This window comes from Oryx dammah, unplaced genomic scaffold, assembly GCF_014754425.2.
Source record: "Oryx dammah isolate SB20612 unplaced genomic scaffold, SCBI_Odam_1.1 HiC_scaffold_28, whole genome shotgun sequence".
NCBI classification, from domain to species: Eukaryota; Metazoa; Chordata; class Mammalia; order Artiodactyla; family Bovidae; genus Oryx; species Oryx dammah.
Window position 1 is genome coordinate 19,729,437 of NW_024070212.1, and position 70,871 is coordinate 19,800,307.

The 70,871-nt window shown below is 42.1% G+C and overlaps 3 protein-coding genes across 4 annotated transcripts in view; 2 read left to right on the top strand and 1 right to left on the bottom strand.

Annotated features, from left to right (window-relative positions):
* The first annotated feature begins 1,419 nt into the window (after positions 1–1,419).
* Positions 1,420–59,761, top strand: OTUD7B (OTU deubiquitinase 7B). 2 transcript variants are annotated; one of them, XM_040230762.1, is made up of 12 exons: positions 1,420–1,737; positions 33,689–33,838; positions 38,958–39,146; positions 41,042–41,269; positions 42,636–42,737; positions 44,863–44,990; positions 50,504–50,616; positions 52,307–52,434; positions 52,706–52,855; positions 53,442–53,556; positions 54,492–54,576; positions 55,797–59,761. In XM_040230762.1, exons 2-12 carry the CDS (start codon positions 33,754–33,756, stop codon positions 57,003–57,005), a joined length of 2,532 nt encoding a protein of 843 aa, XP_040086696.1. In that variant the 5' UTR covers positions 1,420–1,737; positions 33,689–33,753; the 3' UTR covers positions 57,006–59,761. The 2 variants fall into 2 exon arrangements, with proteins under 2 accessions (XP_040086696.1, XP_040086697.1); XM_040230763.1 differs by having other exon boundaries at positions 1,421–1,737; positions 41,176–41,269.
* LOC120855942 (cytochrome c-like) lies at positions 36,677–37,232 on the bottom strand. Its single transcript, XM_040230812.1, has one exon. The coding sequence runs from the start codon at positions 37,161–37,163 to the stop codon at positions 36,846–36,848; it is 318 nt and encodes a 105-aa protein (XP_040086746.1). The 5' UTR covers positions 37,164–37,232; the 3' UTR covers positions 36,677–36,845.
* A 3,453-nt stretch (positions 59,762–63,214) lies between the features above and the next one.
* The window catches only part of MTMR11 (myotubularin related protein 11), a 9,073-nt gene continuing 1,416 nt past the window's right edge, over positions 63,215–70,871 (top strand). The window contains 15 exon segments of the mRNA XM_040230776.1: positions 63,215–63,417; positions 63,764–63,854; positions 64,780–64,901; positions 65,406–65,466; positions 65,637–65,779; positions 66,247–66,325; positions 66,453–66,588; positions 66,841–66,928; positions 67,086–67,174; positions 67,260–67,384; positions 67,830–67,896; positions 68,141–68,211; positions 68,728–68,894; positions 69,156–69,329; positions 70,452–70,628. Coding sequence (XP_040086710.1) covers positions 63,352–63,417; positions 63,764–63,854; positions 64,780–64,901; positions 65,406–65,466; positions 65,637–65,779; positions 66,247–66,325; positions 66,453–66,588; positions 66,841–66,928; positions 67,086–67,174; positions 67,260–67,384; positions 67,830–67,896; positions 68,141–68,211; positions 68,728–68,894; positions 69,156–69,329; positions 70,452–70,628 — 1,656 coding nt within the window. The 5' untranslated portion in view covers positions 63,215–63,351.

The following is a 70,871-nucleotide window of genomic DNA, read 5'->3' on the forward strand; positions in this document are numbered from 1 at the left end:
TGAATTAAAATTCAGCATTTCTTTGGTCAGATTATAGCAGGGGGTGGCCCTATTTTGTGTTTGTCACAAAGAGGTTGTTATTAAACAGCTCTTCTTACTTAAAACAGTCAATGTTTGTCTAATATTTTATTCACTCAACAAATATGAAAGTCTGCTCTGTGCCAGGCAAGGCTTATGTTCTCATAGCCACAGGTCCTCCTACCTCACACAACACTTAACATGAGTTCTGCTTTATATAATATGGGCTTATCTGGTGGCTCAGACGGTAAAGAATCTGCCTGCAACTCAGTTCGATCCCTGGGTGGAGAAGATTCCCCTGGAGGAGGGAATGGCTACTCACTTGCCTGGAGCGTTCCATGGACAGAGGGACCTGATGAGCTACAGTCCCTGGCATTGCAAAGAGCTGGACATCACTGAGCGACTAACACTTTCACTTTATCTGTTTTACTAAAGTGTAAGGCCAGCACTCTTGCCTGGCAAATCCCATGGACGGAGGAGCCTGGTGGGCTGCAGTCCACGGGGTCGCTAGGAGTCAGACATGACTGAGCGACTTCACTTTCACTTTCCACTTTCATGCATTGGAGAAGGAAATGGCAACCTACCCCAGTGTTCTTGCCTGGAGAATCCCAGGGACAGGGGAGCCTGGTGGGCTGCAGTCCATGGGGTCGCACAGAGTCGGACACGACTGAAGCGACTTAGCAGCAGCAGCAGCAAGGCCCTTGATGCCTGGAATTATGTCATATATTTTTGTGATCCCAATATCAAATAGCACAATGCCTTGTACACAGTAGGGATGAATTGAACTATGCGATAGCACAGTTGTTGTAAAAGGATTTACCAAAAAAGCACAACATAACTTGTTTTGATTGCGCTATCTAAAGTGGATATGTCAAGAGGGTATAATTGTTATGCAAGTAAATAAATATTGAGTGTTTATAGAGAAAAGCATGTTCACTATAGGAGTGAAGGAGAGTGCATAACTGGGTGGAGACTGATCTGGAAGAAGCGTAGTTAATTTTCCTCCGGTCAGTCCAGAATGGTCGTGTAGGGTAACTAGAGTTTCAGTCTTCTGGTTCTCAGAATTTTCAACCCTCTCACCTTTCTAGAACTACTCCGCCTCTTTCCGCTTCTTCCCAAAGGGCTGTGTCCAACTGACTACACCTCAAAGTCTCAAGAGTCCACCCAGTACCCATCTAGCTCCGGCTCAAGAACTCTCCAGACCAGGGACTTTAAGAACACCCGCCAGGAAAACACGGGTTCAGGAGCGGGGCAAGCGCCAAACTGGTCACAGCCTGGGGAGCGGGCGCTCAGGGCGGGGCTGTTACGGGGCGGGGCCGGGCCGGGCCGGGCCGGGCGGGGCGGGGCGGGGCGGGAGGAGGCTCGGGGGCCGCTTGGGTGTCACCACCAACCAGCTCCGGCCGGAAACTGGCGCTTGTTTCCGGCCGGACGGCCGAAAACCACCGATCCTGAACCAGCAGCCCAGAGTCCGAGTGGCGACCGAGTGTGGAGCAGGCAAAAAGCCACTGGGGAAGCCAGTCCAGATCAGTCCTGTCTGGCTCCAGCTCCTGATCCTGTGCGGAGCAGCAGCCGCGGTCTCAGTCTCAGCCAACGCCTCCGCCTCCATCGTCGACGGGGGAGGGGCCGGCCGGACCCCTGGGTCACAGCCGAGGAATGAGGAGAGGCAGCCGGGCCCCGCGCTCCGCCCCGGCCTAGGGCCTTGCCCCAGGAGCCGCGAGGGTAACGGAGCCCCCGCATTGTCACCCTCCCCCGTCTGTTCCCGCCCCTCCCGCCTCTTCAGACCCCAAACTCGGACCCTCTGGTCGCCACTGTCCCTCTTCTCCTTTCTGATTGTATTTCACGCGGAGCCGTCTCCTCTCGGCACCCCCTCCTCGCCCTGACTGCTCCTTGCTTGGTCCCAACCTTTCTCCCGTTACTCCTCCCTTTCACCTGCGTCCCACCTTCCCAGCCCCCCTTCCCCGTTCGTGGCCTCCCTTCCTCAGCTGTGCTGGGCAGTTTGGACTGTTCTTGTCAGCTAGACTTTCGGGGAGGGATGGTGGAATTTTAAGGTGGCTAGGAGTGCCGGCTACTACTCTCATAGTACGATAAAGTTCATTTTAAAGTCTCAAAAGTAAAATGAGCAGAAACCAAACTCTTCTGCCATATCGGTAGTTAGACTGAGGTGCGTCCAGTAATGGAGGAAGGGAGCGAAAAAGAAGTGTGTATATGAGAAAGAGAGTGATAGAGAGATAGATTGATTCTATGGCAGGCTTATGAACTTTGAAAAAAAAAGTTGCCATGAGCCGATGGAAACTTTAGAAGCTGATGATGAGTAAGCCGGGGGCTGCGTGATCTCACTCCTCTTCTCATAATTACTAGGTTAACGGTGTGGCTCCGGTCGGGATGGAATGGGATTTGTTTACTGGGCCGGCGTATTTTTAGCTTGTCAGCTCACAAGGACCAGCGCTCTGAGTCTCTCTCTCCCCCTCTCTGTCTCTCTTCCTCTCTCTTTTTCTCACCCTTCTCTCCCTCTGTGTTTAGGTAGTCTCTGGAACCTAGGTGGCTTCTCTGGGCACAATAAATATAAAAATTAAACAGATTTTATATAAGAGATTGTCCCCAACTTTTCAGGGAGTTTTCATGAATGTAAAGGCAAAAATTAGTTGAGTTGTAGTTCATATATGTATAAATATTTTCTATAAAATCAGAAACGGGTAATTGTTTAGTCTTTGACTTATCGTACTGTATATTTACATGTTAGAGGACGCTGGAACCCTTTGTCTTTCAACCTATTTCTAAAGTGAGAAAGGACAGAGGGAAGAAGTAGTAGGAAGGTGGGTCCATAAGGGTAGCTAGTCTTAAATCTTTTAAAAACATTTTCTATACTACTAAACTTTAAAAGAGAGAAGATTTCCTTCCTAATAAATGAGGTTGCATTCTTGACGGAGAAGACATTAGGGACTTATACTGGGTGGCTAGGGAGAATCAGACTGGTAATTAAACATTTGCTGTGCATAATTTACAAATGAATACATTATGGGCAAACAATTATACTCTTTGTCCTCATTGTTTTTCCCAGCCTTTCTTTTAAAGGTTAATAACCAACCTGCTGTGCTAGTCTATTGATATTTTGAAGGCTGGACAGAACTGTAAAATAAATTGATGTTGTTCACAGGGAAGCCAAATACCAGTCTGTTCTAATTTCCACTAGCTACCCGGCATGCCTCGGAGCACCTCCCTAAGTTGGTGGCCAGTTACTATGTACTTAGAGATTACAAATGAATACATGTATTAGGTCATGCTAGGAGTAATTGAGAAGTTAAAGGTACTGAAAAGATTTTCCAAAACTGAAATAGATTATTTTTCGATTTTTTCCATTTTGGATTATCAGCACCTTTCTACCGATAATCATCCATTAACATGAATGAATAATTTAGAATTGAACAGATAACCACTTTGGACAGTATGCGCTGAAGCAGGAAGGAAAGAAGGAAAATAGTTTCCAAACTACTGTCATTTTTGTTGTTGTTGCCTACTTTGACTTATCCCTTTCATTTAATGTCAAAGACTTCCTTGTGAAAAAAAGTAAACCTTTGCCAAAGAAAGGTCTGTATACTGACTTGTATAAGGCAGGCTGACCAGTAATGGATGTTAATTATTGGTTGGACTTTGATGTAGTTATGTTGCCAGAAACTTGGAAATTTTCCCGACACTTTTTCCCCTTAATCTCTTTCTTTGGGGCTCCTATTGAAAATGATTTAATTTGGAGGGAATATCTAATTTTTCAAAATTACACACACTGTTCCAGAGTCTGTTGACTATCAATAATTGTTTTAATTTGTGAGTTAGTTGGTGTCATTATTAGTGATGATATCTGGCACATTCAGCTTATATCTGTATTTAGCAACTTGCCCTAGTTGAACTACCTGTATTATTCCCAGGGTTGGGGTTAGGGGTGGGGATTGAAGTGGTGAATAAAATCCTATAATAAGTGTAGGGCAACCTAATAGCCCATCACTATTTTCAGTTCTCAGAAGGCTTTGTTTGAAATTTTGAGTTTCAGTATATGTTACTAAGTGAATTATGATGGAATAACTCAGTATTAAAAATAAGTTTTCAGGTTGTTATGGGGCCACTTGTTAAAGTTTTAGAGCTCCTGAATGTCTCAAGCATGCTAAGTATGCTGAAAGAGGACATTGTAAGGGAGCACTTTTTCTCCTTACCCCAGACACTCATCCCATCAGGGAAAAAATCCTGAAACAATGCTTTGAAGTGTGACTTCAGTAGTATCTTTCCTATGCAAGCTTAGGAGCTGTGGAATGGCAGCCTGGAATCTACTCAGCAGCCCCTGATAAGTGAGATAATTAAAATCTGTGTAACTAGAATATGGATGGTATAACTAGAATATAGATGCAGAACAGTTTTTTCATGAAAGCCTGAAATTAGTTGATTTTTCAATATGATAGAAGGAAGTTGATTTTTTTAAAGTAATAAATCCTTACTGAATAATGATTGAACACTCCTATGGATAAGACAGTCTCCAAGCTCCAGTGACAGGCTTTGGGGAGATAAGAAAGATGTAATAAACAGGTGTTCTTGCCCTTGGGAGAAGGGTGATGTTGGGGAAGGCAGTATATAAATGAGAAGGCAGACTATTATAAGATTTAACATTTAGGAAAAAGCATGTAAACAAAACCACGTTTAACGTGCTACAAATGGGATACGTGAAGACTAGAAAATTTTAAGTAAAGTGCAAATGAGGTGAATTAGAGAAGATTTGAATCAGGAAAATTTGAAATGGACTTGGGAGGTTATGGATTAGAGTCATAATGATGCGTGGGGTATGGAGTTAGGTGGATCTTGGTTCAAATCGTGGTTCTACTGTGACCTTGGACAATATACTTCTCCATCTTTATTTGTATAATATATGTGAGCAAGTAAGTGAAATAGTTATTTTTGTGTTGGGAGTAAAAGGAAATAGATCTTCTGGGCAGAAAGTATAGAATGTACAGTGTGCAGTTATGCTATGAATGACTAAGTTGTGTTTGTGGGGAGAATAAATAAGAATGACTAGAGAAAATGTGGGTTGCTCAAGTCATGGGTAGAGCAGGCGAGAGGGTGGAGGGGACTCAGAGGCCAGACTCTGTTGGGTGTTGATGAAAGGGTCAATAGAGTCATTGTAGGTCCTTGAACAAAGGATGGATTTAGTGAGAAGTAGTGAGCCCTCTGGTCCAGGAACTCAGAGACAAGGCGTCAAGCACCAATACATTGTGACTCTCCTTTTCTGGAATATCCAGGCCTAAAGAGATCAGCCAGGAGATGTAAGATTCCTTGTAGAAGTCTTTGTATTCACACACCTTACTCACTATTTTGAACTCTGCTTGTTACTGTCTCACATTGTACCAGCCTGTGAGGCAGTCTTGCAACTATGATTGGATTCTCTCCAAGCTTATGTGAAGGACAGTGTTAAGTGCACTTGACTTTCAGTTATCTCTGCTATTGTAGGGAGCACTAGTTTAGGTAATTCAGAGCTTAAGAAATTTCTTGTTTTAAAAATCATACTTATTTTAATGTTTGGGGATCATACTGATGGAATGAATTTGCATTTCTATTTCTAAACCTGAATTACCTGATAGGAAAATATACTGATAGACAAGAACCATCAGTCTTGAATTAAAAATTTTGCCTCAGAAATCCATAAAATGAACAGTCCATATGAGGATAATTAAGACTGGGCTACACCGAGTCTGTTGATGAAGACCGATTTCTTTTCAAAATCTGTGTGGGTCCAATGTGGCCTCTCAGCTGTCTGCTTTATTCCTAAGAGCGATTGGTAGATGCCTATATTGCATTCTGAATAAGTCTTTACTCACAATATCTGGAGGAGTCCTGTTGCATCATACTGCATTGTTGAAGATTAAGCTGGTCTTTTCAAAGGTTTTGAGCTTTGTAAAGGCTCTGCAGGTATTAGCTCCTTTGAAAATCCACTAGATTTTTCCTCCTGAAGTAAACTTGTTGAAAATATGGCCAATTTAAGAAAAAGAAAAAGGAAGGCAATGTGTCCACACTTAAGAAGTAAACAAAAAAAAAAAAATCACACAGCTGTTCTTCCATCCTTGTTCTTTCATTTGACTTGTTTTCCTTCATCCTTGCCTACTCCAGCCTTCTCATAATCATTACCAAACTATGTGCTTGTGATGTCATGGGCACAGGATTATTATTTACCACTGAAGTCAGGAGATTGTATTTCTGAGCTAAAATTCAGAGGTGGAAAAATCAGGCATTTTCATTTATGCAGTTCAGGATTATTTGTAACTGTGTTTTTTAGAATTATGTCTTATACCTTAGACTATAAGAAATAGTTTTGCATAGGAGAGACCACTAAACTATTATTTTTTGTGACTTGCTGTGAATTTGGTTCTATTAGGTGGTATGAAGAATCAGGAAAAATGACAATTTTTTGCCCTTGAGGAATTTACAGTCCAGTTGGGAGTAAGGGGAATAGGAAGAGGTGAATACCTGCTGAGCCTCTTTCTGCCAGAGAAAATTTTAAAATATGAAAGTATATTATCAATTGCATAATACAGATCTCAAACCGTAAGTATTTGAGGAGAAGAATACTCAGGTAATTAGAAGGAAATGGCAGTCCACTCCAGTACTAGTGCCTGGAAAATCCCATGGACAGAGGAGCCTGGTAGGCTACAGCCCATGGGGTCACAAAGAGTCGGACACGACTGAGCGACTTTACCTTACCTATGAGTGGTATACAGAGGAATTGTAGTTTACTCCAGATCTTTAGAAAATTGTATTAGGTGCAGGAAATGAAGATGAAGCAATTAACAAAAAAATCATTTCATTTTGGAGCTTGGAGAGATCAAGCAAAAACTTGGAAACAGGAATGTACTTGGGGTGTTCTTGGGGCGGTAATGAGACTGACCTGAGTTGCAGTGAATAGTCCTAAAACAAAGATCGTTAGGTTGGTTTGGAGCTGTGTTTATAGAGGGTCTTAAAAGTCAGGCTTATAAGTTTAGATTTTAAATGATGGAAAACAGCTAACCACTGAGAATTTTTTATAGGATCATAAAATGATGATAACAGGAAATAGATTTGGCTTGGAGGGAAGGGAGGTGAGCACCTGGTGTGTATGAGGTGATGAGACCTGAGCTAGGGTTGTGGAGGGGAAAGAGTGAAAAAAAGATTGTGAAGGGAAAATTAAAATCAGTGAGGATTGGATGTGGAAGATGAAGGAGAGTGATCGATCAAACGTGACTATGGCGTTTTAAGCCTGGGTTTCTGAGACATTGACTGGAGTAAAGAAGTTGGGGAGGTTTCCTCATTTCTTAGGGAAATATGATGAGCTCAATTGGAAACGTTTTGGACTTAAAAAGTGGCAATGAAATGTCCAAATGAAAGCTGTTCCAGTTGTTAGAGATGAGCCTTAGCTGTTGGAGAGGTGGGGGTAAATAATGCTTGAAAGTATGGGTTTGGAGTTCATTAACATTGCTGTGATAGTTGTAGCCAAGAAAATGAATAAGCTCTCTGAACACTAGAGTTTAGGGAAAGAGCAGAAGGCCACAGATAGTGGTACTGATAAGCACTACTATTCTCTATTCTTCAGGCCATCTTAATCTAGTTTTTCCTTCTCCTTTCATCTTTTCCGTTCCTGTCTTCCCTACTCCATCAATCCTTTGAATGTGTCTTATCTTGTAAGCACTGTCTTAGGCACTGAGGAAGCAGATAAGTCAGACAAGGTCTCTGCCTACAGGGAGTTTATGGGTCTAGTGGGAGATAGATGTGTCAATATATAGATGAAGTGAAGTGTGATTGATGTTGTGAAAAAGGTATGTAGGGGGCAGTTCTGCCTTGGACGTTCAGAGGTTGGAAAGGGCCTCCCAGAAGAGATGATATTTGAGCTGAGTCTTGAAAGATGAGTTAAGGATGTACCCTACAGATGAGAGAGAGAAGTACACTCGAGGCCGAGAAAACAGCATGAATAAATGCTTAAAGGAACGAAACAGCCAGACTTCATCAGGTAACTTTTAAGTAGTTATTAATATTATGGTTGGAGGACAGGGTTGGAGGTCAGTTAATATTATGGTTGGAGGACAGGGTTGGAGGTCAGGGATGAGGCTGGAGAAGTAGGTAAGGCTGATCATGGACAGTTTTATCTTGTGCTGCATGAAATGGTAAGCCATTTAAGGGTTTTTAAACATTGGGTGATAAAGTTTCATGTTCTAGGGAAAGATTATTTTGTCAGTGGTATAGAGAGAGTAGATTGGAGAGGAACAGAGCAAAAGACTTTTGAAATAACTTACTAATACATTTTTTGTTAAGTGATCATGTTTGTAGAAATAGAATCAGAGAACAAGAGGGACTGTTCCCCTTTCTTAGTCTCCCTCACTGATTTTCAGATGGAATACCTGAGATTTACTCCGGATCACAGAAGTAGTGAAGTGATGGCTTAGTCTGAAATTCAGTATTCATGGCTGTAATGTAGTGGGTGATTAATAAATGTTAGTTCACCCCTCTAATTCCCTCACAAGTCCCGTTGCAGTGTTTGTTCCATTCTGCCACCCTGCATTGTGCTTGAAGACAGAAGGACTTCTGTCATTTCATTCCATCGTCCTTTATTCTAGTCGAGAGTGAGCAGTGGTATTTTCCCGGGTCTGACTGAGGAATATCTGCCCTAAGAGTGCCGTGGGGATCTGGGGCTTTGGCCTGGGGCAGTTGGACACCCTGGAGGGGAGTGACTAGGATGTTAGAATTCTTCAGCGATTCAAGTGATTCAGATGTGGAGGGATGTCAAGCTATTTGTTTTATTGTGTGTGCAGATGTATTTATCTCTCCTGCTAAGTTCCCTTCTAGTTTTCTTTTAAACTTAGTTTTAAGCTGTATCAGTGAAACTTTGGTAAAAGAAATGTTATGATAAATTGGGTACCAGCAAAAAGTATATATATATATATAAAAGATGTATCATTATTCTTGGATTCTACCTCTTTCCTCCCCATGTTTTTAATGTCATTGGGTTTTTGTGAAGGTAAATTTTTGGGTTTAAAGTGCAGTGTAAGAATTTGGATTTTGTGTTTTAAGTCTTTTTTTGCTGGAGAAGAACAGAATAGGATAGAGGACATCTTAGAGGTCCTTAGGTTCCCCTGGGAAAAGCTGGAACTTGGGGGGACTGTGGAAGGATGGATATCTTCCATTGACAAGCCTTCATCAAAACTGATTTATGAGTTCCTTACTCCTTCCTCTGGGTTCTGTCAACATCTTCTCTAGAGAAAGGCCTTGGATTGGATAGTGTCCACTTTAGCAGAGCTGCCAATTCTTAATTCTTTCTCAAGTGGGCAAGGGTACATTTTGTTTTTGTTTGTGAGTGTTTGGGGGAGGGTTGGAGAGAGAGGAGGTACAGAATACCTACTCATAGTGAGTCTTTATCTGAATTCCTTTGTAACTGGAAGTTTCCTTGGCTTTGTTTTAGGGGAGATGACTTGGTAACGCAGGCATTTAAGTTACGTGGGAAGGTGGTTCTCACTCCCTTCAGTTATCTGATCTAGGATGGCAATAAATACTTTTTCTTGTCCAAATTTGTCAGCCTCCGCCCCCCCCCCCCCCCCCCCCCCCGACTTTGCTCTCAGTGCTTTCTGTGCACACTGGGTGAGGGATATGAAGGATCCTCTTCAGTCTAAAATGGAGCTTGTCGAGTGTTCTCTTGAAGTTTAGGGGAACCTAAACCAGCTCCTGATTACTCTTGTGTTAATGACTCCCCTATTCTTCCAGTCTCTGGGCCCTTTCTTAATTTGAACATTTTGAATAATAAGATATTTTAAATATTTTGGAAAGTTCAGGGGAAAAAACCCTAACATAATTTTGAGCCCACAACCCAGATTTAGTGGATATTAACATTTTGCAGGTTTATTTTAGATTTCTCACTGTCTTTAAGATATAAACTGTTAAGTATTAGATATAGCCAAAGGCCTACTCTGCATCCTTATCCCCTTCCTCTTTCCTGAGAAATGAATACTGGCCTAAATTGGTATGTATCATTGCATTTTATGTTTTAGACTTTAAAAAAACTGTGTAATGTAGGCACAAGCAACATAGTTTTATTTTGAAATCATAAGTAAAAATCAGAATCATACTGCAGGTATTTTTTGCAATCCTGTCTCTCAGTGCTGTTTTTCAGAATTATTTACATGTAGATCTAGTTCATTTAATCAGCTGATCTTTAAGCCTATTTCCTCCACTGTCCTCCCCACTTGTCTTGTGAAATAGTCCAACCATCAAAGTCCCAGCTTAAACCCTATCTTCCATGAAAACTTTCCTAATTTTTTCCTCCTCCTGCAAGCTGTGATCTTTCCTATTTCTGAAGCCGCCTATCATTTTATTGATGCTGATCTGGTCGTAGTTGTGTATTTTTGTATTTTAGTTTATTTATGCCCTTGGCTTGCCTCTTTTATATTGTGAGCTCCTTGAAAGCAGATAAGTAGTTTCTTTTATCTTTGTATCCCTCATGGCACTTGCCACAGTAACATAAACATATTAGGCATTTAGTCACTATTAGTGACTAAATGGTTAATTAATAAAACAATAAAAACAGTCCTCCGAGTTGGTGAGCTGTGTAATTATGAGCAATATAGTGTGGCCTTTATGAAAAATAAAGCTTATAAAGAAACATTCAGCACTGTAAATTATATAAAAATGTACATAAACGTTGAGTGGATTCAAGACTAACTTCCTGTAGGAGATGAGAGCAAACATTCCTGAGAGGTGAAATGAAAATTGATTGGTGATATCACCCCAATGAGGAAACTCCTGGGAATTGATCCTGATGGCATTTGAGGCAGTGTACTTCTGTGGCCAGACTCATTTCACTAGCTATCAAATTCTGCTATTGTCATCAAGGCCTTGACACCTTCACTGGAGATTTACATTGGTGATGAGAAAAAGCAGCCTATCTGTTCACTTAATAAATACTGCTGAGAAACAAGAATTCTTTGGCCTCTAAAAAAGAAGGCCTAATAAATGGACACCTTTTTGTGTATATGTAATATACTTTTAACAGCACCATTTTTATCGATGAGACCAGATTGTATCTCAGCAAAATATTCTTAAGCTTTTAATTCTGGAATGTGTAGTACCAACATAACATTGTTTAGGCCTCACCAAAGCCCTTCCCTCCCCTGCCAGAAAGAAATTAAATGTTAAGTTGAACTATAATGAAATTGCAATTTTATAGATAAAGTAGGTCATATATCACCAATGGTTATTCTTTAAACTTATGTTTAGGTTGTTATGTTTAATGGTTATTGTGTTAAATGGTAATTGCTTAAGCTTGTATTTAATGGTCATTGCTTAAACTGTGGTTAAACTTAATAGGTCAGGTCTGATTTCCTGTTGGGGTTCTGAAGAACATTATCACAGACCTTTTTGAAGTGAATAATTCCAACTCTATTTATAATTCTAAAATGCACTTCTGAACTTTGCAGCAGATTTTCTTTTTGTAGTTATCTTTAGCTCCAATTTTTGATAAAACGTTCTTATTTCTCAGCAGACATTTAGTATATTGGGGAAGGTTGTGGGGGAGTGTGTGAGGGTTTTAAGGCATACAACCTCATCTCAGGAAAATGAGCCTGAGATGAAAATTCTTGCTGTCAGTAGCTGTAATACATGTAATTGATTGAGTTGATTTTAATGAGCTTACAACCTTTGAGTAAATGACTCCCCCACAATCATTTCCTGCCACCCTCTCATGTCTCTTCTCTAGTTTTGATAAGGGAGATCTGGGGTGGTAGGGAAAACCAGGGAAGAGAAAATTGCTTGTCACCGTTGACTTTATCTGGAGACTTAGCAGGGAAGAGTGTAAGAGCCCCAACTCCTGGCACCAGATTCCTACCTGTGGTTCCCCCAACAGTTCTTAGGTTAAAAGGGAAGAGGAATGCGGATGTCAGGGTAAAGAGCAAAGAAACAGTGTAGATAGCGGGAGTTAACAGATATCATAGAATTAGAAATGGGGGAAAAGGGATGTGCATACAGATTTCAAGAGGTTCTGTTTCTTCCTGTCATTCCAAACCTGGCTTAGAATTCTTTATAAACCTTGTACCTTAACTATACCGAAGGTGTATCGAGGAGGCCACACCAGCTTTGAAAGTATCATCTTTGTGTTCTAAAATCATTCTTTGAAAGTCAGGTCATTTTAAATGAGGTGGTCTACTAGCGCCTTTTGAATCATTAATAACTGACTTCAAAGGAAAAGAATTCATCTGAGGCTTTAGAACTAGTCAGTCTTGATATTTACATGAATATAGTCCCATGTGAGGAACTGAGGCAAGATAATGGGAACATATAATAATGCTAACAAAAATATTTTAGATAGTATGCTCTCGTTTCTTTTGAAAACTTTCCTGCTCTTTTGAGTTCCTTTGTGAGTATTTGCTTTCATCATTGAACTGGGAGCTCACCTGGCTGAGTGTTTAGACTCTTCATTTTCTGAAAATTTCCCTTAGTACTAGGGGCAAGATTATCTAATATGAGGAATACTTGGTCCCTGTTTACTGACCTGGGATAAAGACTTCCCAGACTCCTCAAAATTCTGAAAATAGAATTTGAGAGTTAGACTTAAGATTTGCTGCATCCTAACTTCTTTGGCTGCCTAAAGTAAATTCCTAGCTATTTGATACAGGGTTGCCTCTCATTTTAATGTTAAGTTCCTTCTGTCACACATCTTTGTAATTTTTTGTAGTGTTCTAGTTCATTATGGAAATTAAGATTGAAAAAAGTCATCTGTGCAGACTTCCCTTGATGTTTGCTTCCTGGCTGAGATGATAAATTCCTTTTTACTGAACACGTGTTGTGTACTGGAATTTGGACAAGATGCTCTAAGGAGATGCCAAGGTTATGTTACCTACTAAATAAACTAAACAAGTCTTAGGAGAATTGGCTCCTTGGGAATTTATATTCTGGGTTGAAATAGGATACACACACACAGACACACATTTTTAGAAAAAAGAAAAACAGACTTGTAGTGTTATGTATAATCTCACATAGTATTTTAGAATGGAAAAGGAATTTACATATTGTCATCATTTTCTGGGTGAGAAAGATGAGGCCCAGAATATTTAAATGACTTGTTCAAGGTAGTTACCCTCACCAACAAACATTTTATTGGCTATCTGCCCTCTGAAAAGTTAGGCCTCAGGTATGGAAAGAGTAAAATCATCAAGAACTTAATAATTAGTTATGAAGCCTGAATGTTTGCATAAAAAGATAACTAGTAATACAAAGTCATGGGTATTAAGTGTCAATACCCATGATATTACATATACTCTCCAACCCCCAGTTTTGAAGATAAAATAGTTCTTCCCCCTGCTTGTAGTAGGTTGCTTTGGTTACAAACTGTAGGTGAAGTAGCTTCAAAGGCTGCATTAGTCTTTTTAGGGTAAAGGGATAGAGATATATAGTTATACAGAAGTTTAGAGAGAGTGGATAGGGAACATTTGTACCCTTAGGATAATCTAGGCCTCGGAGAAGAGAGAAGACTGAATAAGTGGAGAGGGGAACATTCAAGGAATGAGAACAGGGAGCTGAGCCTGTCTTGAGGGGGCAGAACAAGTAGACGCAGTGTTTCATCTAGGAGAGCAATGAGATTAATAAAGTTGGAGAGTTAGATGAACTGGAGAGGACCTTAAATCCCATGTAGAGGATTTCAGTTTATCTTTACAATGAAAAATCCTTGAGCAGGGAATTGTATATGTAAATTAGTACTTTCGGAAAATTGTTTCAGCCATGTGGTGTGAAATGGAAGGAGAGAGAGCAGTTAGAAGACTGTTAAATTCTGGGAAAGGCGTCTTTACAGGGATGATGGGAATGGAGAAAGGGGAGAGATTCAAGTGATTTGAAGAAAACTAAACAGCATTTGGTAACTGCTTTTATAGGAAAGGGATAGATAACAATGCACATGTTTTTAATCTGGGTTATAGCAATAGGGGAGCTGGGTTTGCATAGTTTCTAATACATTTATTCTCCAAAGGAATGCCTTGGTGGAAAAAAGCACAGAGTGTAGCCCAACATTCAGATCATACTGAGTACAGAGTTTAAGTGACTGGTTTGCACGCCTCGTAAGTAGTGGAACTTGGTGTAGAGCCCATGTTTTTGACTGTTGTCCAGTGCTATTTCTATTATATACAGCTTACAAGGAGGTGGGTCAAGTGGTTAAAAACACAGAGCCTGGAAGTGAAATGGGAAGTTGAAGACCACATTATGATGAGGTTTAACCACAAGCCGTTTCAGTTCTACATAGGTTTTCCTTGTATTTAGGCTCTAAATGTGTATAGTTCTCTCAGGCTCACAGTGTTACAATGACCTGGGTTTCTTAGAAATATCTTCTGAGTTTCACTTCCTCACAGTCAAGGAAAAAAATTTCCTTCAGATTTTGGACTTAATTGCATATACTCTCTGACCCCCAATTTTTGAAGATAAAATAGTCCTTTCCCCTGCTTGTAGGTAGGTTGCTTTGCTTACAAACTATAGATGAAGTAACCTCAGAGGCCACCTTAGTCTTCTTGGAGTAAAGGGAGGAGGAGAGTTTTGGACCTGAATCTTTCAGGCTTATTTACTCTGTCAGCAGTTACGAACAGTTTCCTTACACAGATCTTATTACCTAAAAAGGGCTGTAAATTGTATGGATCAATATGGTATTTTTGCTAATGGTATGTTTTTAGAGGATCAAATGGCCTTGTGAAAAATCATCTATATTTTGTTTTTAAATATGTAGTCAGGTATATTTAACGTATGACTCTTTCTTACACCTTTGTTTCCTTTTCTTTCCCCTTCTACCAGGTGTGGTAACAGATACCTGCAGACTCAAAACAGCATTTTCTGGATCAGCTAACACTTACTATATATATCTGCTGTAAGGGTCTGGCACTGTTATATAATTTCATTAGCCAAGATTAAATATTTCTAGATTTTATGCTAAGTCCCTACCAGCCACTGTATTCCACCGTTTGGCTTCTATAGTTCTTATCCTATCTTACCCTTGCCGTGACTCTTCTTTTATAACTTTTTTTGGGTATGTCATTTTAATTATTTATTATTTAGGCTGTACTGGGTCTTTGTTGCTGCTTTCCTCTAGTTGCGGAGAGCAGGGCCTCCTAGCTGCGGTGCGCAGGCTTCTCAAGGCGGTGGCTTCTCTTGTTGCAGAGCACGGGCTCTGGGGCATGCAGGCTTCGGTAGTTGTGGCTCCCAGGCTCCAGAGCACAGGCTCAGTAATTGTGGTGCATGGGCTTGGTTGCTCCACAGTACGTGGGATTTTCCCGGATCGGGATCTATCTTGTATTCTACATTGGCAGGCAGATTACTGAGCCCTTCTTTTGTTAAAAAAAAAAAAAAAAGAAAGAAAGGAAGCCCTTCTTTTATAACTTTTGTCCTGGCTAGGGAATAAAGGGGAGAAAACTTTACTATTTAATAGTGAAGACCCTAGGCTGAGTTATACTAAGGGCTTTATATAATCACCTCATTTATTACTAATAACAGCCCCATAGGTTAGATATTCTTATACCTGCTTGCAGATAATTCATCCAGAGTATTTATTACTACGTTAATATTAATTCACCAGGATATGTTGGCACAGTTTAAGGTGCTGAGGGATATCACAGTGAATATCAGATAAGGTTCCTGCTAAGGCACAGAGAAGTTAAATAGCTTGTGCAAGGTGCCATAGCAAGAAAGTGGCAGAGCTAGGATTTAAATATAGATCTGATGGATTCCAAAGGGAATGTCTGCAACAGTTTTTATAATATGCTGCCATTTACATATACTACATGTTCTCTGTAATTGCTCATATCAAGTTGTAAAAATAGGTGAGTTCCCGCAGTATTTCTTTTTTAAAGGGTTCTTGATGAGTCCAAGAAAGAAATATGCCTTGGGGCTGGCAAGAACACCTGCACAATTATTTTCCTCTCTTCCCCCCTCTTCTCCCCACTCTGAACCCACTCATCAGTTCAGTTGCTAAGTTGTGTCCGACTCTTTGTGACCCCATGAATCGCAGGACGCCAGGCCTCCCTGTCCATCACCAACTCCTGGAGTTCATTCAAACTCAGGTCCATCGAGTCAGTGATGCCATCCAGCCATCTCATCCTCGGTCGTCCCCTTCTTCTCCTGCCCCCAATCCCTCCCAGCATCAGAGTCTTTTCCAATGAGTCAACTCTTCACACGAGGTGGCCAAAGTACTGGAGTTTCAGCTTTAGCATCATTCCTTCCAAAGAAATCCCAGGGCTGATCTTCAGAATGGACTGGTTGGATCTCCTTGCAGTCCAAGGGACTCTCAAGAGTCTTCTCCAACACGACAGTTCAAAAGCATCAATTCTTCGGTGCTCAGCCTGAACCCACTCATACCTGGGTATAAACTGGACAGCCTGACCTGCTTTGGCATTTGGATGTGTTTGTGCTTTGAGGACTGGGAGAGTTGTTTCTTTGACTTCATTGCCCATTTGCAAGTTCTTTCTTGTAGCACAATGATGAGTAATATGTTCTTAACATTGTAATGTGGTCATGCCAGTTGGATTTTTTTTTTTTTCTTTTTCCCTTGGTTCTTTCTGATGAGTGTGTGACTCTTGGGTCAGACTTGCTTTCCACAGCTCATTCAAACAGAGAAGACTTTCTGTATTCAGAGGACTAGAAAATAGTCTCGAGGTTGGGAAGACTATTAAAATTCAATGTCTTCTGCCCAGCTGAAATTCAATTTTGTTGGCATTTTGGGTTTATTCTTTAGCAAGTGTGATCCAAGAAAGTACTTGTTAGATTAAGGCCATTATTACTATGTGCCATATTTGGAATGAGCAGTGTTCTGGAGTTAGCAGCTTAAAAATAGGCACAGGGGTTTTTTTCATGGGCATTACATAGTAGAAAGCATTAAAAGATGTTTAAATCTGTGAGAGTGATGTGCTGAATTCTAGTAGGAACTGAATTCTAAGAACTAATCAGGTGGGATCAAGGTTGTAAGTGTTAAAACTAGTATTGGGGGTCCAGTCAATTTAGCATTTTGATTCCAGGAATTTCTGGGCATGGCTCATGAGGTTAATGAGGTGATTTATATGGGTGTGTCTAGCCTAGTGCTTGGTACTTGATTGGTGCACAATAAATGTTAGTTAAATCTTTAAAAGATACTTGAATACAGAGTTTGTCAGTTTGTCTTTCTAGAGCAGCTTCTTCATCATTAAGTATTCCTTCTTTTGAAGAGTATTTGTTGAGCCTTTAACTGTGGGTAAAGCATTTGGGACTGATTTATAATAGCGAATTCTTACTGAGACTGTGACCTTAACATTTATAAATTGAATCAGTTAGGCCTAGCGTTTAATGGGGAATTTGTGATTTTACTTTGCTAGAGTCAGCCCTTTGCTTTTTTGGTAGAAATAACTTCTTGACTCTTTGGTGGAATTAAAAATGCTTGCTTTTTAATTCCAGTTAAACTGGGTTTGATTTTTTTAATATTTGAGATAGTTGCCTATGATGTTTCCTTTTATCCTCTCTTCATTTTTTTCAGTAAATAAGACAATATATGTGAAAAATGTATTGTGAGCTGCAAAGCTAGCGGTTGTTATCTCCACCACTGCCAGTACTAATATTATGGATTAGTAATAAATAGGATTCATTCTTACAGGGGTTAGTTTCCGTGATTAATTTCAAGGAGAAAAACTCAGAGGACAATGGGATATTTGCTACATGATTTGTGTACTAATTGATACCTTTTGTACTTTTTTGTGGAAGGGAGAAGGAAAAGCAGAGACTTGTCACCCTGAAAATTTGGCCTGGTGCTGTCATTGTGAGGGGTTGCCTTATACTACTTTGCTGTCCTCTATAGTGGCAAGAAAATTAAGCAGGATTTATTATCTGTTAGAGGCTTATAGTACATTTTACTGGAAGCATCTGTCTACACAGGAAACAGTTCATCCCAGTTTGTTGGTAAGATCAACCACATTCCTACATTATGGACCTTATAATAAATAACAAAATTATATTGGTCGGTCCAGGGTAGTATCTGCCTGGCCTCCCAGTGTAGGAAGACTGAGGAAACAGTGTCATTGACCAAAATATTTGGTTAGCTGTTACCATCAAAAGCCTTTGCAGTCAACTTCTGATCTTATTTTTGGAGAAGAACATGTGGTTTTTATAATCCAAAATAAGTTATTCAGTAAATTTTGAAAAGACTACTTACTTTTCAAAATTTCCTTTTCATCTTTTTCTGTCTCTTGTCTCTGTCCCTTGGTAAATCTTTGTCCAATAAAGGAATTTAGCTGATACCCATCTGGTGTTTTCTGTGGAACCAGCCCATTAGATGAACATCTAGAAAGCAGGGGTACTGTCTCATACCTCAGTTGGTAAAGAATCTGCCTGCAGTGCAGGAGATCCTGGTTCGATTCCTGGGTTGGGAAGATCCACTGGAGAGGGGATAGGCTACCCACTCCTGTATTCCTGGGCTTCCCTTGTGGCTCAGCTGATAAAGAATCCACCTGCAATGTGGGAGACCTGGGTTCGATCCCTGGGTTGGGAAGATCTCCTAGAGAAGGGAAAGAGTACCCACTCCAGTATTCTGGCCTGAAGGATTCTATGGACTGTATAGTCCATGGGGTCGCAAAGAGTCGGACACGACTGAGCGACTTTCACTTTCAGTTGGTGCATGTTGTGTCCTCTTCACTCAGCAGACTGCCCGGCATTGAGTGGCTCCTTAATAAGTGCTTACTGAATGGCTGAGTCAGGAGGTTAAGGTTTTCGGTAGGGGAGAACTGTGTGACTCTCAGTGCTACTGTGCTGATCATGGCCCTTTCTAAGAGGACGAAGCAGTGTAGCTTTCTCAAAAATAACTGTGAATGCAAGGAAAGTTTTTGCTTTGATATTTGCAGATATTTTACATTTTTGGACAAAGAGAAGTAATATGTTAAAGGTTTGTGCTTTCGATTTTTGTGTTTTATTCTATTCAAAATTTAATTATTGCTATGATATCTTAATAATGTATGAGAAGCATAGTGTCATACTATCAATAGAAAAGAAGAAGAAAAATCTCTGTGTATGTCACGCATAATTTTATAAAACTTCAGAATTAAGGAATATAAGTCTAGAAGAATACAGTATCTCAAATCCAATTTATATTTTTAGTGTTGTTGAGCAAAACAAAAATGATTTAATTTGAATGTGTCTTTGTGATTTTCTTTATAGATGGATGACTTCCTTTTTTTAATATGGTTTGCTTAAGTAACTAAATTTCCCAGGTACACATTTTTTTCTTTGATATACATCTGTAGAAGTAAGAGATTTAGCTGGGTGGCGGGAGAAGATGGAATTTTCATAGATAAATCCACAAAGTGGATTACATGGAGAATTGAAAATTATCATTATATGTGAAGTCAAGGGAAGATTTCTGGAATGGGAGTTAACCAACTTATGTTCTACACACTGTTTTCTCACTGGTTAGCTTTGGGCAAGTCACTAAATCTCACTCACCTGGTTCTCAGTGTTCTCATCTGTCACTTGAGGGTATGGAGTGAAGTGATCTCGGATATGCTGGTTCTAAAGTCCATAATTCTAAAGGGCCAAATAAAGAAAATAGACTGACTTTTGCTCCCTTACCACCAGCCTGTTCCACATAAGAGCTGAATGTGAAATGTTGATTATGTAAATAATAGAAGTGTATAACCTATATTCCCAGGTCGACTAGACTTGTCAGATTGTGTTATATGCTCATAATTGATTTTATGTGCATAAATATAAGAGGCTTGCTTGCTTTTAAAAGAGCAAGTATTACCACAAAAGGTACAACCTAAGAGGCGCTAGTGGTCAAGAACCCACCTGCCAATGCAGGAGACATAAGATCCCTGGGTTGGGAAGATCCCCTGGAGAAGGAAATAGCAACCCACTCTAGTATTTGTCCCTGGAAAATCCCATGGACAGAGGAGCCTGGCAGGCTACAGTCCATGGGGTCACAAAGAATCGAACACAGCTGAAGCGACTTAGCACACACTTGAATACAAATGAAAGGGACCCAAATAATGCTCAAGATACCCTGGGTTGGAGTTTCTGCTTCTTACCTGTAACCTGGAAATAGGAATATGTATGTGTTGGCAGGCTTGGTCGGGGGTGGAGAGGGTTGTGGTGGCTAGTAGACAGTGTGGTGAATGTGGATAGTAGTTAACAGCGAAATATTCAAGAGCTCTCCAACCTGTGGACTTTGCATGGCTAGACTGATTTGACTGTGCTATAAATCTCTGGAGAACTGATATGAACCCTGTGTTGTATTCAAATTCAGAATACGTAGGTCCAAGCTCCTTGCTATCTGGGTATCACTTAAGCTTTGTAAGCGTCTCTGTGTGTGTGTGTGTGTGTTTTCCATCAGAAAATAGGGGATAAAAGTCTCAATGGGTATTTAATTTTTAAAATTTTTGTTAAATGAGGCCATATTTGTGAAAGTGCTTTTAAAACAAATAAATTACAGCAAAAGAGAAGCTATTCTTAGTGAACAGACAGCTGTACAAATACATTTATTCCTATAGACCTTGATTATGCATATCTATCTGTTGAATGGTGACATTTAATAATTCAGAAGACTATTTTAAGTATTTTTTTTAGGTATAGATTAGCTCTCGATTATCCACACACATGTACTAGCATGAATAATTTAGAACCACAAATATTTGTTAGGCATCTGCTATGTGCCAGACAGTTTATTAGGCCTGTTTAGAATTTTTTTAAGTACAAAAGAAAGGTGCCAACCTCAAGGATCTTAGTCCTACCTAGAATGCATCTTGTCTTTCAGTCTCATGAGCTCTTACCCAACCTAAAGCCTCAGTTTGAGAAACTTCCCTAACCCATCCAGGTAAACTAGTTGCTTCTTATACTTCTTACCCCACTGGGCACTAGAAACATGTTTAGATTTCTCACACCAGACTGGAGTCCCTTGAAGGTAGGACTGTGGCTTCACCCTTTGTATCTTCAGGCTATGGTGGACCCAGCTTGGTAAATTTTGAATGAATGACTGATAGTCAGATTGGTGAGATAAGTGTCAGGAAGGCCAACTAATATGACAAGGTGGTATATGGTATCAGCAAGTGCCAGTGAGCATTTCACACACTGTACCTATGGGAGTTCAAATGAGGTTTAGATATAGCCAGGAAAGGTGGTACTGTGGAACTGCATTTGAAGAATTAAAAAAAATAATAGTGATAAAATTATCTTTCTTTGAACTGAATTATATAATTTAAAATAGACAAATTTCTTTTTCCAATTGTTTGAGGCTTTTATAAAAATTAGTAATCGTATGGTGAAGGAAGTTAATTTAGCAGAAGAAATATACAAAGTGAATTAATTTCCTATGGGTAACTAATCACAGATGGGATAGTCATTGTAATTTTTTTTTTCCTTCTGCTATTTCTTCCCTTAAATGGAAGTTCTGTACTTGCAGTGAAATGGCCATTAGTTAGGAATCAATAAGGGGAGAGAGGGTTGTCAACTACTGAATATTTGAGGGTTGATTCTAGAGAGATGGTGTGTTTTGTTATTAAACTAGCCTGTGTAGTTTTGTAATATTTCTTTTTCTCTCATGTCAAAAGTTCAGTAATCAGAATATTTTTAAGGGCTCGTAGAACTTTGTTTGTTTTACAGGTTATTCTTCTAAAAGTTGAACTTATTGGGAGTTGAACCTGGACTACCCTTGACCCTAGCTGAAAGGAAAAAAAAAAAAAAAACCATTGTGTGGGCACATAGGCATACTGGTCTGGATCTAAAAAAGTAAACACTAACATGGTTTCTGTTTCTATTCAAGTTACTCTTGTTGTGCCAATAATATAATAATAGACTTTCTTTGTGACTCTCTCTGACCTTATTTTTCCAAAGGTCACTTCCATTGTACAAGCCTTCCAAATTATTAAATTTCCCAAATAACTATAACCCAGGGAACCTTTTATCAGTAGCACTGAATAGACAAATGCCAGTTCATAAGGAGTTCTCTGTGAGCTTCTCCCTCATTTGTATATTAGCATTTGGCTGTTGAAGGGATTTGTCCTTTAGGAATTCATTTTTCTGTTTATAGCCTGATTTTAAAAAAAAAAAAAAAAACTAGAAACTTTTTTTGGGAAAAAAAAAAAAAAAAAGGTTAAATCTTGTTCTGACACATTCCAGTGGTAATGATAAAGCCAGAGGTCTAATTCTTGAATCTTTACTGGTGTGTTTCCACAGTAGCCTATAGTATACTGATGAATTGTTTTGGGAGTGGTAAATTATATGATCGGATTCAATTTTTTCCTCTTAAGTTTGTTTTGGGGGGAGAAAATAGACATCTGGAATGAGTAGGGTAGTAAGGGTTAAGGGTGGGGAGGTAGGGTTGGTAGATTAAGGCATGAGAATTTTGGTCAATATGTGGGAAATTGCTATTCCTGGAGATGTGGGGATAAATGAACTATTTAATTCTCCTGCCAATGCAGGAGACGCAATAGATACGGGTTCGATCCTTAGGTTGGGAAGATCCTCTGGAGGAGGAAATGGCAACCCACTCTAGAATTCTTGCCTGGAAAATTCCACGGACAGAGGAGCCTGGCAGCCTACAGTCCATGGGGTTCGAAAGAGTCAAACACCATTGAGAGGCCGAGCACACATACAGTGAGCTAGGTATGTACCTCTAGGAGAGGACAGACTTTTTTGTTTTTGCTCTTTTTTTTGAGGGACTATCTGGGAGAAGATACAACTAAGGGAATCTCTTTAAGACATTTTCTCGAGGACACTGGAATGGGAGTGATAGAACAGGTACTGTGTGTATGTGTTAAGACCGTGCCAAGAAACGGTTGTAGCACTGGAGGGTTTGTTTGCAGGAGTAGAGGGAGCTTCTAAAGGAGAGACAAAGGCTGTGTTGGACACCAGCGGAGTGAGGCAGAGCTTGTGGGAGGGGGTTAGGTGCAAAGAAGGCAACTGACATGTTTTGGGGACTTACTGAACACTAGGCACTGTCCTAAAAGCTTTTTATATCTTACATTATTTAATCCTAACCAGATGTCTGAAGTGTAGATAATTCCCCCAGTTTATACATGAAGGAACAGAGGCGCTAAACAGTCATATTGCTTACCCATGATTGAACAGCTGTTAGTAGTAGATAAGGGATTCGAGCCTAGATCTGTCTGAATCCAGAGCCTAGTCTGTCTCTCCAGGTGGAAGTGAAAGGAGTCGAGGCAGTGAGGGTGGACTTGCACGTGGCAGACTGCCCATGTTTCCTTAGTCTTCCTCCCTGGACTAAGTGGAGTTTAGTACTTGGGAGTCAAATTGGCTAGACTGATAAAAATCCTGGTCCTACCATTTTTTAAGGTGGATTATAACATTTAGTGATACATCAGGCTTCCCTAGTGGCTCAGAGGGCAAAGAACCGCCTGCTAGTGCAGGAAACATAAGGGATGCAGGTTTGGTCCCTGGGTCGGGAAGATCCCCTGGAGAAGGAAGGGACTACCCACTCCAGTATTCTTACCTGGAGAATCCCATGGACAGAGAAGCCTGGTGATTTACAGTCCATGGAGTTGCAAACAGACTTGACTGAGTGACTAACACTATTAACATTTAGTGGTACATAGGTCTTTTTAGTATGGAATTTAGTCAAATCTTTCTTTTTTTTCTAAGAAAGTAATATTTTGGTTTTTTTTTTTTTCACTTGGAAGGGCACATAACTAAAAACAATCTGCCAAGATAGTCTTTCATCTCTTCCACCCATCTAGTCAACAATTGTGTGAAATTCTAAGGGTTTCTGTCCTTTCTCTTTCTCCTTGTCTGGATTCCTTGGAACTGACATCACAGACATGGAGGAGTCACTGACCTTTGAAAATTCTTGATGGTCTTGAATGTTGTGGTTTTCCAGTGAGTTTGGGGAGGAGTTGGAGGGTACTGACTCACTGGAAAAGACTCTGATGCTGGGAGGGATAGGGGGCAGGAGGAGAAGGGGATGACAGAGGATGAGATGGCTGGATGGCATCACCGACTGGATGGACATGAGTCTGAGTGAACTCCGGGAGTTGGTGATGGACAGGGAGGCCTGGCGTGCTGCGATTCATGGGGTCGTAAAGAGTCGGACACAACTGAGTGACTGAACTGAACTAAACTGAAAGAACGTTCAGGGAGAGAAATCTGCTGCGAATAAGATCATATAACAATCTTAAGCAAATGTATTTGAGATGCCCACTGTTTACAACATGGTGAACACTTTGAGATGCCTGTTTATAACACTGATTATCTGGTTATTGTCAGTACTGGGTGGGGGGAGGTGGGCTGTGTATAGTGGGATTCCGTACAAAGAGAATTCAGTTTATCTGAATGAAAACGAAATACTTACCAGGTGCTTGGATGCTAGGAATACAGGATGAACAAGACAAGATTCCTGCCCTCAGATTGCTCATGGTTTAGTGGGGAGACAGACATGTAAATAAACACAAGTACTGTGCAGTATAATATGCTAGAGGGAGAGTACAAGATGAAACACCAAGGAGGAAGTGGGCACTTTAACTTGGGAAGCCAGGGAAGGTTTTGCAGATGAGGTAGTACTTATGGTAGCCTTAAAGAAGAAATAGGAATTCACCTGCTAGACCAGGAGCCAGACGGAACAACGTTCACAAAAGAACTGAAATTTGAAGCATGTAGTATACTTGCGGAACTATCAAGTACAAAGAGGGGAAAGGTGGGATGTAGATATGGCTGGAGGATTAGGTAGAGCTGGATCATGAAGGACCTTGTTTGTCTTGAGTAGGAATTTGGATATTAAGCTTTAGTCACTGAGGATCCATTGAGCAGTGGGATATAATACTATCATATTTGCATTTTAGATTGATCAGCTTCTACAAGCAACCACTGTGAAAAATGGCTGGAGAAAGGAAGAGGGAGAAATTAGGAAGCTATTTCCTGTGGTTCAGGTTTTGAACACCTGAGAGAAGATAAAAGACATGTAGTCTGTAGAAGATGTTGGATGGATCTGAGAATTCTTTAAAATTACTAAACTTTAGTAAAGAACTATTTGTGAGGATAAGGCAAGAGAGAAATCCAGGGTGGCTCCCAGGCTTGTGACTTAAGTGATAGGAGGGATGATGGTGCTGCTTGCTAGAAAAGGCAATTCTGAAAGAAAAATAGCTTGAACAGGTGGAGGGATAGTGCTGAGTCTGAAGTGCCTGTGGGATTCCTGGTTGAGTTGGAAAGAGTTGGGGACAGCAGATGCCTTTTAAGTCATCGACATTTGGGTGCTCAGGGGCATGAATGAAGTTCTTCAAGGGGATGATATAAAATGAGAAAGTGGAAGGCTTGAGGTTAGAACTGTGGATGAACTAACCTTTTGTGCAGGCACAGAAAGAAAAATTCACAAAGGTGACCAAGGCACAGAACGAGAGAGGCAGGAAGAGTGGTCCGTGTGTCTCAAATGCTACAAAGAGACACTTTAGATAAGCAGTAAGGAGGATGGTGATGGTCTGTATAAGACAGTGGTGTCCTTGTCTTTCTATTGAAGCCAGTTTTAGTTGGTCGAGGACTGACTATCAGGTGAGAAAGTACCATCAGTGAGTGTAGTCTAATTTAAAGAGTTTTGCAGGGAAGAAGAGAATAACAGCCAGCAGATAAAGTAGGAGGAAAATCTGAAGGAACACCCCTTGCTTTGTTTCATAATTTTTTCTGTGAAGTCGGAGGAAAGGTCATCTACTGGGAATAAGGGAGGTGATAAGGATTTGGTGGGAGGCTCAAGGAGAATGGTGAAGGGATAGGATAGTAGCCGAGAAGACTGGTTAGGTACTAAAGCAAAAGAAAGCAGTGTCTCATTGAAAGGAATGAGACAGGACATGATATATGTGTAGTCATATTACTCTGTATTATTGTGGAATCTTGTACAATAGCCTTGTTTAGTAGTGGAGAAGTTGAATGTGAGATCTATCCAGATTGGGCAGATGAAAGGATAAGGGAACTAGGTTTTTACAGGAGAATAAAGTGATCACTCATTATGTATATGTTTAGATAGGCAAGAAAGGACAAAGTGGAATCTAACCATTTTTCACGTCTTCTCTGCTCTCATCCTAGTCTAGCTCACTGTCATCTCATTTTACCATAGTTTTCTAAACAGTTCTCCCTAAATCCACTTGTGCTCCTTGTAAAGTATTCTTCCCACTGCAACTGGAGTGATCTTTTAATATTTTAAATCTGATTCTGTCCGGTTCCTGCCTATAACTCTTCAAAGGCTTCTCTTTACTTTTAGGATATTCATAAGATGTCAGTCTTCAGTAGGGTCCACTGGGCCGCCCCTTTGTCCTCATTTTTCACCATTTGCACCTCTCTCTACCTCCTTGCCACAGAACATTGATATGTTTCCTCTGCTCAGAGCATTCTTTCTTTCCCAGTTTGTCTCCAGTTCCTACTTATTTTTCAGTTCTTAGATATAATATCTCTTCCTTGGGAAAGCTTTTCTTGATTCCCCATATGCTATAACGCCCCTCCCCCAATGTTTTCCCCTATTATAATTACAGTTGTTTGTGAAATGTTGTGTTTTTTCCTCTATACTAGAAGCTTTGTGAAGATAGAGATTATGTCTAGTTCATGGTTATGTTCCTAATCCTGACCATAGTGCCTAGCCCAGAGTAGGTACTCCATTAATTTTTGTTGAATTAATGAATAAGATGGTTAAAGAATTGGATGGCTTAGTCTTGAGGCAAAGATGTCCTGAGGTGAGTTAGCAGGTTTAGTAGTAGAGAGAAACAGCTGCAGGGAGATGAGGTTGTAGCCAAAGTAAGATGTTGGGAGTTGAGGGCATGGTGGGGCTGAGTTGCTGAGGTAGAGATGAAGGTCTTGGCATTTGATGAGTTTATGAGACTTTAAGGCAGAAATGTTGGATAGATTGTGCAGGTGGGTGTTGAAATTGTTCAGGAAGGTGATAGGATTTGAACTGAGGAAAATATAAGGCAGAGTCATGAGTCATTAATAAACATGAGAGATGGGCACAGCCCTTTCCTGTGGTAAAAGAATTAAATGGCTGAAAATCAGTGCAGTTCTGGGAACCAGTAATGACTGTCCCTAGAGGTGGCACTAGTGGTAAAGAACCCACTTGCCAGTGCAGGAGACACAAGAGACAGGGGTTCGATCCCTGGGTCAGGAAGATCCCCTGGAGGAGGAAATGGTAACCCACTCCAGTGTTCTTGCCTGGAAAATCCCATGGAGAGAAGAACTTGGTGGGCTAGAGCCTGTAGGGTCACAGTCAGACACGACTGAAGTGACTTAGCAGACACACTTGGAAGCAGTATGGTACAGTAGAGAGAGCATGTGTTCAAAATGTCTGGGTTCAGATTTTGGGTAACCCACCTGACTTTTCAAGCCTTATTCCTTTCTGTGTAAACTGGGAATAATAAGCCTGCTGCAGGAGTTTTGTTGTTAATGAATAAGAAGTGTTTTTGAAAGTGCTTAATATTAACTTGTTATTCTTTTTAAATTATTTATTTTTAGCTACATGCAGGCTTCTCTCTTCTGGTTGTGTCAGGTTGGGGCTGCTCTCTGGTTTTGTTGCACGGGCTTCTCATTGTGGTGACTTCTCTGGTTGCAAAGCGCAGGCTTCAGTAGTTGCGGCTTGCGGACTCTAGAGTTTGGGCTCAGTAGTTGTGGCACACAAGCCTAGTTGCTCCAGAGCATGTGGGATCTTCCCAGATCAGGGATTAAACCCATGTCCTCTGCACTGAGAGGCAAATTCTTAACCACTAGACCATGAGGGAAGCCCTGACTTATTTTCTTGATTACTATCCTCACTTCAAGAGAGCATGAAAGTGGAAGTAGGGATGAGAAGCAAAGATAGTAGCAGAAGTGAACTTTGAACAAGGTACATGTCTTCATTTATTCTACTTGTTGAGTTTGTAATATAGGGTCAGCATAAACATTTATGCATGAGTATAGGTAATGGCAAGTACTGATATAAGGAAGAATTTTGTAAAAGAAAAAAGGCCACTGGTTGGCTCATGATAACATTGCAATGTTGACCTACCACAAATTTTTATGGAAAGAAATGCTTTATATAATCCTTTTCCATGAAAATTCCATCATTCCTGGAAGTAGATTTTACTGTTCTGGAGAAGAGATCAAGTACCATTATGCTAAAGAGGAGGGCTGGTGATTTAGTTAAGAAAAGCATTTTCTAACAATTAGAGCTGTCCAACAATAAAATGGACATTGTAGCAAAGAAATGAGTCTCCATCAGAACTTGTATTCTTGTGGAGACTGGATGATTTATCTGTCAGAGATGCAGTAGAAGGATTCTTGTGTGGAGGCTGATATTGGATTAAATTATTGCTTCAGTCCCTTTTTGCTGAAGAAGTTCAACTTCATGTCTCAACTTGAAAACTTCCTGTAACTTGTAGTAAATGTTAGTGATTTCTCCACTAACTTGAAAAGTTAGAAGAGTTGCTTACCAGTCCAGATCAGTGATTTTAAAATTATGGGAGATTCATCCAAGAATTGGCTTCGCAGGTGGCACAGTGGTAAAGAATCTGCCTGCCAGTGCAGGAGATGCAAGAGGCGCAGGTTCGACCTTTGGGTCAGGAAGATCCCCTGGAGCAGGAGATGGCAACCTACTCCAGTATTCTTGCCAGAAAAATTCCACGGACAGAGGAACCTGGCGGGCTGCAGACCATGGGGTCATAAAGAGTTGGACATGACTGAGTGAGCACTCACGAGCACACAAAGTCCCTCTGATTGGAAGACTGGAGGATTTGACTCCGATTTAGATTTGTCGAAACACCATTCAGTCAACAAATATTTGAGTGCCTTTTCTGTTTCATTTGAAAGTTTGAAAGCCAGCGTTTTCTTTTTTTTCCTTCCTGTGAGTCTTCTGAGACTCTCCTTCCAAGAGCCAAGGACTGTGAGTCTTCGTTATCACCTAGTCCCATTTGGAATTTGAGAAGTCCCATTTGGATAGTCCCATTTGGAACTGGAGAAGCTCAAGCCAGGTGTTGGTAGTGGTGAAGAAAAGGCTGCAGTCCTCACCTGTTGGGTAGGGTGAGGGTGGAGTCCATGGCATGCACCTTGGAGACATCAAATGTAAGAATGTGCCGCCAAAAAGTTTGGTTTAGTGCTTTGAATCTTTGAGCAAGTCATTCTAGATAATGTTGGACCTTGAAATGATTTTTAAAAACTGTGTTTGGAAAAGAATGATCTACTGTGTTGGCATGTGAGGTCTAAGATGCCGTGATGTTGATGGTTTTCATTGGCTTCTCTCACTCAGAAGCCTCTAGCTAGCTTGGAAATGGCCTATGAACCTGTGGCTTAATCAGCTTCACTCTTCTGCTGAGCACCTTTTTGTTGATTGTTAAGGAAATAGCATCTTACTCCAGTATTCTTGCCTGGAGAATCCCATGAGCAGAGAAGCCTGGCAGGCTACTGTCCATAGGATTGCAAGAGTCGAACATGACTTAGTGACTAAACCACCACCACCATTTGTGTGCCTGTTTTGTATTTCCCACATTGTTTCAGAAAGTTATTAAAGTGGCTTTCTTCTAGTTCTTTTACTTCTTCTTTTTAAGAGATAAAGTTGAAATTCATTTTGCAGGTATGCTCTTGGTTTTGGATTATTTATGTGTTTTAAGTTATTTGGACTGCTACCATCTCCTGTGACCTAAGATGGTGCCTAAAATGGGCTTGAGGAAAGAATCTTGTCTGTATTAGAAGAGGGGGAAACCACTCATTCACCTGTGAATTTTGAAGTAATTCAGTTCTTAAGCATTTTATCTAAGGAACTAATTTATTTAATAACTTAGCATTTTGAATTTGAGGTTCAGTTTAGTTCAGTTGCTCAGTCATAATCTGACTCTTTGTGACCCCATGGACTGCAGCACACCAGGCCTCCCTGTCCATCACCACCTCCCAGAGTTTACCCAAACTCATGTCCATTGAGTCAGTGATGCCATCCAACCATCTCATCCTCTGTCGTCCCCTTCTCCTCCTCCCTTCGATCTTTCCCAGCATCAGGGTCTTTTCCAATGAGTCAGCTCTTCGCATCAGGTGGCCAAAGTATTGGAGTTTCAGCTATAGCATCATTCCTTCCAATGAACACCCAGGACTGATCTCCTTTAGGATGGACTGGTTGGATCTCCTTGCAGTCCAAGGGACACTCAAGAGTCTTCTCCAACACCACAGTTCAAAAGCATCAAATCTTCAGCGCTCAGCTTTCTTCACAGTCCAATTCTCATATCCGTACATGACCACTGGAAAAACCATAGCCTTGACTAGATGAACCTTTGTTGGCAAAGTAATGTCTCTGCTTTTGAATATGCTGTCTAGGTTGGTCATAACTTTTCTTCCACGTAGTAAGCGTTTATTAATTTCATGGCTGCAATCACCATCAGCAGTGATTTTGGAGCCCAGAAAAATAAAGTCTCTCACTGTTTCCATTGTTTCCCCATCTATTTGCCATGAAGTGATGGGACCGGGTGCCATGACCTTAGTTTTCTGAATGTTGAGCTTTAAGCCAATTTTTTTACTCTCCTCTTTCACTTTCATCAAGAGGCTCTTCAGTTCTTCTTCACTTTCTGCCATAAGGGTGGTGTCATCTGCATATCTGAGGTTATTGATATTTCTCCCGGCAATTTTGATTCCAGCTTGTACTTCATTCAGCCCAGCGTTTCTCATGATGGACCCTGCATATAAGTTAAATAAGCAGGGTGACAATATACAGCCTTGACCTATTTGGAACCAGTCTGTTGTTCCATGTCCAGTTCTAACTGTTGCTTCCTGACCTGCATGCAGGTTTCTCAAGAGGCAGGTCAGGTGGTCTGGTATTCCCATCTCTTTCAGAATTTTCCACAGTTTATTGTGATCCACAGAGTCAAAGGCTTTGGCATAATCAGTAAAGCAGAAATAGATATTTTTCTAGAACTCTCTTGCTTTTTTGATGATCGAGCAGATGTTGGCAATTTGATCTCTGGTTCCTCTGCCTTTTCTAAAACCAGCTTGAACATCTGGAAGTTCACGGTTCATGTATTGCTGAAGCCTGGCTTGGAGAATTTTGAGCATTACTTTGCTAGCGTGTGAGATGAGTGCAATTGTGTGGTAGTTTGAGCATTCTTTGGCGTTGCCTTTCTTTGGGATTGGAATGAAAACTGACCTTTTCCAGTCCTGTGGCCACTGCTGAGTTTTCCAAATTCGCTGGCATATTGAGTGCAGCACTTTCACAGCATCATCTTTTAGGATTTGAAGTAGCTCAACTGGAATTCCATCACCTCCACTAGCTTTGTTTGTAGTGATGCTTCCTAAGGCCCACTTGACTTCACATTCCAGGATGTCTGGCTTTAGGTGAGTGATCACACTGTCGTGATTATCTGAGTCGTGAAGCTCTTTTTGTATAGTTCTTCTGTGTATTCTTGCCACCTCTTATTAATATCTTCTGCTTCTGTTAGGTCCATACCATTTCTGTCCTTCATCGAGCCCATCTTTGCATGAAATGTTCCCTTGGTATCTCTAATTTTCTTGAAGTGATCTCTAGTCTTTCCCATTCTATTGTTTTCCTCTATTTCTTTGCACTGATCACTGAAGAAGGCTTTCTTATCTCTCCTTGTTATTTGGAAGTCTGCATTCAAATGGGTATATCTTTCCTTTTCTCCTTTGCTTTTCGCTTCGCTTCTTTTCATGGCCAAAAGTTCTTTATGTATTGGTAGACTTTTCTGACAATTATGATATTGAAATGGAAGTAAATTAGATATTGATAATAAGCAGAGCAAAAGAGAATGTAAGGATCATAACTTACGAAGCTTTAGGGAACTGAAGTTATTTTTTTAAACCTGGAAATGATCTTAGAAGTCATCAAATCCAAGTCTAGGATATACAAGAGGCAACTGAGACCCTGTAAGTAATTTGACCAAAGTCACCCAGCTAATATATATAGGTGTAAGTAAAAGTCATATGATATGAGGGTAGTAGAAATAATGACAGTATGTTAACGTCTCTTTAGAAAGGAGAGTTTGTAAAACTTTGAGAGATGGATTGAGACTGGGACAGACCATTAGAAATAGAGGGGTGATGTGAAAGATGAAGTACCCTTGACTTTCTGATCTGAATTTTAAACCTCGAATTGATTGGTTTGGTGGTGGCTGATGCAGAGGTTCAGTTAGTCATTTAATCATTTATTCATCAGGCATTTGTTGACTGTCTACAATATTGTAGATTCTGAGCTAGATGTTGGGGCTACAGATATGAATTAAACATTTCTTTCTACTCCTGGACTTCTTGGCCTCTTGGAACAGAACCAGAAAGAATACTTTCTATTTTGTCATGTCTCTCCCTCTCAAAAAAAAAAAAAAATCCTACATGAAGTTATTAAGTTAGTGGACTACTGGTTTTATTACCTACAAATCACTGCTGTTTCTTTGCCTTACTATTTCTATGGAATGTAGAAAATTAGGATCTGATCACACCAATAAGTAAGCTGTGTCTTGGGGTCTGGGGAGGTATGATGAGAAAGTACCTGAGAATCATCCTTAGCATTTAGGTTGTTTAGAAGGAGATGTTTCTGGAGAGACAGTCACCTGAGCCCCCCGGCTACCCTTGGGAACTCCACACTTTTGGCATTCCCCCAGAGCAGGGGATTGGTGGGTGTGGTGGGGCAGGTATGTGCCTGGTGGCTTTATGAACAAGCCCTCTTCTGCAGAGAACTGTAAACCTGTCTGAAGCGGCAAATTTTGGTGAGAAGTTGTTCTTCTCTTGGTTATTGCTTTCTCAGCTGGGACTGCTAATTTCAGAGGAATGTGGATTGGTGCCAGGCTTACGGGTCAGGGACATAGTTCCTGCCAAAGTCAAGTCTGAAGAAGAGACCTTTTTCAGGTGAACTTATTTGGCAGTCATTTGTCTTGATTGGAGAAAAACATGTTTCCTGGGTTCATGAAGTTAGTGGACAAAGATTGACCTTTGTTAGGAACTCTTGGCATCTCTACCCTGCTTTGCATAATTGCAGAGTGCTTTATTTTGAGTAGTTTCAGATATCCATTTGCTCTTCCCATTTCCTCAGCTAGCATGAGAATACTAGTCAACTCGAAAGTTACTCAGTGTGTAGTATTCATTGATTCAGCAAATATTTACTGAGGGCTGGGTGCCAAGGACTACGCCAAGGGGTGCATGCTGAGGATGTGTTAGTGAATAAGACACACAAGCTCTGTACTTTCAAGAAACTTGTGTATTGGAGGAGGAGGCTAGACAGCAACTAATTAAAATAATTTCAAAGTATATTGAGTGCCTGGAAAGAAATAAATCAGGTGCTATGTTAGGGGATAATGCAGGTGGGAAATTCTTCAGGATGTGAGTCTGCTGCTGCCTTCCATTAGTTTGCACAAGCAAACTGAGGAATAGAAATGGGATACTCTAGAATGGCAGAGGAGGAGCATTATATAGGGGAAATAGGGAACTGTATGTGATGAATGGATGATAACTAGACTTGTGATGGTGATCACTGTAGTGTTCATAGATGTTGAACTATATTGCTGGGCACCTGAAACTTATGTAATAAAAGGGAAAACAACTAATGTTAATAAAGAATTAGGAAATATATTACTCTGTATAGTAAATTCAGTTGAAATGAATGAGCTAGAATGGTTTCCCCATTTGGTTAGGAAGCTGCTGATACTGGGCTGTGATCATCCCATTCCACTGTGACTTAGGCCTTCTGTGTTTATTTCCTCCTCAGGTGGAGGCTTGACTTTTGATCTATGTCCTCCCTACATCAGCTGCCTGAAAGTACTGAATGATCACATGACCCTGGACATGGATGCTGTCCTGTCGGATTTTGTCCGTTCCACAGGAGCAGAACCAGGACTGGCCCGAGATCTTCTGGAAGGTAAGGAGTCTTTGGGGGAGAATGAGAACAGAGAAAGTAAAATGTGATATTTATTGTTAAGATAATTTGGAATGTAAACTGATCAGAAAGATACTTTGTGTATGGTAGGCCTTACATTTAAGTTACTTCTAATAATCTATTTTGTGTGTGATCCCCCATAATTTCAAAATGCAAAATTCCTTTTTCACCTTGAATTTTTGAGTAGCTTTTCACCACTGTCAATTTATGCTTAGGTAATACAAGTGAAATTTGAGATTAGTCCACTAAAAGCATAATTTTAGGTCTGTAAGACTTCCTTTTTATATATAAGTGACTTGGATTTTCATATTTGGGATCATCCATATTTGTTTTTTTCTTTCTTTTCCTAACTTATATGGATCATTCTGTACAGAGTGGATTAATTTAATGTTTTCATTTTCCTGCTTTTGTTTACTTATATCTGTATATACATGGAAGTGTGAATATTCTAAATTTTAAGATCATTTAGGCTTGGCATCATGTCAGCAGGATTCTTTGTTTGGAGTCATAGTTAACAGATGCTTTTTGATGATGAAAATACATAATGACACAGTTAGGTAAACATTTTGGGGGATGGGCCAGTTCTTAGTAAACACAGGTAATTTTTTAGATTGTCAGTCCTTAGTAAGGTGTGGCAGTTTGACATTTACTTAGCTACCTGTGAGACTAGTGTTGATTTGGAAATGGAAGATCAGGGTTTAAATGGCTTTGCCCTTAATTTACATTTGCAGTTTCGTCTCCTACTACTGTTTGCCACAGTGCCTGTGCTCCAGCCAGGTCTGACTTGTTACCTTTTCCTGATCATATTAAATTGTCTTGTAAGTCTGCAGTGTCCTTTCATTCATTATTCTCCTGAAATTCTCATACTTCTAGATTCAACTCATATGCCTTCTCTTCCATTTGTAGCATGTGTTGAACACTTCTGTGTGTTTAGGATGTGTGAGCTACTTGAAATATTTTATTCTCACAACCATTCTGCAAAGTAGGTTTTATTTTTCCAGTATTCCAGTTTTAAAAAGCCTGAAGTCCAAGAAGTGAAGGAGAGTTTGAACCTATGTGATCTGGTTTCAGAGTTGGGCTCTTAAGTATGCTACAAGTTAGTGTTTGCATGCTGTCTCTCTTTCTGTTGCACACACATCCATGTACACGCACATTCATGCTATGAAAGAAAAGTTGAGGGTTGAAAGAAAAGTTGAGGGTGCTGTGGAAGTTTAAGAGAGAAACCTAATTTAGATATAGAGTGCAGAAAGGCTTTTTCTGAAGAAGTGACATGTGAACTGAACTCAAAAGGGTACGTAGAAATAGCAAGACAAAGTAGCTTATACAGGGACCCTAAAGTGAAAGAGTTTGACACTGATAGTGATTGTGGTAGGAAGAGTAGTACAAGAAAGTGGTAGGTAGCTGGTTAGATAAGTGGGAAGCAGAATACAGAGAGCCTTTGTAGGCTATGGTAAGGGTTGTGCATTTCAGCGTATGTTCAGTGGGAAGCTGGTGAAGAATTTTAATCAGGGGAGTGAAATGACTGGATTTAAGTTTTTGAACAGGATACTGATTAAAGATAATGGAGCTGACTGGAAGGTGGCCAGAAATGAAGTGGTAAAGTCAGTTAAGAATATTGTCATAGTTCAGGTGAGTGGTGATGGTGACTTGGACTACAACAAAGTGAGAAGTGGGTGGGTTTAAGATGTAATTTAGAAAGGGAACCAAAGGACCTGATCCTCATTTTCTGTCTCTTCCTGTCTCTCACATTTTCCTTTGAAAGTTAACTCTGGTTATACTGTAAAGAACAATTTATAGGGGGTAGGGACTAGCAGTAAAGAGACCAGAGAGCCAGCTCCCAGAAGACCAAAGACCGGGTGACAATATGAGGACTTGAATTGGGGCAGAGATGATAAAAATGGACAAGAAAGAATAGATTTGAGAGAGATTTTAGGGGTGCAAACAACCCTGAGAATTGAATAGTGAGGGAAGAGGAAAAGTAGGGTCTGAGGAATGGTGAAGAGCTAAAATGACTATAGTTTCTGGCCTGGAGGGGTTGAGATGCCATTCCTGATTCAGGGAATATAGAAGAAGGAGAAGAAGCAAGCTTTAGGAGGAAAGATGATGGACATTCAGTTTTAGTTGTATGGACTGTTGGGAGGACCTGATTTTAAGCAGTTTAGCAGGCAGTTGGAAAGAATGATCTGGTGCTCAAGACAGATCATTTATTCATTCATTGGTGCAGGACAAAAGTCCTCCATTCTTCAACAGATATTTGTTGAGTACCTATTATGTGCCAACTTCTAGATGCTTAAACAAAACAAACAAAAATCTCTGCCTTTACATTCTAGAATAAGAGTCAGTAAACATGATAACCAAGTAAATTGTAAACTACTATATTACAATGTGTTAGGTGCTATGAAAAATGGTCGGGAATGGTGAGGCAGGTTGTGATTTTTAATTGGGTAGTCAAGGTAGGCCTTATTAATTTATTAAGAGTGTGACCTTTGAGCAAATACCTGAAGGGATTGACTGTGTAGATATAATGGAGATAGAGCCTTCTAGACAGTGGGAATAGTTGGTGAAAGGCTGTAAGTGGGAGCAGTCTTAGCAAGTTTCTGGGACCAGGAAAGAGGCCAGTATGACTGATGCAGACTGAGCAGAAGGAGTTGGAGCAAATGGTGAACCTGATGGTTCAGAAGTAAATTCATCCAGCATGGATGATTAATATGGCTTAACTGGAGAATTATAATTACAACAAGAAGCGTAACAGCGGTGGCAGTAAATACAAGTGTAATGCTTTCTGTGTGCCAAGCATTGTTTTATTTTTTTTATTTTTTATTTTTTTTTAGCCACAGACCAATCTTATTTAAATCAGGACTGTCCAACAGAATTATTCCATCAGCCGTTCATGATCTGAATTCTAGTGGATGAGATCAATTTAAATATGGTACACATAAAAAGTCATGAGACACTTCTGTTTCATAATAAATAAGGCAGTGGCCAACTATTACTCATTGGTAGCTTTTTTGAGATAAGCTATCAAGTCCTCCCTCTCTCCCTTCTTCTTAATGCCAGCAAAGATCATCTTGGTTCCAGTGATGTACTTCTTGGGATTCTCCAAGTACTCCATCAGCGTCTCCTCTCCCCAGGTGATACCTTTGTTTTTGTTGGCATCTGTGTAAGAGAATCCAGGAGCCTGACCTGTCTTTCGTCCAAACAGACCATGGAGGTTTGGCCCAGTCTTGTGCTTCCCTCCCTTTTCCACAGTATGGCACTGGGCACACTTCTGAACAAAAATCTTCTTGCCCTTCTCAACATCACCCATTTTTAAATCGTTCTTTTTCTGTGCGCGACAGAGAAGTTCCCGCTCGCAAGCCGAACGTCCCGCTTTCTCCAAGCATTGTTTTAAGTGCTTTCAATTAATTTAATCTTCATAACAGCTCTATGTGGAATCATCTTCACTTTCATAGCCAGGGAACTTGAAGCACAGAGGAAAGATTAGAGAAGTAGGCCAGGTCATAGAAAGCCTTGAATATCAAACAAAAGAGCCTAAGCTTTATTCCGTAGGCAGTGGTGTATGCCACTAAAAAAAATTTGATTATGGAACTAAAATGATCAGAATTGTTCTATAGAAAGATTAATCTCCTCTTTGAGGAAGACGCGGTTGCCGTTGCAGCGGCTCTCTGTGCCGCCCGCTCCTGCTCCTGACTCACCGCTGTTCGCTCTCGCCGAGGAACAAGTCGGTCAGGAAGCCATAAGAAAGCTGTGGTACATATACACAATGGAGTATTACTCAGCCATTAAAAAGAATACAGTTGAATCAGTTCTGATGAGATGGATGAAACTGGAGCCAATTATACAGAGTGAAGTGAGCCAGAAAGAAAAACACCAATACAGTATACTAACACATATATATGGAATTTAGGAAGATGGCAATGATGACCCTGTATGCAGGACAGCAAAAAAGACACAGATGTGTATAGCGGACTTTTGGACTCAGAGGGAGAGGGAGAGGGTGTGATGATTTGAGAGAATGGCATTGAAACATGTATAATAACATGTAAGAATCGAAATGCCAGTCTATGTCTGATGCAGGATTTGACATGCTTGGGGCTGACGCGCGGGGATGACCCAGAGAGATGTTGTGGGGAGGGGGGTGGGAGGGGGGTTCATGTTTGGGAACGCATGTACACCTGTGGTGGATTCATGTCAATCTATGCCAAAACCAATACAGAATTGTAAAGTAAAAATTAAAAATAAATAAATAAATTAAAAAAAAAACAAAAAACAAAAAAAAAAAAAAAGAAAGATTAATCTCATGGGATCCTTCAGAATAGATTGGAGGTGGGCACTAGGTGATACAGAAATTGAATTAAGGTGGTGACGAATGAAATAGAGCAGAAAGAAGTGTGAACAGTTATGTTGTTTATTGGCTAGTTTAACTGGAGAAAGCAATTTAAAAAGTCTGTGGTAACAGACTTATCATTTGAGTCTACTGATAGTCCCTCCCCTCTATAATTTGTTCTTTACACTACAACCAGAGTTAACTTTCAGTGGAAAAAGAGTAATGATTCTTAAGTTTGAGGGGAATTAACAATTCCCTTGGATAGCCTGATGGCAGCTATCAGCTCTTTCTTTAGAAAAATGCACATACCTATAACTTTGTGTACAACTTCAGGTGACATAGGACACCCCAGAGCACATCTAGGCTCAGAACTCTCTGGATCGCAGAACTAGGAGACTTGGGCTTGTGTCCTGCTGAGGCCCTGGTGCAAACTAGCTGTGACTTTGGGCAAGTAACTCTACTTCTTAAGACGTCCTTTGTCTGTAAAATGACATTACTAGGTCTCCAAGGGCCTTTTCAGTTCAGAGAGATCAATATTCTGTGCTCATGGAGCTTTCTTAGGAAACAAACAGTAAGTAAATAAAGAAGTTGTGGTATTCCAGACTGACGTGTGTTGAAGGAAATTAGAGTAGGGAAAGGAAAAGGAGGACCGGAGTGTACATGAATATATGCTTGCTAGTTTTGGTAAGATGCTTAGAATGATGGTTCTGTGTCTTTCCTCAATTTTCCTGTACTCTCAGCACCCAGTTCACTTTTTGTTTTGTATCCTGACAGGAAAGAATTGGGATGTGAGTGCTGCCCTCAGTGATTTCGAGCAGCTACGTCAGGTCCATGCTGGGAACCTGCCCCCACCCTTTAGTGAAGGGAGTGGTGGCTCCAGGACCCCCGAGAAAGGGTTTTCTGATCGAGAGTCTACTCGTCCTCCCCGGCCCATCCTACAGCGGCAGGATGACATCGTTCAAGGTATTGGGGTACTGAGGGCTGTTTCTTTATATGGAATAAAAAGGAAGGGAGACAGCTGCTAACCAGAGAATTTCATGATCCTTTGGAAATGATTCCTTTCTTCTCCCACCTCCCCAGTAAAATGATCAGAGGTGAACTCAGTCCTCCAGCTGCTGGAACCCCTCATTGTTTGTATCTGGAGTACTGTCCAGATTAAAAGCCTTCTTCAGATACTATAAGAGAGAGAGAAGAAGGGTAACAATCTCATTGTCAAGATAAAATACACAGAATTCAAAGGATCACTATCACCTACCCTTTTGGAGGGCATTTTGTTAATATTTATTACTATTTGTCAAAATTTTAAAATGTATATATACTGTCTCGGCAATTTTGTTTCTAGGAAGATTTTATCATGTGTATGTGTGTGTATCCTTTTAAATAAATGCATACATAATTCATAAGTAGACACAAAGACATGTAGTATAAAGCTTGAAAGTTAAAGCTTGAAAACAACTTTTAATACCCATTAGTAAAGGAGTGGTTAAATAAATGGTAATCATCCATACCGTGGAATACTTTACAGCCATTAGAAAGAAAGAAGTAGAACATGATGGAACTTGTTTAGAAAAATCTCTTTACTCTATTGAGAAAGGTAAGATGCAGAACACTATAATATATTCCTGTTTATGTTTTAAAAATCATTATAAAAGCTATGTGCACTTCTATGTGCATAAAAAAATTGTACAAGGATACAGAAAGTCCTCTTTAGGGAAGGGATGAGGAATTTTGAATGACAGGGAGATTTCTCTTTAACACTTTAAACCTTTTGGTAGTATTTTTTATTTTTTACATGGGCATGCGGTACTTTTAAAACACCTTAAAAAAGAACTTAAAAAACAACATCACTATAGAATAGCATTAGACTGACTCTTTACTTACTTTGTGCAACATCCGTGGTAAATATTGGATTAAAATCTGCTACTCGATATGATTTTTAGGTCTTTTGATAGTCTTTATATAACTTAGGCCATGCAAATGAATTGTAATACTCTTCTGAGCAAGTTACGATCACAATTACGATCACAATGGAATATGTGCTGGAGAATTATAAGTGCCATGTATTCAAAAAAAATTAAATAATTTGGGGGGGCACTGTTTATATTACCGCCTTCCTCTGTTAAGTAAGAATCGACTATACCATAAATTCCTGATGAATATATCAGGAAAAGTTGTAGTAAATAGTGTAAATAAATGTTATTGATGGTAGATAAGAAAGTTCTTGAATGTGTAAGATTTGTCATTAATTTTCTTTTTTTAAAAATTTATTTAATTTTTAAAATAAATTTTGTTTATTTGAAAATTTTTTTCATTTATTTTTAATTGAAGGATAATTGCTTTACAGTGTTGTATTGGGTTTTGCTGTACAATGTGAATCAGCCATAAGTATACATATGTCATTAGTTTTCTATAATGAAAATCCTTTTTCTACATTCTCCAAGATTTATCAGCAAGATTATTTGACTCAGTCTGTTGATAGCCAAATGGAATTCTGTTTCCCTTATTCCCTCTTCCTCTCACCAAACAATGACCAAGTTGCCAAATGAATAGGTCCCTATTATGTTGTGAAATGGAAGCAGAAGACAGTGTCATGGGAAGAAGAAGTTCAGGCAAATTCCAAAAAGGGTAGAAAGAGGAATGTATATTTGGTGCTAATGTGAGTGCCTGAGAAAATGCCACTTTGTATATTTCACAATTATATTTGGCATGAGAAAGAGGGTCGTGAAATTTGGTAGCCAGTTAGACTTACAGTTTTTCCCTGAGTGGAAACCTTGTCAAGAGGTAACCATCACCACATGAGTGGAAAGTTCTTTGAGTGGGTTTTGTATGTTCTAAGGTGACTCCATTTCTCATTGCAGAAAAACGCCTGTCTAGGGGCATCTCCCACGCCAGCTCAAGCATTGTTTCCCTGGCCCGGTCCCATGTCTCCTCCAATGGTGGGGGTGGGGGGAGCAGTGAGCACCCCCTGGAAATGCCCATCTGTGCCTTCCAGCTTCCAGATCTCACTGTGTACAATGAAGACTTTCGCAGCTTCATAGAGAGAGACCTCATCGAGCAGTCCATGCTGGTTGCCTTGGAGCAGGCAGGTCAGTGAGCGCTTCCTTCCTGGTGCTCCTCTACCCCTCTGCCGAGGGGCTGGGCTTGACCAGCAGCTTCCAGTCTAAGCCTGTGATCTGATTGATGGCAGTCAAACTCAGTGGTCAGTCAGAGATGTGTACTGAGCTAGGCGCTTCTTCAAGTTAAAGAAAGGACACAAACAGGACACTTGGCTCTGGAAATTTCCTGTTTGATGGAAGGGAAATCAGATACACATGTGAAAGGCCTAGGAATCAATACCTAAAAATCAATACATAAAAAAAAAAGTGAATTATAATTGGCTCTGGAGCATCTTGTGAACAGAAAGAACCAGTGTTGTAGATGATACACAGTGGTGATTAACTAAGTCACATTTATTTATATAAACCTTTCCCAAAAGATTTATTTACCTTTACAATTATGTTTGTCTTAAATTATTGTTAAAATTAGTTGGTATAATGGATGAGGCAGCTGGGATTCCTGGGAAACCTAGTCGGGTATTAACTCCTATGGAAGGTCTGGGGGATGGGAGTTGGGCGCATGGAAAGGAAACTCTTATTTTTCATTTTGTACCCTTCCATACTAATCATGCACATCTGTTTATAATTTTTAAGTAGTTAGTCATTTGTCTGGTATGATTATAGGCCAATTTTTCTTTCAGTAGACTTTTCAGTAATTGAAGAACATTTTTAAGCATCATTCATACAATATTTTCTTTATGTAAGTAACAGGTTGACAATTGTAGGATGACTACAGAACTGACACTCATTTTCTTAGGTGTTTTAAGTATTTTATTTTATTGCTCATGTCTTTAAAATCACACCACATGCATGCTGACATGCTTACTGTCATATATGCAGATGATACTTGCATGACATTTTGAATATATTGTGTTGGGTTGATTTTCTTTTACTGATGATCGATCTGTGCTGATCTTTATTGCAGTCTATGACCTTGGCCTCATCATCCATCCCAGAGTTGTTCAGTCTTAGCACTATTGACATCTAAGATCAGATTATTCTTCATTGTATGAGCTGCCTTGTGTGTTGTGTTTAGCAGCCTTTCTGGCCTCTACTTACTCGATGCCAGTAACATCCCTCTCACCATTTGGGACAACCAAACATATTTCAGGATGTTGCCATATGTCCCTCAGGGGACAAAATTGGCCCCACTTAAGAACCTCTAATGTAACCAATTATACTCCCCAGATTTTGATGAACCAGATATAAGTGAAGAAGATACACAGAGTAATAGAGTGGTGGTTTGATTCTAGGTAGGCTTTCTAGAAGAGGCAAGCTTGGAGTCTTGTATTAGAAGTAAAAAAGTAGAGAGCTTTATGGATAATCTGCTCATCTCCCTTTCCTCGTGTTTCTGTAGGGCGTTTGAACTGGTGGGTGAGTGTGGACCCCACCTGTCAAAGGCTCCTTCCTTTGGCAACTACTGGAGATGGAAACTGCCTCTTGCACGCAGCCTCTCTTGGTGAGTCATGAGAATGGCCCTTCATTCCCTCACAGACAGGAAGCAATAGTTAAATTGCATGTGAAGGACTTGAGCCAACCAACCTTGATCTTGGAAGTGATGGCTCAGAGCAAGGTGTATGTATGTTTGTGTGCTGGTTCAGGAGAAGATAAAAGAGAGCCCTGTCCTGGTTGTTCACTCTTGTCGAGAAATGTATGGAGAGCATGGGATTTAGCACAAGTCTCACTCTGAGAATTGACCTCTAAAAGTGATGAACAGCAGAAAGCAAGTAGTATACTGTTTGTGTATGTATATAATTCTACTTTATATTCCATCTTTTGGTATATAAAAAAGATATGTTTTCATCAGACCCATGTGAGACTTGTTTATTTTAATATTATTTTTTAATGAACCTTTATTTAATGTACCTTTTAGTTTTCATTTTTACTTAGAGGATAATTGCTTTACAGTATTGTATTGGTTTCTGCCATACATCAACATGAATCAGCCATAGGTATATATGTATGTCTCCTCCCTCTTGAACCTCCCTCCCACCTGCCACCCCATCCCAGCCCTCTAGATTGTGTATGTCTAATCTGGAATAATGTATTTTTCTTTTTCTTTCATTTTTTTTCACTTCCAGTTGAATTGACATATAGCACTGTATAAGTTTTAAGATACACAGTATAGTGATTTGACCTGCATACATTATGATATGATTACAGTAAATTTAGTGAACATCCATCATCTCATACCAAATTAAAGAAATAGAAAAAAAAATTATTTTTTCCTCATGATGATAACTTTTAGGATTTACTGTCTTAACTTTCATGTATAATGTACAGCAGTGTTAATTATATGTATCATGTTGTACATTACATCCTAAGAGCTCAGTAGTCTTAGTCTTGTATATATGGAACGTTGTACCTTTTAACTACCTTCATCCAGTTCTCCCTGCTCCCACCCCCTGCCCTTGGTAACCACAAATCTGATGTCTTTTTCTGTGAGTTTGTTTTTGAAGTATAATTGACCTATAACGCTGTTATATCCTGGCACACAGCGTGGTGATTCAAATATTTCTATACATTTCAAAATAATCACTGTGTTAAGTCTAGTTACCATCTGTCATCATACAAAGATATTACATGATTATTGACTTATTTACTTTAAATTGATATACCTATTTAAAATTCAGTATATTATTTGCCTTAGTTTTTTAAAAAATGTCCCCATTTTCCAACCATTCCTCAAGCTTTGATGCTGATTGCCATGTGCCAGACCCATCTTGTCTGCTGCTACTCTGTGTTTTATTTATTTTTTAGCTTTTTAAAAAAATTGTCTGAGCCATGTGGCTTATAGGATTTTAGTTCCCCATCAAGGAATTGAACCCAGGCTCTCAGCAGTGAGAGTGTGGGGCAGTGAAAATATGGAGTTCTTACCCACTGGACTGCCAGCGAATTCCTACTCTGTGTTTTAATTTGTTAGACTTGGTATCAAGAGTAAAGGCTTTCTGGTTCTTTCCTGTTGGCCCAGTGGTTAAAGACTTCCCCTCCCAATGCAGGGGGTGCAGGTTTGATCCCTGGTTGGGGAGCTAAGATCCCACATGCATCATGGCCAAAAAACCAAAACAAAGCAGAAGCAATGTTGTAACGAGTTCAGTAAAGACTTAAAAAAATCTTGTTAGGAATTTGTAGGCTATGGTCTGTCCTCTGCTTTTAGGCTCTCAAAAGTTTCTGAGCCTCTACAGTAGGAACATCTTTTCTTTCCTGATTACCTTTCTGCTAAGTTACAGCAGGAGTTTCTTTGAACCTGGGCTTCAGGCCTGATATCCTTCATGCCAGAATCTGTGTATTATAATTAATAAGTGGAGTTGAGTCAAGGTAAGGTGTCTTGAAAGTGAAAGTGTTAGTCACTCAATCGTGTCTGACTCTTTGTGACCACGTGGACTGTAGCCCACCAGGCTCTTCTGTCCATGGAATTCTCCAGGCAAGAATGCTGGAGTGAGTTGCCATTTCGTTCTCCAGGGGATCTTCCTGACTCAGGGATTGAACCCAGGTCTCCCACGTTGCAGGCAGACTCTTTACCAACTGAGCCACCAGGGAAGCAATACAAAAGGTGTCTTAACCATTATGTTTTCTTGCCATAGGGATGTGGGGTTTCCATGATCGAGACTTGGTGTTGCGGAAAGCTTTGTATGCACTGATGGATAAGGGAGCCGAGAAGGAAGCATTAAAACGGCGCTGGAGGTGGCAGCAAACTCAGCAGAATAAAGAGGTGAGGAAGCCCAGGTGGGAGCACCTTGTTTCCCAGAGTTACGTAAGGGACTGCTCAGTGCCTCCTATAGGAGATGTCTCCTACTTAGGTGCTCTTAGGCCAGTGTTACTCTTAACAATCCTATTGAAATTCAGATACCACCAAAGGGTACATGCCTTCTGATAGAGTTACGAGAACTGGTGTGGGGAAGTGGGACCTGTAGAGGAGGTATCTAATGCTGTGCTTTTCCTGATAAGGCACTCGGTAAGCCTTTAGTGGCTGTCTTTTGCAAAATGAAATACAAGCTTGTAGGATTTTTCTATTGTTTTGGTTTTTTAATTATAATAAGCCTAGACCAATTTTTAAGGAATTATGTTTTTAACTCTTATTAATGTAAATGTGCAAAAGAAATTGGGGCCATATATACCATTTGTTTTTCATAAATTCAGTTTACTTCTTAAAAAACTGTAAAAGCATGAGTTTGAATGTTTTATTATTATTAGAATTTTATGTTCTGAAGATTTAAAACATGGAAATAGAATGGCTTATGTTTCTTTCTCAAAAAAGAGCTCAATTGTTAAAATTAGGATGATATTAAGATCAGAATCTGGTCTTTGATTAGCCAGTCTGCCCCAGAAGATTCCTGAGGGAAATGAATGCACAGGGGCAAGACAAGTAAATAGCATTCTTTATTGACACCAAACCCCCTGGCTTTCTGGTGAGCTGAGCTGGACTTTGTGGAGTTTTGTTTTTTTTTTTTGTCTGAGCTAAAGCCAGCCTAGAGTTTGTCTTCTTTGCTGTTGAATTCACACTATACCTGAACCTCCAATCCCAAAGAAACGTAATGCCAAAGAATGCTCAAACTACCGCACAATTGCACTCATCTCACACACTAGTAAAATAATGCTCAAAATTCTCCAAGCCAGGCTTCAGCAATATGTGAACCGTGAACTTCCAGATGTTCAAGCTGGTTTTACAAAAGGCAGAGGAACCAGAGATCAAATTGCCAACATCTGCTGGATCATGGAAAAAGCAAGAGAGTTCCAGAAAAACATCTACTTCTGCTTTATTGACTATGCCAAAGCCTTTGACTGTGTGGATCACAAGAAACTGTGGAAACTTCTTCAAGAGATGGAAATACCAGACTACCTAACCTGCCTCTTGAGAAACCTGAATGCAGGTCAGGAAGCAACAGTTAGAACTGGACATGGAACACCAGACTGGTTCCAAATAGGAAAAGGAGTACATCAAGGCTGTATATTGTCACCCTGCATATTTAACTTATATGCAGAGTACATCATTGGAGAAGGCAATGGCAACCCACTCTGGTACTCTGGCCTGGAAAATCCCGTGGACGGAGGAGCCTGGTAGGCTGCAGTCCATGAGGTCGCTAAGAGTCGGACACGACTTTCACTTTTCACTTTCATGCATTGGAGAAGGAAGTGGCAACCCACTCCAGTGTTCTTGCCTGGAGAATCCCAGGGACGGGGGAGCCTGGTGGGCTGCTGTCTGTGGGGTCGCACAGAGTCAGACACGACTGAAGTGACTTAGCAGCAGCAGAGTACATCATGAGAAATGCTGGGCTGGATAAAGCACAAGCTGGAATCAAGATTGCTGGGATAAATATCAATAACCTAAGATATGCAGATGACACCACCCTTATGGCAGAATGAAGGAGAACTAAAGAGCCTCTTGATAAAAGTGAAAGAAGAAAGTGAAAAAGTTGGCTTAAAGCTCAACATTCAGAAAATGAAGATCATGGCATCTGGTCCCATCACTTCATGGCAAATAGATGGGGAAACTGTGGAAACAGTGTCAGACTTTATTTTTCAAGGCTCCAGAATTACTGCAGATGGTGATTGCAGCCATGAAATTAAAAGATGCTTGCTCCTTGGAAGGAAAATTATGACCAACCTAGATAGCATATTCAAAAGCAGAGACATCACTTTGCCAACAAAGGTCCGTCTAGTCAAGGATATGGTTTTTCCAGTAGTCATGTATGGATGTGAGAGTTGGACTATAAAGAAAGCTGAGTGCAGAAGAATTGATGCTTTTGAACTGTGGTGTTGAAGAAGGCTCTTGAGAGTCCCTTGGACTGCCAGGAGATCCAACCAGTCCATCCTAAAGGAGATCAGTCTTGGGTGTTCATTGGAGGGACTGATGTTGAAGCTGAAACTCCAGTACTTTGGCCACCTGATGCGGAGAGCTGACTCATTTGAAAAGACCCTGATGCTGGGAAAGATTGAGGGCAGAAGGAGAAGGGGACGACAGAGGATGAGATGGTTGGATGGCATCACCGACACAATGGACATGGGTTTGGGTGGACTCCGGGAGTTGGTGATGGACAGAGAGGCCTGGCGTGCTGCGGTTCATGGGGTCGCAAAAAATCGGACACGACTGAGCGGCTGAACTGCACTGATACCTGAACCTTAGATTTGATCACTTCAGACAGGAAAAGGCCAAACCAGATCATGCCATTAGTTAAGCAGACATGACAGCCACAGTCAGAGGATAGATACCAATTCCAGCTATATTAAGCTATTTATTTATAGTTATTATTTTAAAGGTGGGGTTAGGAGCTTCCCTGGTGGCTCAGTGGTAAAGAATCTGCCTGCCAATGCAGGAGACACAGGTTCGATCCCTGCTCTGGGAAGAGTCCACATGCCTCAGAGCAGCTGAGCTCCTGAGCCACAACTACTGAGCCAGCGCTCTGGAGCCCAGGAGCAGCAACCATTGAAGCCCACGTGCCCGAGTCAGTGCTGTGCAACCAGAGAAGCCACCACTATGAGAAACCTGTGCACTACAGCTGGAGAGTAGACCCCCTCGCTGCAACCAGAGAAGGCCCACGCAGCATCAAAGACCCAGTAGAGCCAACAGAATAAACGGGGGTTACGTGATGATGGTAGTTAAACAGGAGACTCAGAAATTCTGAAATTCTGTTCTTGGTCAGCCACCTTTTCCCTCTCAAAGTCCCCAGATGGAAATACATGCCTCATGAATAGTAGATATTGAAAGAGTAGTCTTTTTACTCCTTTTGCTCAACACATTGAAAGTTCCATATGGGAATGAGGCAATTCTTTTAGCTCAGACGATTTATAGCACTATAGTAGGGGTGGGGAAAGGGAGGTGGACCGGGGAGCTACGTTTAGCCAGTACCAAACACCAAGCAAATTAAATTGGTTTTGATTTCCCAGGCCTCCCTGTTTTGTTGTTGAAAATGGTGGTAAAACCCGGTAAGAACGTTTTCAGCCTAGAAGGGTACACCACCTAGTGGCTGTGTGTATAGAAACAGCAGCGAAAATAGGTGAGAGGAAGAGGGAGACAGAGCCTCATGAATGTGTATCAGGGACCATTTATCAGAGTGAACAGAGCACCCCATATATAAATTGTGCATTCTTCTTACTTTGAGTTGAAAGAAAAAGTTATAGAATTATACAAATTGAAAATAGCTTTGTTGTGTTTTTGTTGTTGTTTTTATTATTAAAGTAAAATATGCTCACAATAGCTCTTTAATTCCTTTTACATTTGTTCTGATACTTCTCATGTTTCCAGTGTGATTCTTTCTACTCTGTCAATGTGTGTTTAAAGTATAAACTTGGGACTTCCCTGGTGGTCCAGTGGCTAAGACTTCGAGCTCACAATGCAGGGGCCCCAGGTTTGATCCCAGGTCAGGGATCTAGATCCCATGTGCTGCAACTAAGAGTCTGCATGCTGCAAAGAAGATCAAAGATCTTGAGTGCTGCAACTAAGACCCAGGGTAGCCAAATACAAATAAATATTCAAAAAAAAAAGTATAAACTTTTAAAAACACTTATGTAGGCCAAATACAATTAACAAGATAGACTTTCTTCCAAACCATCATATACATCCTAAAGCCAATATAGTATTTTAAGACTATTTGTACTATTTCTTCCACTGCTATGATAAAAATTATAGTTTTACTGAGCATGTATTTATTGATTACTGATCACATGGTAAGCACTAAGCATACTGCTTAAAACATGGCCTTTTAAGAGTGGTAGTAGGAGATGGACATGTGAGTATATGATTGCAGCAAAGTAACCAGTTATGACTTCTGTGATAGAAGTCTGTATAGCAGTTCAGCAGGGAGGGCACAAAGGAAGCAGTGAGTGGCTGATGCACCAGGGAGATTTAGGAAAGGCTTCATAGAGGAATGATACTTGAGTTCTTTCCTGACAGTTGAGAGATTATTCACCAGGTAGATATGGAGTGGGTTGTCTCAGGCAGAAGGCTGTTGAGGCAAAACCTAGACAAAAGCTCAGAAGTATAAAAGGACATGGTGCATTCAAGGAAGTATGACTAACTAAATGATATTAGAGGGGTAGGTCAGAGCCCAGGAAGTGGAGTCTTTATGCTGTGCTTAAAGAGTACACCATTATCTAATAGATAATAACAATTCTTAAAAGAATTTGTAGCAGGAAGCAAACATCATCAGATTTTTTTTTTTTAATTTTATTTTTACTTTATTTTACTTTACAATACTGTATTGGTTTTGCCATACATTGACATGGATCTGCCACGGGTGTATACAAGCTCCCAATCCTGAATCCCCCTCCCACCTCCCACCCCACAGATTTTAATTTTAGAAAAATCTTTCTGGTAGCATTGTAGAAAATGGATCATAACAATGTATGACTAGAAGTAGTGAAACCAGCATCTATTACAGTAGCTCATGCTTAATAGTTATTGGCTAAAAGGATCCTGGTGTGGGATGGGTGAAAGGAGAGGAGTCATCAATAACTCCCTGGTAGTTCTAATTGGGTGTTTGAGTGATAGTTAGTGTTGCTTACAAAGGTTAGAAAACAGGAAGAGTAAGTTTTAGAAGAGGCAGAAGTTCCGTTTTGACAGAACAGAGTGTAAGGTAGTCATGGGCAGGTGACAGCCTTCAGTAGGCTGCTGGATGTGACCATAGAAATGAAGAGGAAGTCTGGGCTGGAGAGGAGGATATCTGAGTCCTGAGTATATAGATAGCAGTAGATGAGATTATAATAGTAGAAGAGATAACCTGGATAGAACCAAGGCTAAAATTATTTGACACAACATCAATATTTTTAAGATAGACAGAGTTCAGAGAGGTTGGAGAAAGTAGTGTTTTGTGAGCTGAAGGAAAAGAAAGTTTAAGGGGGAGATCAAATGCCACATGAATGCTGAGAAAGATGAGAACTGAAGAGTTCACTGAATTTGGCCAATTAGAAGGTCACTGTCTTTAGCCAGTCAGTTAGGGGAAGTAGTGTGTAGGGGTAAGGGGCATAGGCTGGAGGGCAGAAACAAGCTGGGTTACAGTGGGTTGGAAAAGAATGGAAGAAGTGTGAGGGTGATCATAGATTATTCTTTCATAGATCTTGACTATAACAGGGAGAAGAGACTGGACTTTGTGTACAAATTGTAAGACAAGTGCTTACAAATTATAAGACAGGAGCATAGAGTGGAATAACATGAGTGAGTTGGAATGGCTATTTCCTTTTGAACTTAGCCTCTAACTGCTTAATATACCTTGCCTGTCTTTCACACAGTCGGGGCTGGTGTACACAGAGGACGAGTGGCAGAAGGAATGGAATGAACTGATCAAGCTGGCCTCAAGTGAACCCCGCATGCATCTGGGTACCAATGGAGCCAACTGTGGTGGGTAAGTGTATCTAACTGGAGGAGCAGAAAGTAATTTTTGCTGAGTCCTCAGTGTCCAAAGAGTTCTGTCCTAAGAGGGTGTTGGACAGAAGGACAGGAGAGAAGCCATGACAAGGGCACAGAAGGGTGTAACAGTGTGGGATGTTCTAGGAGCCACAGGTGGTTCAGTATTGCCAGAATACAGAATATGTGATGCTGAATGATAGATGGAGCTAGGCAGTCCAGATTTTTGTGTGCCATACTGAGGAATTGAAACTGTATTCTATCCAGACTTTGGGGAAACTGCAGGACAAGTGATTTGGTTCCTGAATAAATAAAGGCAAAGAAAAGAGAATTGTGATATTGATGGTATTGTGGACATCTTTATAAACAGTCTTTATTTTTTAGAGATTGAAGCTGAAATATTCATGGTTGAAATTATATCTAGGATTTGCTCCAAAATAATCTGGTGGGGTGGAGTGGGTTGTGGGCGCTGATCCCTAGGGTAATATATCAAGGTCTAGGTGTAACAAGATTGACCGTATATTTATGATTATTGAGGTTGAATGATGGATATATGAGAGTTTAGTGTACTATTCCTTCCAGTTTGAGTATATTTAAAATTTTTTCTAAAGTAAAAAGTTAAAAAATATAACCTATCCAAACTTTATTGTATATAAGAATAATTTGGGCTATTTATTTATTTATTTATTTTTTTTTTGGGGCTGTCTATTTAAAATGCAGAATTTTGGACCTCCACCCTAAGGAAGTACAGTTGCGTAGCCCAGAAATCTGCATTTGTAGCAAGCACCCAGTGTTGAATAAGATTGGTTTAGGGGGCAGGATTGGAGAAGGAAATGGCAACCCACTCCAGTGTTCTTGCCTGGAGAATCCCAGGGACGGGGTCGCACAGAGTCGGACATAATTGAAGCGACTTAACAGCAGCAGCAGCAGCAGCAGGGGGCAGGAAGCCACTCAGTTGTGAGTATGTGAGTAACAGGAACAAATTGATGTATTTGAGCACAGTGACAGCCAAATGGATGATGAACTGGAGGGGAGTAATAATAATCCAGGAAAGAGGGGGACACGGGTATGTGCAAGAGTGGTGGCTGCAGATATGCCAGAGGAGGCACTCAAAAGATGGAATTGGTCGGGCCAGGTGGTTAATTGAAGATGCAATATAAAGAACAGTAAATATTTCACAGATTTCTGATTAAGCTACTAAGTATTAGCCAATAGATGGGCGAGGCTGTTCTTAAAGTAAGGGAACGTGAAGAAGGGATTTTTGTTTTCTTTCCTTTTTTGTTTTTCTTTTTTGATAGGACATGATGAATGTGACGTGCGGGTGGTTGTGGTGGGTAAGGTAATAAGCAGAATGAGGCTACATAGTTGTATATTGAGCTACTGGACAAAGAGAGTAGGGGAAGGTTGTTGAACCAGATAGGTATTAAGAGGGATTACTTCCCAATTCTGAGCACTACTTTAACCCTCAGACCTTCACATTTCTTTTCTTGAATTTCTCCATCTGTGAAATGGAGGTAGAAATAGCCACGCTAGCGTAAAATAATCATCTGTCTATGGCAGCCTTCAGAATGGAAAACAGGAAATGGACATTTTTTTTTCCTCTTTGCAGAACTGGTCTTCCTTGATTTGTTTTCTTCCCTCTCCCTTCCACTGCATCTCTTCCATTCTCTCCCCTCCTACAACTTTAGGGTGGAAAGTTCAGAAGAGCCCGTGTATGAGAGTCTAGAAGAATTCCACGTCTTCGTCCTTGCCCACGTGCTTCGGAGGCCCATAGTCGTCGTGGCAGACACCATGCTGAGGGACTCTGGGGGGGAAGGTGAGTCACGCAGTCCTCACTCTACCCTGAGCAGCCCTGTCTGCAAGGGGGATATATGACCCTTGCGGAAAAACACGGTGTAAATTAGAACAATGCACAATTCTCACAGAGTCAGAGTAAAGCAGTTGAGGTTAATTGATGAAACTTCTTAGGAAAGAATTATTAAACACAGGTTAGACTGAAAGGGGGGCTCAATTGACATAGTTGAGTGGAGAGGTTTCCCACTAGGCAAGAATATAGCCTTAATAATAATCTTTGTGATTTCCTGCAGCATTCGCCCCTATTCCCTTTGGGGGAATCTATCTGCCCTTGGAGGTTCCAGCCAGCCAGTGTCACCGCTCCCCTCTGGTGCTCGCCTATGATCAGGCCCACTTTTCTGCACTTGTGTCCATGGAGCAGAAGGAAAATGCCAAGGAACAGGGTGCGGAATGCAGTGTCTGGGTCTCTGGTGTCTTGTGGTCTGCTTTATTTTCACTTAGAAGAACTGAAATGAGAGAGGATGTAGGAGGAAAGAACTGAGTGACATGCAAGCCCAGACAGAGTGTTGATGCTGTTTTCTTAAGCTCTAAGATAAACAGAGTTTTGTTTTGTTTTGTTTTTTTTTTAAAAAAAAAAGGTTTTGGGGAAAACTCAGCCTGTGTTCCCTGATCTGGAGTAAAAAAGCTTATACATGAAGATCAAGAACTTTCCAAATGATACTTTGCTCTATTTGCCTTAATAATGACTTTGAATTCCCTGAATTCACTTTAATTGGCAGGAGCATCATGGGTGCTAGCTCACTGGTGGGAATTCAGGAGATAAGTGGCCTAAATTGTGTTCTGAGTAAAGAGGAAGCCTGCCTGTTATTTTTTTCTGCTAAGACAATTCATCATTAAGAACTGAGATGTGACTATAGTTAGAGACCTTTGGTATAATTCAGCTGCCTTTTTACTGGAATCAGTCTGTGTTCAGTTGCCTTCCTCTTTCCTCAGGAAGACTCCTTGATTATATGTGTTTTTCCTCCCCAGCTGTGATCCCACTTACAGATTCAGAGCATAAGCTGCTGCCTTTGCACTTTGCTGTGGACCCTGGAAAGGGCTGGGAGTGGGGCAAAGATGATAACGACAATGTCCGATTGGCGAGGTGAGGCGCGCCTAGCCTTTCCATCTGTTTTGTAGCTGCGATCTCTTCCACATGCAGTGTCTGTCTCCCGGAACTTTTCCTCAGCTCAGGGGCAGAGATGGTCACATCCTAGTTCTAGTGTCTTTGGGAAGACGGAGAGGTGGGAGACAGAGTGGGCACCTGAACTCTTGCCACTGCTTTTTCTCCCCATGAAACAGAAGGGAGTCCTGGCATGTGTTTATAGTGTGAGGAGTGTTCTTACAGAACCCCAGAACGGTGGGCAGAGAATCGAGATGATCAGATCACACTTCTCACAGCCCAAACGAGAAGGGTTTTAAATAGCTGACCAAAATCATTTGCTCTAGACTTTTGCTTTTTTTTTTTTTGGAACTTAAATGGCAAGAAAAATATGTTCTCCCCACCCCTAATCCCATTTCCCTGAAGTTGGCTTCCTCCTGCTTCCACAGCTTTCTGTGAAGAGCTTAGGAGTGTAAAAGTTCCCTCCTCACCTCTTATCCAGTGCTGCCTTCTTTGGGCTCCTGAAACTGGAGCCAACTGAGAAGATGGGGTTAAAAAAAAAAAGAGTTTATGACTTTTTAAGTAAGTTCTCACCTAATTATCAAAAGCGCCTTCTAAGTAATATACTGTTTCCTAAGTATTTCCTATTTTCCGGGCCCTGAGCTGGGCCCTTTCTCAATACTATTTTAATCTTCACAACAGCCCTACAGGATAGATATTATTATCTATACTCATTATCAACCCCTACTGAGTTTCAGGGAGGTTGAAGTGACTTGCTCAAGGTGATAAAGCTTAGTAATTGGTGCAGCCATAATTCAAATCAGCCCTGAGCTCCCAGCCATGTAGCCTTCTCCCACTCTGCCTCCCAACTGGATTGTACTGCTTTGCTTTTTAAAGGCCACAGTTCTTTGAAATTCTTTTTTTTCTCCTTTTCACAGTGTGATCCTATCCCTAGAGGTCAAATTGCATTTGCTGCATGGCTACATGAACGTGAAGTGGATCCCAGTGTCCTCTGATGCGCAGGTGAGTCTTCTCCCACTCCACCCTGGCATGCCCTCCTTTCCCCGTCAGGGAGAACAAGGACGTCTGGTGGTGGTCTCCTTCCATGCCTCTTCTGGATAGTGGCTTATGATTCAATGTTAGGAGTAACTGGAAAATACCAGATAAATTCCAAAAGAGACTTTTTCTTGCCTTTCTACCTGTTAGTGCCCTTTGTTTTCTACATCTTCTCACCAACCAGGCTCTGCTTTCTGATACTAAACATTCTTCAGGAAAAGTTTTCTTGAACTTGAGATTGTTATTATTTTGTGCTAAGCCCTCCGTACATAGACCTCTGTATTGGGCACTAGAAGAGACAGAATAGCTTAAAGAGCTCCTGATCTAGTAGGTTCTGAGGATGTCATTATCCATAGAACAGGAACACAGGAGCAAGGGCCAACTGATGGACTCTGGTGCCGAATGTCTGAAAGTGGATGCAGAATGGTTAAGACTTGGGGTGGTTATTCAGAACTTCCTTGAGAGTAACTTTGAGCAGAATCTGGCATAGAGAAATTTATAATAAACGCCATTCTAGTGTCTACAGATTATTTTCTCACCTTACCCAGAGGCTATGTATTTGTATAGTTGCACATTGTTCTAGAAGAGCAAAATCCAGTCTTCATTTTGCTATCTCCTTATTACAGAAGGGCATCAGATTATAGGAGGTGAGATAAAGGCTAGACATTAGATACATTTTCCCCTGGTTCATGGGAGAGCTGACGAGTTGGGGAAGGACAGTGCCCTCCTGGGTGACCCTTCCCCTCATGACAGCAGCGCTTCTCTGGAGCCTGGCAGTCATTCCAAGGAAGGAGTCCGTAGGGGTGTTACCACCCCTCTCCACATGGTTAATTCCTATAGCAACAGCTGCAGGAGGCCCCGTGAGCCAGGTGGATGGGCTGGAGGTTCCTGGGGGCTTCCTTCAACCTAGGCCAATGGAATAACGGTCAGCCATTTTTTTTTAATTTAATTTTTTAAAATTATAGTTGATTTACAATGTTGTGCCAATCTCCACTGTACAGCAAAGTGACTAAGTTATACACATACAGAAATTATTTTTTTAGATATTCTTTTCCATTACGGTTTATCACAGGATCTTTTCCATTATGGTTTATCACAGGATATTGAATATAGTTCCCTGTGCCATACAGAAAGACCTTGTTGTTTATCCGTTCTGTATCTGTCAACCATCTTCTTGTCTCTTCCAGGCTCCACTGGCCCAGCCTGAGTCCCCGACAGCCTCAGCTGGAGATGAGCCTCGGTCCACTCCTGAGTCTGGGGAATCAGACAAGGAGTCAGTTGGCAGCAGCTCTGCCAGCAACGAGGGCAGCAAGCGGAAAGAGAAGTCAAAGCGAGATCGGGAAAAGGACAAGAAGAGAGCAGATTCTGTGGCTAACAAACTGGGCAGCTTTGGCAAAACCTTGGGCAGCAAGCTCAAGAAGAACATGGGAGGCCTGATGCACAGCAAGGGTTCTAAGCCTGGAGGGATGGGAACAGGTTCAGGGGTAAGCAGTGGCACTGAGACCCTGGAGAAGAAGAAGAAAAACTCACTGAAGAGTTGGAAGGGTGGCAAGGAGGAGGCAGCTGGGGATGGGCCTGTATCTGAGAAGCCCACACCTGAGTCTGTTGGTAATGGAGGGAGCAGGTATAGCCAGGAGGTGATGCAAAGCCTGAGCATTATGAGGATTGCCATGCAAGGGGAGGGGAAGTTTATTTTTGTTGGCACCCTGAAGATGGGTCACCGCCACCAGTATCAGGAGGAGATGATCCAGCGCTACCTCACTGATGCTGAGGAGAGATTCCTGGCAGAGCAGAAGCAGAAGGAGACAGAGAGGAAGATCATGAATGGAGGGGTAGGGAGTGGGCCTCCTCCAGCCAAAAAGCCAGAGCCAGATGGTGGGGAGGAGCTGCTGACTGCCCCTCCAGCAGAATCCAAGGCAGTGGCATTCTCTGCTGGCTACCCTGGTGGCTTTACTGTCCCTCGGCCTTCTGGGGGTGGAGTCCACTGCCAGGAACCCCGGAGGCAGTTGGCAGGGGGGCCATGTGGGGGGGCCCTGCCACCATATGCCACCTTCCCCAGACAGTGCCCTCCTGGGCGACCCTACCCCCACCAGGACAGCATCCCTTCTCTGGAGCCAGGCAGTCACTCCAAGGATGGAGCTCACAGGGGTGCACCGTTACCACCCCACTTCCGCGTGGCTGATTCCTATAGCAACGGCTACAGAGAGCCCCCTGAGCCAGATGGATGGGCTGGAGGTCCCCGGGGGCTTCCCCCAACCCAGACCAAATGCAAACAACCGAACTGCAGCTTCTACGGACACCCTGAGACAAACAATTTCTGCTCCTGCTGTTACAGAGAAGAACTGAGGAGAAGGGGACGTGAACCGGGTGGGGAGCTGCTGGTGCACAGGTTCTGAGCGGGAAACCTTGGAGGGCAAGGGGGCTAAACAAAGAAAGTTAAGCTAATTAATTGGCTCCTAAGACCCAGCTCCCATGTTGATGGGGCGAATGCAGTAGTAATGTTGGTGTGAGCCTGGCTAGAAACTCTTAAGTGTGTATACTCTGAAGAGCTACCAGGCTGGCAAGAGCAGGTCAGGGCTGGATGGTGCCTCAAGGCTATACTGGTCCTTTGCCGATCTTGACTTGATGGTACTGAGAAGGTACAAGGGGAGAAAGATGATAATTGTGTGTCATAACCCCTTGGGTCCATCCCAGGCCTAAGGGAAAGTGTAAGGGAAGATTCGGTGTGTGGGGGTGGGTAGGTGGGCAGAAGTCTGGGGGAGGAACTGGCAAAGGAGGTTCAGTCAATAAAAGAAAAAACAGACCAAAGTTCTTTTAGGTTGGAAAAAAGCACACGGTGGTGGAGTTGGGAGTGTGGAGGGAAACTGGGAAATTAGATTTGCTATTGACTTGAATTAAGGTAGATGTTTAGTGTTGGATAAATTTTTCCTTCTGAAGGATCTGGAAAGACAAGGCAGAAATGTGTGCTTCTGGGTGCTTATTAGGAGGGGGATGGCTTAAATCGGTTTAGTGAGATGGCAAAGGCAAGAACTTAAAGGGGGAATCTTTTTCCTCTGAAGTTTGATTTCCTTCTAAACAGCCATCTGTCATCCCTTCTAGTTCTAGAGGAGATTGCCGATTGCCCCCTATCTTTTCCTCATCCTTTTTGAGGGCTGAGCTCAGCTAAGAAGGTTGTGATTTTTTTTAAGACTTTAATTTTATTAAAAAAAAACAACAACAAAAAACACAAAAAAAGTTCCCTCTGGGGAAGGCAAGAGAATGATAAGAGCAGCTGTGTGTGTTGAATTTTTTCCAGGTGAATTGATGCAGAGGTGATCTTTTTTTAACTACTAGCAATAACCACACATTTGAGTGCGCCTTGGGAGGGGGTGGGAGGAGGACAGACTTTTGGCCAGACTGTTTCAAACAAAACCAAAAACCTAAATAGAGCACTACCATCCTCTGCTGCTGCATTTCTGTAGAAAGCAACTTATTTTTTGGATTTTTTTTTTTTAAGAAACAGAAGACCCTAGCAAGCAAAAAACATTTTAAAAAATGAGTTTTTCCCCTCCTATTTAAGTGATTCTTTCTCCTTCCTCTCTACTTTTGGAGAATGAACTTAACATCCCGGCTTCTTTTGTTAAGCCATAGCTGACCTTAATCTGTGGTTAGTTTATTAAAATAATTAAAAAATACTTTGTAAGAAGAGATATTTTTGATAATAGGACTGATGTTGAAACTTGGGGTAGGGGTTAGGGGCAATTTATAAAGAGGTAGCTAGAGAAATATATATTTTAGTGAACTATAACCACAGAGCACAGATTACTCCCAATGAGCTGATCTGTCATTGGATCTCCCTCCTCTCCCCAAACCATCCTTTTCCCCAGAGGGTGGGAGTGGGTCTGTGGACACAGTAGTTGGGGGAGCTCCTTTGCATTTTGCACAAAGCACAAGTCTGGACAGCCTATGCTCTGGCCAGCACCATTTCTAAGAGCTTTAAACTGGAGGACCTATCCTGGGCCAATCTTCCCTTTTCTTTAAATTATTTCTTTCTGGGGGGGAAAAAATCAACTATGCAATTGTATACACTCCTGGGTGCATATGAAGAAGGGGCATAAGTGTACTTAATGTGTCTAGAGTATTAATTGGGGCTATTTTTCTGTATTTGGATTTCTTTTTTGAGGTGTGTACTCTTAAACCATCCTGTGGAATGTAATTCTCACATTTGATCCAAGGCAGACATGGGCTGGGGGTGTGCGTTGGGGGGACTTGTGTTTGCCATATGTTGCTTCTGCCCAATCAGGAAAGTTGTCATCCCACCTCCCCCTTGATAACAAAGTCAGCCAAGACTGTCCTCTTCATTGGAACTGCTCACAATTTAGGAAGTTTCCTTTCTCCTCAACAAACTCGAAAAGCCACTTATTTTCTAAATCTGATTGTCGATTTAATACTTTCCATGGCTATTAATTCTTAGGCTTTTATTTGGAAATGGATGTGTTAAGGAAGCAATGAGGTCAAAAGAGATAGGTTCCAAAAGAGGGTATGTTTGTATTTCCAGGCAGGACTGGGGCTGGTGTGAGAGGAGCATTCCCTTCAGGGTCAAAACTTAAGGAGATGCCAAAAGCTCACTAGTCAAGATAAATACTGTTTTAATGCAACATTTAAAAAAAATTAATGCAGGAAAATCCATCATGAGCAAAATATCAAAATCTTTAAAACAGGATCCAGCAGGACTGGGGTTAGAGTGAGGGAAGAAAAGCTGAATTGAGCAAGGAGGAGTTGAATCTTGCCTTTATTTAAAATTTTGATACTTTATTCATTGTGGCTCTTTTTATATTAGTTTTGATTTTCAGAATATATTGTGTTAAAATAGCATCTTGGTCACTGGCTTTTGAGGCATCCTTAAATTTTGTGCCCAAAGTGAGTGCCTTGCTTACCTCACCCCGTGTCTGGGCTTAGACTGGTGAGACCACGACCATATGAACTTCTGTCGCCTAACATGCACCCAAACAACAAGTGACTCCGACTCACACCTAGAATTTGCACAGCTCACCTAGCTTTCCCATAGGCATCCATCTATATCATAGGATTTTGGCCTGGACCAATAGGAATGGATACAGACCAGGGATTTTCCCAGAGAATAAAACCAGGAAACTTTTAATTCTCCACTGGACTGCTGTGTTTGGATTTGATCTGTTATTAGAGTCTAGTTAATACTTTTGTTTTTAAAAACTGAGGACAATGAACAAAAACGGAAACCTTGTATCATGTTTGCTTTTGTTTTGATTTATAAATTGACCAACCCAATCCCTTTTGTCTTCTTTTCAAATAAAAAGGTGGAAATTCTGAGGGGTGCCCAAGGGGGTGAAAATGGTTTAAAAAAAGGGGGGGTGGTTAGGTTATTTAGGCCCTATAGCTTTTTCATTAAGAATTTTTTGTTTTTAATTTGGGAAGGTAACTTTATTGAGGCATTTAAAAAAAATAACCTCTGCATTCTAAAGATGAGGGACTCTGAGTCAATGTATGTTTTTCTGTAGGGATGAGTAAATTCTGTTCTGCTTTATTTTTTGAGACAACTGTAGGATGGGAAGGTGGTGAAAAATTGCCTGGGAAATGACAGTATTTGGGGAGGGAGTAGAAGAAGCAACCTCATGCAATTACTGTGTTGGGGGAAAGGGAGGAGAGGGACATGCTCTCAAAAGGAGCCAGATTCCTGAGTTGGGGGTGTGGTTGAAGCGGGGAGGCAGGCCCCTCAATCCTAATTGAGGGGTATCATCTCTCAGGCTTAAATAAGTGCACTTAGTTATTTTAACCCAAGGCACTGGGGTACCTACTGAGGTTGTTGTTGGAGAGGGGAGATTTTCAGGGCTTTTATTTTTCCCATTTTGATTTCATACAGTGCTACCCCTTCTACCCATCCTAGATTCTCCATCTCAGCCCTGAAGGAGCCAAATAGGTCTATAGGACATGCCTCCAGATTCCTCCTTTTAATTTATGCTGGTTTGATTGACAGTTAGAAGATTTAACCAAACATTTTTCCCTCACACTGGATTCTACAGCAAAATAAAATGATATTAAAAGGTTTTTTTTTTTTTTTTTTTTAAGATTCAGTCTCTTTATGGAGTGGTATGGTGTTCAGCTCAGTGCTCTGTGGGGCCTGAAGGGAAGTTCCTTCCCTCTGCTGTTGGCTGTTTCTTCTCAAGTGAAACTAAAGCTCACAAAAATCAGCAATGACTTTTTAGTGTATGTTTGGGAGTGATACTGAGCTGGAAAGGATGGAGCTGGTTTTGAATGACTTCTGAGAACCTAGCTTTTGCTATTCTTACCACGTTCTAAACAGCCACATGTCCAAAGTTCCAGTCACATTTTATCTTTCCCAATAAAGGCGTTTCAAAGATAATTGTCCCCAAGTTACTCTGACACCTCTGGACTCTGCATTCTCTTTTTTTCTTTAAGGAGTCAGTGCCCCAGACCCACCACCACAGGTGAGAAGACAGTATTAGTAGTCCCTTCTCGTCCTGAAATCACCTGCACCACAGATTTTTCTAATTTCCTTTTCCCTCCAGGCCCTTCAACTACAGATTCAGTGACTCATACAAGCAGTCTGTTTCTTTCACTTTATAGAAATCACAGGCTGTTTTGCCCCCTGAATTTAAGTGGATTAACAGAATACTATGATACCCTCCTTGGAGACTTTCTCCACAACCCCTCCTTTTACTGGCCACTTGGGTAAGAGGTGCTAGAAAAGAGGAAGGGAAGCTGGCTGCCAGTAGCGCAGAGAGGAGCGGGGGTGGGGAGGACCTTGGCCTCTTTCTGTGCTTATAACTGGATCTATGATTCATCTTGTGAGTCACTCAGCTCCACCTCCTTCCCCTAGCAGCCCCTCCCAGCAGCCTTCACTCCTGGCACAAACCTGCAACCAGACCAGGATTCTGAAAATGGAAAAATCTGATACAGACCCTTGCCTCTCCACCCTTCCTTCCATCCACTAAACCTCCACTGGGTGTGTGAGGGGTGGTCGGAGGGGGAGGTGTCCTCCTGTTACTTAACACTTAGCTGCTGTCCCCTTTGCATTCCTGGTTAGGTGCTGATCTAAGTCACCCATCTTTTTTCTGGCTCTGACCTTCCCCCATCCCCCCTCATGTTTTCTCTATTCTGCTGTTCCTACACCTCGAGTATTAAAGAATAGAATGAAGCTCTTGACTGAAGGGTGGTGGGAAGAAGGAAAGTGGGTAATGGAGTTTTAGATTGTGGTACACACCTTTTTCTATTGCCACAGACCTTGGGAAATATTTCCTTCCCATGAGGGATTGAGGCTGATGGAATGCAGGGCGGGTGGTGGGGAATGTAGCAGGTTATAGGACTTCTAGAATCAGGCTTCTGGGACGCCTTCCTAGCAGGTGTATGCCTCTTTGTTCCAGATGGACTCCGTGTCTCACAATATCTTCACTATTTCCACAGTTGCAGCCAAGACAGGGAACTTTTCAAAACTGAGGCCGGAAGGGTGTGTGTGCTGGGGGAAGAGAGTGGAGTGTCACTCTGGAAAACTGGGGACCCCACCTAAGGACTGCTGCCTCTGTACAAACTCAAAATCAATAAAACAGCAGCTCAGTAATTCCTTATTTTGTATCTTTTGTCTTTTTCATATCTAAAGGTAGATTTTGCATACCTACCCTAGTTACTGTTCCTTTACTTCCCTCCTACAGCCCTCCCCACCCATCTTTGCTTCTTGGGTTTCAAGGGGGAGGGCTGGGGGATGGGACTGTTGCACTGAACAGAGGGTTCCAGCCCTCAGCTTTCAAAGTCCTTAACATGAATCATTAATTTGGAGATCTGATGTCTGGGCTGGAGGGAGGGCTCCTGTACCTGGACTGGGTTCTAGTTTCCAATTGTTCGGATGCGGTGTGTGTGGTGTGTGTGTGTGTGTGTGATTAAGTGTTAAGATCTTTTCTCTGGGCTCCCACCCCCAGCCACAGAACTTGCACACCTGCACCTGTGTCAGCATCCTGCAGATATTTCGGTTTCTCTCCCTACCCTTCCACTGCACCCTTCACATGAGATACGTTTCACGCTCTCTGGAGAAGGATATACAAAAACACTTCCTCTCTCCCCCATCCCAATTCTTGGGCTTCCCCAGGCAAAAATCCCAAGGGCCAATTTCCATTTATTTCTTCTCAACTACTTTAGTTCAGACTGTCAGGAGAGCTTCTAAGGAGGCCTAAAGTACTTTTAATCATTCCTCACATCCCCTTAAGACAAAAACAGCTTCCCAGGGAAGCCATCAGTGAGTCCAGGGAAGTGGCCCAAATGATTCCAGTTTAATACTTGTCATTACTGCTTCCCTCAAATAGTCTACAAAGCTCATGAACAGAAAGAGGATAGGATCTGGGTTTGGAGTAAAGAAGCGAATGTGGTTTTCTCAGTTCCCCAGTTTTTCCTCACCTTTCTTAGGCTCTTCCACTTTCTCTCCACTTTTACAAAATTGTGTGTCTTCTCCTTTAAGGGGCTGGGCATCTCTTCCGCCCTCTCCAGAGTCGACTGAAGTTTCCGTGGAGCCTTCTCTAGCTGGACTGGACACACCTTTCAGAAGACCCCAAATCGTGCTCCTTGCACCTCAAGTGCTCCTTTCCCTTGAATCTTCCTCCTGCCCCTCTCCCTGACTTTCCTCCTGCTAGCTACAGGATTCAGCCTCTCCCCAAGGGGCTTGAGCATCCTCGAGGTTTTCCACCCTTGACCGCTCCATCCCCGGATGGAGCCAGAGAAATGTGGTGGGGGGGCCGGGGCCAGAGTTTCAACATCGCCCCCCAGAAGGAAGAGCCAGAGATGGGGGTAAGGAGAGGAAAAGGGCTTGGGGGAGGGGTTTATCATCTAGAGGGTGCGAATGGGGATGATGTGGAGAAAGAGAAGAATCTAGAGGAGGCGGAGGGTATTTCTCATTTCAGCCTCTGGTTGACAGTGCTTGGTCTTTTTTGCAGTCTCAAGTTCATTGTCTCATTATCCATTAACCAGCCCCTCCCTCCCTTAACTATCTGCCAACGCCTGTCCTAAGCTCTCCACAGCCACTGATCTCAGTTTCTCCTGAGAGTCTGAGTGTAGGCCTCCAAAGGTGGCTGCTGAAGTAACCCCAGACTCCAGGACCAGAGAAGCTTGGGGATTAACCCTACACCCTTCACAGCTCTCTGGACCGAAGTCTGTCCAGGGGACTGGGATGCCAGAGCCCAGGAGTCGTGAGCTGGGCAGCTGCCTGGCCTCTGGAGGCCTCCCAGGTAATAATGCCTTCTCAATACTTCTGATTTCCAGACTGTTCCAAATTTCACCCTCCTCAAACCCTGTTTCAAACCTCACTAAAGATACCTCTGTATTCCTCTTCTGGTTCAAAGTGCTTTTACCTGAGGTTTGCTCTGTTCTCTGCCTAGGGCTGGTTGGAGCTTGATGGTCCCTCTGTTTTCTTGACCCTGTTACTCCTCTCATTTACTTATTCAAAAATATTTGAGGGCCTAAAATCTCTCCTCCTAAGTTTTCATTCTTGTGGGGTTAGGGAGGAATCTTAGTCTTTCCTCTTTAGATTCTCCTGTCTGTTGCCGAAAAACTGGCCTCTGTTCACCTATGCTGAATAGAAAGAGCTTTAAAGGAGACAGAGCTTTAAAGGAGTAGAAAAGAGTAGCTTTATTACTTTGCCAGGCAAAGGGGGCCACAGCAAACTAACGCTTTCAAGACTGTGCCCTTCCCCTTCCTGGGAAGCTGGAAGAGGTCTTATAGTTTTAGGATGGGAAAATGGAACTGAAGATAAGGATCAGGGTTGATGTAGCCTTGTATTCTCCTCTTAGAGTCACTGGAATCAGGGCTGGCTTCGGGTCACTCCAGAACAGGTTCTGGTGGTCCTCGAGGTCATCGTCCTATGACATTCTTTCTGGAAAGAAGGATGCTCCCAGAGGAAAGGAGTGTTAGGGAAAGTTGTCTTGGAGGGGTAAGCATCAAGTAGACAGAAGGCAATCATTTTCAGAGTGCAATTAAGAAAGAGAGGGAGAACAAACATGGGTAGGTTGAGTGAGTGGAGAGAATAAAGGCTGCATAAGGGCTAACAATGGAGTCCCTCAACTAGTTTCTGCTACAGAATGAGAGGAGTGTGTGTATACAAGTGGGGGCAACACTGTGAACAGTCATAACCTGGCTTCCCTTCTTGCCCTGCAGGGGAGCAGATTCTAGCATGGGCCCCAGGGGTGAGAAGGGGGCTGGAACCTGAAATTCCTGGAACCCTGATCTGCAGCAACTTGAGGGTCACCTTCCAGCCCCGTGGATGGCAGCGGAGTCAGGTGAGAAGTTTAGGGCAGTGGAAAGGACAACTAGTGGCAAGTGGAAAGGGAGTCTAGAAGATTTAGACAAACATTATAGAAGTGAGATGCTGCTAAGTCGCTTCAGTCATGTCTGACTCTGTGCAACCCCAGAGACGGCAGCCTACCAGGCTCCTCTGTCCCTGGGATTCTCCAGGCAAGAACACTGGAGTGGGTTGCCATTTCCTTCTCCAGTGCATGAAAGTGAAAAGTAAAAGTGCAGTCGCTCAGTCGTGTCCAACTCTTTGCGACCCCATGGACTACAGCCTACCAGGCTCCTCTGTCCATGGGATTTTCCAGGCAAGAGTGCTGGAGTGGGGTGCCAGTGCCTTCTCTGAGAAGTGAGATAGTTATGCTTAAAAGGTTGCCTTCTAAGAGTATCAAGGATTGTCATTGGGAAGCATCTCTAGGGAGGTTAGGGCTGTCAAGATAGGACAATGAACGAGACTTCAGATGTCTTTAGCGTCAGTCATGTGCTTCCTCTAGGAGACTCCCCTGAGCAGTGAGTATGATTTTTCCCTGGCCAACATTGGGCGATTAGAGGCTGGTAAGTGCGGCGGTTTGGTGAAAGGGCTCACTGTGGGGGCTGGAACCCTTCCTCATCCTTCCTCTATTCTCAGAGGACAGACTGAGTGGATGGAGTGGGATGGGCTAGAAGAGTTCCTCCTAGAGGAACTCTGATCCATGGCTATACCACTCTTTAATTCTTGACTTCAGTGAATGGCCCGTCCCGAGTCCAGCTCCTCCGTCCAGGGTCCCTGCTTAAATTTATCCCTGAGGAGATTCTGATTCATGGCCAAGACTTTCGGCTACTCAGAGTCGGTTTTGAGGCTGGAGGACTAGAGCCTCAGGCTTTTCAGGTAAGAGGTCTCCAACCAAAGAACCCATCCTCCCCTTAGAATCTTAGGATCCTTTCCTTGACAATCCCCAATAGTCCCATCTCTCAAGATCCCTCTCATCATTCTCTCTGCTTCTCTCCTCTAGGAAAGACTAAAATTAGAGTATGGTGAAAGTGAAGGCCTGAGTTCTAGCCCAGCATTGCCAATTATCAGGAGTGTAACTGTGGACAAGTGTCTTCCTTTGAAAAACAGGGAGGGTTGGACAAGATTCTTCCCGATTCCTCCCAGCACTACCATTCTGTCATTTTGTGGTTCTAAATGTGTTCTCCTAACTCCAGTTCTCATGACCAGTGGAAGCTCCCTTTGTTAGGGACAGTCTTCACTTTTCTTCTCTATCAGTGGCCAAGATGGTGAAACAACATATGAGCCTTATTGCCTCCTTTTTACTTTAGTGTGAGGCAAAGGATGGGCTGTCGTTTCTTCCACAGGTGACCATGGCCATTGTCCAAGCCAGAGCTCAGAACAGTCCAGCCCAACAGTATGCAGGGATAACCCTGAGCAAGGCTGGTGAGTGAGGGTGCGCTGGGGTAAAGAAAGGGTAGAGTCTGAAAAGCAGAAGCTGGCTGGAGACAGAAGAGCTAAGCTGTCTCTGGTTCTTCTTCCTCCTCTTGTGCTGGCTGACCTCCTGCCCTAGGCCAGAGTTCTGACTCCAGAAAACCACCTATTCCCCTCTTGGAGACAATAGAAGACTGGGAGACTGAGCGGAAAAAGCAGGCAGCCAGGGGCTGGAGGGTCAGCACTGTCAATGAGAGGTTCGACGTAGCCACCAGGTGATGCCCCAGTCCACCCAACCCCGTGCTGCCCCATCAATCTTCTCACGCTACTCTGATCTTCTAAATCTTGGGACTTCCCACAAACTCCAGCCTCCAAGGACATCCACGAAGCTAGCCCCCTTATCCCCTAGATCTCTAAACCTGAGATCCTTCAGAAAGATCCCCTCCTAAGCAACCTCCTTATAACAACAGGTTTGCATTGTATTGAGGTCACTGGGCCATGCTGTGACATAACTCTCAATTTCACAGCCTCCCTCGTTACTTCTGGGTCCCTAACCGAACGCTGGACAGTGAGGTCAGGAGAGCATTTGGCCACTTCCACCAGGGCCGTGGACCGGTCAGTGTGGGGATGATGGTAATATTTGGGGATTAAAGGGTCATGGGAGGTTAGGGGTCACTGTGAAGGGAGGGGATCCCTGAGGTCAGTGTTGGGGCAAGGGTAGGGTGGGGCTAGGAGTTTCTCCCTCAGTGATCCTTCTCTCATCCATGTGAAGCGCCTGTCCTGGCATCACCCTGGGGGCAGTGATCTTCTTCGTTGTGGGGGCTTCTATACAGCCAGTGACCCCAACAAGGAGGATATCAGGTGAGGGGAGGTTTGATAAGCAGAATCAAGGGTTAGATGTGAGGGGCAGACACCTTCCCTTACTTTTTGATTCCCTTCCCTCCAGAGCAGTGGAGTCCATGCTTCAGGCTGGGCATTCAGATGTTGTCCTGGTAGACACCATGGATGAGCTGCCTAGTCTTGCAGATGTCCAACTTGCTCACCTGAGGCTGAGGGCCCTCTGCCTGCCTGGTGAGATAAACTTTGACCCCTCACCCCACCTCTAGGTCTGTTGACCCTAACCTGGTTTACCCTTTTGCCTGATATGGATGAGTACTCCTTCAGCCCAATAATCCTTGGTTTTCCACTCAACTCCCATTTCCCACAGACTCATTGATTTCCTGTCTTCCTGATCCCAACATTTTTTTTTTTAGGCAGCTTTATTGAAATATAATTTACGTACCATAAAATTCACCCTTCACCCATCTTGAGTGCACAATTCAAAGCATTTCATTGTATTTACAATGTTGTACAACCATCACAACTTAATTGTAGAAACCTCATAGCCATTTATAGTTACTTCTCATTCCTTTCCCCATAAGCAACAACTACCCAACTTATTACCCCTTAATTCTGGACCCTGAATCCCCAGTTCTCCTGATCTCTTTGCCCTTCTGACTCCTCTGCACTCTCTCAGATTCATCTGTGGCTGAGGATAAATGGCTCTCAGCTCTGGAAGGAACACGATGGTTGGACTACACCAGGTACTCCATCTTTTTCTGGCATGATTTATAATTCAAACTTCTGTTAACTTGGACTCCTCAATCTTCCATTAACTCTTCTCCTTGGTTCCCCAAGAAGACTGTTATTTGTTGCTCCTTAGAAGGCGGTGGGGGGGTGGGGGGTGCGGGGGCAGGAATTGGGAGTCTGCCCCCATAGTATCCCATGACCCATCACTCCCTTCCTCTAGGCCTATTGTTCTCTTCTCTTCCTCACCCACCCCTCCAGGTCTTGTCTTCGAAAGGCCAGTGACATCTCAGTCTTAGTGACATCCAGGGTTCGCTCTGTAGTACTTCAAGGTGAGTTTCTTGGGCCAACCCACTCCATTCCTTGCTTTTTTTCTTTACTCACCTGACTGGATTATGCTCAGGGAGGTCTAGAGTATCCTTGTCCCCTTCCAGTGCTGGCATCCTCTCTCATTTTGCTAGGAATTACTCGTGTTTCAGGGCTACTTCTGCCTCCCCATTAAGCTTGTGGTCCCTAACAGAGGGCTTCTCAGCCTTCTGTTCCTGTCCTTCCATCAGTGGATGGGGGCTGGGATTGGGGGCTGGGGAAGGAAAATGAGGAAAACTGGTTTGGCATTTGATTCTGCTTCCTACATGTGAAGCTGGGTATTTCTTGGTGGAGTGTATGAAGTGAATCACTCAAGGTCTTTGTTTTTTCTTCACTTTTATGTGCCCTCTCAATCCTACCTACCCAAAACTTCCCCCCTCTGTGCCTCTTACTTCCTCCTGCCATGTTTCCTTTTCTCACTCTCTTCTGCCCTAGTTTCTTGGTCTTTCTTTCTTTGTCCCTTATCCCTCTTTATCACCCAGAGCGCGGTGATCGTGATTTCAATGGCCTCCTCTCTTCACTCGTCCAGCTGCTTTCAGCCCCTGAAGCCCGAACACTGCTTGGCTTCCAATCATTAGTGCAACGAGAGTGGGTGGCAGCTGGACATCCTTTCCTGACCCGACTTGGGGGATCTGGGGCCAGTGAAGAGGTGAGAATGTTTGGGGAGGGTGTTATTAAGAAGTAGAGGGATGAGAAAATGACATACTAAAATCCACTGGAGGTGAATTAGGTCCAAATTAGGTCTGAGGTTGGGCTGAGCTTGAAAGGAGATCCTGATGAGGGACCACAACCCCCTACCTCAACTGATTTCCACTCCCTGACCTTCTTAGTGTCCCCATTCCCATGTCACTCATCCTCCCCATTTAAGTCCCCACACACCCTTCCAACCTCTTAATTTCCCTCTTCTCAGGCCCCAGTGTTTCTCCTCTTCCTTGATTGCGTCTGGCAGCTCCTCCAGCAGTTTCCAGCTGAGTTTGAATTTTCTGAGTTCTTCCTTCTTGCTCTTCATGACAGTGTCAGAGTTCCTGACACCCTTACATTCTTGAGAGACACTCCCTGGGAGCGTGGAAAGCAGAGTGGACAGGTCAGTGACTTCCATTTTTGGCTTTCCCCTACCCATTAAGTACTCTCTGGGAGTTTCCTGGGCTAGTGGTGAGGATTCTGGGCATTCACTGCCATGGCCCAGGTTCAGTTACTGGTCGGGGAACTAGGATCCCACAAGCTGTTTAGTATAGCCAACAAAAGAACTACTCTCTGAAGTTTATTCTTGAATATGAAAAGTGGTCTGCAGGTGGGAAAGGGGGAGGAGGTCGGCACTTTCTTTCAGGACTGGACTTTCACCCTACATCTGATTCTTTTCTTTGTGTGTGGCTGTGCTGGGTCCTCATTGCTGAGTGGGCTCTTCTTTCAGTTCAGTTCAGTTCAGTCGCTCAGTCGTGTCCGACTCTTTGCGACCCCATGAATCGCAGCACGCCAGGCCTCCCTGTCCATCACCAACTCCTGCAGTTCACTCAGACTCACGCCCATCGAGTCAGTGATGCCATCCAGCCAAATCATCCTCTGTTGTCCCCTTCTCTTCCTGCCCCCAACCCCTCCCAGCATCAGAGTCTTTTCCAATGAGTCAACTCTTTGCATGAGGTGGCCAAAGTACTGGAGTTTCAGCTTCAGCATCATTTCCTCCAAAGAAATCCCAGGGCTGATCTCCTTCAGAATGGACTGGTTGGATCTCCTTGCAGTCCAAGGGACTCTCAAGAGTCTTCTCCAACACCACAGTTCAAAAGCATCAATTCTTCGGCGCTCAGCCTTCTTCACAGTCCAACTCTCACATTAGTTGCAGCATATTCTCCAGTTGTGGTGCATGGAGTTCTCATTGTGGTGGCTTCTCTTGTTGCGGAGCATGGGCTCTAGGGTGTGCAGGCTTCAGTAGTTGTGGCGTGTGGGCTCAGTAGTTGCGACTCCCAAGCTCTAGATCACAGGCTCAATAGTCATGGTGCTCAGGCTTAGTTGCTTCAAGGTAGATGAGATCTTTCTGGACCAGGGATTCAACCTGTGCCTCTTGCACTGGCAGGTGGATTCTTTACCACTGAGCCACCAGGGAAGCCTTACATCTGATTCTTAGAATAAGATGAGTTTCACGGTTTATCTCTAAACTGGGGAGGATTATATATTTGTGTTTAACCTTCCTCTTCTTGTTTCCTCTGTCTAGTTCAACAACTATACACAAGTCTATACCCCTGGGTTCCCAGGGGCTGGGAACTCTATTAACCCACAACTATCTGTCTGGGACTGGAATTTACGCTACAGCAATAAACAAATACTACAATTCTGTAATCCTGGCTATAACCCAGAACACTGCCCAGATTCCTGGCTCCCTAGACAGCAGGTAAAGTGTCTGAAGTTCCTAAATTCCTTTGATTCTTTTCACAGGCTCATCCTACTAGATGAGGAAAAGTGATAGTGTCTGAGTTCCTCATTCCCCTTCTGGTGTCATTTATAGTCCTAACTGTCCCCAGGAAGACAGAAATCCTACAAATCACAAATGGCATCTTTTTTTGGTCCTCCTCATCCTTATTAGTCTTCCTGTCTCATGCACACATTTTTGTTTCCCTAAAATCAACTTTAATCA

Excerpts from the sequence above, each read along its gene's own strand:
- OTUD7B (XM_040230762.1), top strand. The coding sequence starts at position 33,754 with ATGACCCTGGACATGGATGCTGTCCTGTCGGATTTTGTCCGTTCCACA. Across the intron at positions 33,839-38,957 it reads GGCCCGAGATCTTCTGGAAG|GAAAGAATTGGGATGTGAGT; the intron begins GTAAGGAGTCTT and ends GTATCCTGACAG. Across the intron at positions 52,856-53,441 it reads GGAAAATGCCAAGGAACAGG|CTGTGATCCCACTTACAGAT; the intron begins GTGCGGAATGCA and ends TTTCCTCCCCAG.
- LOC120855942 (XM_040230812.1), bottom strand. The coding sequence starts at position 37,163 with ATGGGTGATGTTGAGAAGGGCAAGAAGATTTTTGTTCAGAAGTGTGCC.